At 43.0% G+C, this 69692-nt stretch overlaps 7 protein-coding genes across 7 annotated transcripts in view; 3 read left to right on the top strand and 4 right to left on the bottom strand.

Moving 5' to 3' along the window:
* arhgap44a (Rho GTPase activating protein 44a) overlaps positions 1-20880 on the top strand; it is a gene marked incomplete at both ends in the record, with an annotated part of 24230 nt that extends 3350 nt beyond the window's left edge. Inside the window, 21 exons of the mRNA XM_083977045.1 lie at positions 7157-7196; positions 7798-7902; positions 8041-8117; positions 8307-8418; positions 8631-8707; positions 8809-8923; positions 9113-9181; positions 9397-9478; positions 9871-9998; positions 10777-10888; positions 11369-11450; positions 11636-11716; positions 12223-12336; positions 12444-12535; positions 13174-13357; positions 14349-14366; positions 14484-14675; positions 15869-16381; positions 18265-18410; positions 18526-18927; positions 20726-20880. Of these exons, the coding sequence (XP_083833171.1) occupies positions 7157-7196; positions 7798-7902; positions 8041-8117; positions 8307-8418; positions 8631-8707; positions 8809-8923; positions 9113-9181; positions 9397-9478; positions 9871-9998; positions 10777-10888; positions 11369-11450; positions 11636-11716; positions 12223-12336; positions 12444-12535; positions 13174-13357; positions 14349-14366; positions 14484-14675; positions 15869-16381; positions 18265-18410; positions 18526-18927; positions 20726-20880 (2896 nt within the window). The remainder of the gene's footprint in view (positions 1-7156; positions 7197-7797; positions 7903-8040; positions 8118-8306; positions 8419-8630; positions 8708-8808; positions 8924-9112; positions 9182-9396; positions 9479-9870; positions 9999-10776; positions 10889-11368; positions 11451-11635; positions 11717-12222; positions 12337-12443; positions 12536-13173; positions 13358-14348; positions 14367-14483; positions 14676-15868; positions 16382-18264; positions 18411-18525; positions 18928-20725) is intronic.
* A 5118-nt stretch (positions 20881-25998) lies between these two features.
* Positions 25999-26631, bottom strand: LOC310990687 (RING finger protein 222; the record flags this gene model as incomplete). Its single annotated transcript, XM_083978166.1, has 1 exon — positions 25999-26631. One exon carries the CDS (start codon positions 26629-26631, stop codon positions 25999-26001), a length of 633 nt encoding a protein of 210 aa, XP_083834292.1.
* Positions 26632-27833: 1202 nt separating this feature from the next.
* On the top strand, positions 27834-37256 carry ndel1b (nudE neurodevelopment protein 1-like 1b). Its single transcript, XM_083977593.1, has 9 exons — positions 27834-27970; positions 30712-30808; positions 33214-33367; positions 34203-34351; positions 34527-34663; positions 34783-34950; positions 35042-35133; positions 35280-35425; positions 35562-37256. Exons 2-9 carry the CDS (start codon positions 30723-30725, stop codon positions 35650-35652), a joined length of 1023 nt encoding a protein of 340 aa, XP_083833719.1. The 5' UTR covers positions 27834-27970; positions 30712-30722; the 3' UTR covers positions 35653-37256.
* A 528-nt stretch (positions 37257-37784) lies between these two features.
* LOC310989858 (medium-chain acyl-CoA ligase ACSF2, mitochondrial-like) lies at positions 37785-43339 on the bottom strand (the record flags this gene model as incomplete). The annotated part of the gene is made up of 16 exons (XM_083977010.1): positions 37785-37838; positions 37930-37998; positions 38099-38209; positions 38444-38585; positions 38738-38889; positions 38971-39078; positions 39182-39258; positions 39357-39448; positions 39550-39701; positions 39794-39889; positions 40134-40296; positions 40403-40515; positions 40713-40766; positions 41174-41302; positions 41685-41880; positions 43242-43339. 16 exons carry the CDS (start codon positions 43337-43339, stop codon positions 37785-37787), a joined length of 1806 nt encoding a protein of 601 aa, XP_083833136.1.
* A 1229-nt stretch (positions 43340-44568) lies between these two features.
* On the bottom strand, positions 44569-50505 carry LOC310990317 (medium-chain acyl-CoA ligase ACSF2, mitochondrial-like). Its single transcript, XM_083977654.1, has 17 exons — positions 50395-50505; positions 49793-49955; positions 49214-49409; positions 48697-48825; positions 48311-48364; positions 48027-48145; positions 47732-47894; positions 47030-47125; positions 46796-46947; positions 46595-46686; positions 46428-46504; positions 46243-46350; positions 46005-46156; positions 45713-45854; positions 45491-45601; positions 45334-45402; positions 44569-45235 (listed from the first exon to the last, which is right to left on the bottom strand). The coding sequence occupies exons 2-17, from the start codon at positions 49909-49911 to the stop codon at positions 45185-45187; spliced, it is 1830 nt and encodes a 609-aa protein (XP_083833780.1). The 5' UTR covers positions 49912-49955; positions 50395-50505; the 3' UTR covers positions 44569-45184.
* A 35-nt stretch (positions 50506-50540) lies between these two features.
* Positions 50541-53034, top strand: atp5pd (ATP synthase peripheral stalk subunit d; the record flags this gene model as incomplete). Its single annotated transcript, XM_083977009.1, is given in 7 exon segments — positions 50541-50546; positions 51574-51677; positions 52040-52085; positions 52088-52141; positions 52220-52272; positions 52490-52550; positions 52903-53034. Coding segments are annotated over 7 exon segments (456 nt in total).
* Positions 53035-62850: 9816 nt separating this feature from the next.
* On the bottom strand, positions 62851-69387 carry metrnla (meteorin like, glial cell differentiation regulator a). The gene is made up of 4 exons (XM_083976823.1): positions 69040-69387; positions 66851-67239; positions 63740-63799; positions 62851-63592 (listed from the first exon to the last, which is right to left on the bottom strand). The coding sequence occupies exons 1-4, from the start codon at positions 69141-69143 to the stop codon at positions 63279-63281; spliced, it is 867 nt and encodes a 288-aa protein (XP_083832949.1). The 5' UTR covers positions 69144-69387; the 3' UTR covers positions 62851-63278.
* Positions 69388-69692: the final 305 nt, after the last annotated feature.

Below are 69692 nucleotides of genomic sequence, written 5' to 3'. Positions count from 1 at the left end.
ACTCACTGCCCTATCTAGGTCTAGGACAGCCTGGTAAAAGATTCCATGATACAAGTCAGTGAAAAACATGAAAAAACATCATGCAATGCAAAGATGTGAAGAAAATGACATTTTCTTCTTTTGCAATTTTCTTCTTCTACTCCAAGGAGGGGTAAAGACATTGGGCAAACACTGAAATTTGCCTGTGCATGTTTTTCTAAATGAATTGAGAAGTTTGCATTGGTAGTCACTTTGAGAACCTGCAGTCCTCCTGTTCTTTGACAAAAAGACCAGAGAAGGAAAGATTATGCATGTGCATTTTAATCATGTAGATAAATCCCTGTTTGCATAAAGAATATAAAACTATATGGTAGCTGACAGGCAACACAAGATGTAGGAGGCAACCCTGTTGCATGCCAATGCAGCATCTCCGCCTCTCCTCTCGCTCTTCCACCTCCTCCACCTCCTCCACCTCACTGCCTTGATACTCTGGCTTGGCAGATGAGGACAACACTGTGAAGATCTCAGAGTGTGTTACCTTCACAGGGCATTTGATTCACTGCTCCTCTGGGTTCACTTTTGTGCAGTTGGCTGATCACATTGTAAAATCCCGACTGGGAAGCACACTCCTGGCATATTATTTAATGGCAAGAGTTGTAGTCATCAGCAATCGAAGATGAGTCATTACATGTGTTCTCCATTGTGCTTTTAAACTGAAAGCAAACACTGCTGCTTTAATTGCATAGTGTCTTTCAGCTCTGGTAGCAGCGATCCGTGTTGATAACCCTCCCATAACCCCCCAGTGCCTCTCAGAGACAGCATACTACAGGGTAGAGTTAGTGATAAAGAGCCTTTGTCAAGGGACCTTTTTGGCCATCAAAAGAGAGATGATGTAATATCGGACAGAAGCGCCGTTTCTGCCTTTCCATGTCGCTGGTTCCCTCAAAAGACTAACCTCTTAAAGAGCCACTGCACCAGGGGTCCAATAAAAACTCCAGTGTAAAAGCACATACTGTATAGCATGTAAGAGGTACACAAACAGCTTTAGGGACGGCTGTTGGATGGCAACAAACTCAGACTCCCTTTGAGTATTCTTCCTCTTGTGCATATGAAAGTGGGTTCAATCACGATGACGATGTGTCACGGGTGTTCGAGTTGACCCACTCTGTTGCTCACGATCTCATCTTCAACAGGAAGTGACCCCAGGGCCTGACTGATATGCAGCGCATGAATCAGATGCAATTCAAGCTGCGAGACATTTGGGAACAAGATTAATCTAAGGAGATCTTAATATAATGCTAAGCCTGTAAGCTTTGCTCTTGACAAATATCTTCTGTCTATAATGTAATATCACACTTCTCTAATTTTACTTGGTGGTATTTTTATCCAGTTAAGAGCAGAACAGCCAGAAAGCAATTACTGATTTCCTAACAAAGTGTTCAGCACATTACTTGTAACAAAAATAAGTCATATTTTGTGGAGTGCAGGGTACACATCTTAAGTAATAAACAGAGCAGAGTGGCATTGTTGTTAGAAATAACTAAGTCCTCCTAAGGAGACAGGTCCCTCCCTATCAACATGCCCACTTCCTTCCATTCAGGAATGCCAATAGGCTCAAAACAGGAAGCACTGATCCACTAATAACAATTTGCTATTTTGTTTACCTCTCATCACCTTTACAAGAGTATTTAGAGTGTTTTTAATGTAAAATTCTGTTTTCTCTTTAAATATAAAAGCTAATCCTGCATCCCTCTTGTCCATACAGTAGATGTTAGATCTTTCATTTGCCTTGGTTGCCTGGAAACGCTCATTTGGTATTAGCTGTTTCATCACATTCGTTTGGCTTTGCCAACCCACATGAAAATGGGAGATGGGAAGATTTTAGAGCTAATGAAGACTGATGGCTCGTGAGTGTAGTTTTCATGCACGACCTGGATGGAAACAAAGCACAGAGTTGATACTCATTGCCTCAGTTTAAATTCTTTGTCTGCTTTATGGTCTGCACTGGACATGTCACGTTGTTTTGGTTGTGTGTGTGTTGGGGCAGATGGCAAGTGTAAAAACACAGTGAAGTCGCAGAGAAAGCCGAGTGCCTCTTGTGGAGATTATTCACCATAAATAAAGTTATTAGAGATAACTCACTGCTTGTGTTTTCAGTGAAACGCCGCTGAATGCTGCAGGCCCTCTCTCTCGTTCACTCCCTCTCTGGACATGTGTGTGTTTTGTGTGGGTGTGTGTGCATACACTCCTCTCACAGTTATTCTTGCATACTTAACAGAACTGTGACCTAGTTTGCTGGACAACTACAGTAAGTGGGTTTTTCTGTTTTAGTAACCTTGTATCCCATCAGCCCTCCGTCTTGTCATTTGGGAAGAAACTGAGTGGGTTTCTATGCGTTTGCACTGTGAAGGTCTGGAAGAGAGAAAAAACATTCAATGGAGAAATATTCAGAGCATCTCTAGCATGAACACTGCTGTGTGAGTTTTTGTGTGTGTGGTTGACAGTGGATCTCATGCCAGCGCTCCAGGCCGCGCGGTGCCCTGCTGAGGCCCAGGGCCACTGTTCTGCTCCAGTACCCTCCCCTATAGCAGCACGGGGCCTAGCATTTAGCACAGCTCTCCCAGGCCCCAGAGGAGGAGCTTTTTGTTAGCCAGGTTAGCAGTGTTCGCAAACCAGAGCATGACCACCAGATCTCAGATGAACCTGTAGACTGAAGCCTTTACAGCAGACGGTTGGCTCGCTACCAAGTATGTTCAAGACCACGGATGTTATTTTCTTCACATTTTGATTATGTCAACATGGATTATTCATGCTTTCATAAACCATGCACGACGCTGGGGGGGCTGAACATGCGGCCATCCAACATTAACATATCTCTAGATAGAAATATTTATTATATAAGACACATTTGTGTGGAATGTGCAGCTGAAGCGGTCAGAGGGGTATTTGGTCTATGTTTCACTTTTTTTTCAACTTTATGGAATCACAATGGCTTGTAATGTCCAAGATCCCTGGGAAAATATGCACAGAAAAATTGCATCTTTCACTGACCAGCTGTAAATACACAAGCCCAGATGTTCCCGACAGATTCAGGCCCTTCTCCTTATCAGCACTTTGTCAAAGTTGCCACCAGAGGTGTAAAGGGGGGAGTTATTCAAATGGCTCTGTTTAAACATTGTCTCAACTAATTCATCTTCCTCAGGTCTCTACGGTCAGCCATGTTTACATTGCTCCGATTTGTAGATCTTGTCACTGATGAATCGCTGCAACAAGCAGCATTTTAAAATGACTGTATTTGTTGGCCTGAGAGCTTGATGCATTCCACCACTTAGACTTAAGCTAGTTCATCTGTGTATTTATAGACATGTGTGTGTGTATGTGTGTGTGTGTATGTTTCAGTATCAGCCAGTTTGTATTGAGTCATCAGCAGCTCCAGGTAAAGGAATGCCTGCAAAGTGGCAGATGGTTGGCATAAACCTGGCAAAGTCTTCTTCCCCCTCCGTGAGCACACCGCCCACATGGCTGCCAACTCTCCCACGTGTTTACTTTCCTCCCAGGACTCATTCTGCACAGTATTTGCTTTGAGGAATCTCTCTCTCTCTCACTCTCACTCTTTCTGTCCTGTCCTCACCTCCAAAATCTCCTTCAAGTTAACTTCACATCAGGTTGTACAGGGGCAAAGCAATAACCTCTGTGTTCCAGGCCGGGCAATGCTATTTAGTCCCTGTGTCTTCACAGGCAGACCAAGTACGATATTGCTTTCCTAAGAGGAAATACCACTGTCTAAAAAACAAACAAGCTCAAAGAACAAGACCGTCTGCTGCCTTTGAAGACAGGCTGCAATCTGTTTGATGTCTAGGTCATAATGCCCTCATCAGCTGTGGTCAGTGAGAGCAGGAGATGTCTGCGTGTTAAATGTTCATCCCCATGTTACAAACATGAAAAATTGAGTTAAAGCAGATATCAGTGGAATGTTTTTGTTAATATAAGTCCTAAATAGTCCTATTTTCCGTCAGCAATCACTTACATGAAGTATTTCAGCCTAAACACGAGTCTCTCCGTCACTCTGCTCTGCTGTAACCCGAGGAGAAAATTTTCCTTGTGGGATACAAGTGTTATCCAATGAGGAGAGAGAACGGCATGAAGGGCTGTGTGTGCAGCCAAGGGATGCGCGTGAATGTGGTGACGTAGCACGAGGACCAATTGATGCCTGACAAGGGCGGGGGCTGCTAACTCATGGTGCGTTCAAAGAAACTCGTACTTTGTGTTTTTCCTTCCTGTGAAGTCATACCAGTTCGATCTGGTACGAGTTCACGGGTCGGAAGTTACGAGTGGCCGTTATAGGGAACTTTCACAGACAACAGGATGGTAAAAACACGAGCTACGGGTTACCTGGAACGCTACCAAGTCGTAGTTGTGACTTGAAGCTGTAACTTACGGTTTCAAAAGCCTGCCTTGAACGCAGCATTAGCCGAAACGGCCGTGAAGCTGATATCTGCTTTAACTAAATGTGTTTTTTGTTTTTTTTGCCAATCCATTTGGCTTGGAGAACATGTTCCTGGAGGAAAAACACTCCCACACTCACACAAACAAGAGAGAGAGAGTGGTAGGAATAGGATCATCCCACACTATTAAAACTTTCTAGCACACTCAGCTGTCATAATCTTGATGGCTTTAGCTTTTCAGCAGAGCTCCCGACGCAGACAGCCAGACCAGAGAGCCTCACAGGTTGTCTATCTATCTCTGCCATCATCATCCTCATCAACACAGACAGAGTGGCTTCTCTATGTTCCCCATATCTGTCCCATCTGTTCTGTTCTGTTGGGCCCTTCTAATGTAGGGGCCTTTAGCTGCAAGCGTCTCCTGAGGGACGCCCCCAACCAGCCAATCTGAGGCTATGATAGACAGTGAAGAGCTCACAACTGCATTGCAGACCTCCAGCATAGGATACATGTGACAGTCATGCCTGCAAAGTATTTCATATAGAACATGGGGAGTGTTTAGATTTTTTTTAAAGGCTGTTGGGAGTGTTACAGCAGAAATGTGCCAAACTTTACTGCACTGCTTGGGTTATTTTTGTCCCCCTTTGTCATGTAATCAGCAATCTGCGATCACACTTATCCTCACAAATCATGCCAGAAATCTCTCGCTATGCTGTCATTTTCTCTCTCTTTCTCTTTCTCCTCCCTCTCTCTCGGAGGCACACACACACACACACACATACACACACACATTTCCTGTATTTTCCTCCTAGCTCAGTGGGCAGAGCAGTTTTCCAAGAGGCTGGCTGTGATTAGATCCATTGGTACATGGTTTGACCCAGTTCCCATGGCTTCATGCTCACTGAGGCCAGGGATGCTAATAACTGACATCATTAAATAACTGTTGTTGGCAACAATTTATGGAATATGCGTACACAAATTCATGTCACCGTTAACCAAGCCCATGTTTATTTCCTCTCCACATTACCTTCAACATGGCAACACTGGACAACACAGAGCTGCAACTATGAGTATTTCACAGACTTGATGACAAGGCGTCATACAAGAAAAGAGCATTTTACTTATGTACAGTGCCACTGATGCATTTGCGCCTGGGCTGGTGAATAATAGAACACAAACCAAAGCCTTTTTCCATTCTCTTGGTCAATGGAGAGATATATTCAAATGTTGTTTTTAAATAAATGATACAAAAAAAAGCTATTATTCGCAATTGGCGTTGGCATGGTTGGGGCACAATAGCAGGAAGAGGTTGTGCAGACAGGAAGAGGAAGTGCTGAGAGAGTATGTGCACCACTGGGTGGTTGCTGGGGGTCTGAAGGTCTGGTTTTGACTCTTTTTAAGAGGTCAGAGTGTCTGCCCAGTCACTCCCTGCCTTGTCAGACTACAGTACCGTTTCTAAGCAGGAAGCACAAGCGATCGTCCACTCTGATTAGGTACCTCCTGATTGGTCCTGGATTATTGTTGTGTGTGTAGGTGTCCAAATATGTTTAAACAATCTCTGGAAAACAGCCAAAATTTACTTGTATAATATACAGTACAAAGAGACAATTTGCCTTTATCTTCTCTTGCAGGACTTTTAAGGCATGTTGGTGGAGCTCTTTTGGGATTTCTCCCCCACCAAAAGGAAAAAGCCTAAAGTCTTCGAATATGAGCTGTCTGAACTGAGCTGACATCATATTTCTATGATATCCAGCGGTTTTCTCTTTTGTGAGCTTATGGCTCAATCGCTACTCTGCATGAGTAGTTTTATCTGCTTCATCGGCGGTGCAGCTCTGCCCTTTCCGTCAGACTTTGGCTAAGTCCCCAGTCTGCTGGATTCGCAGTGGGATGTGATGCTCCTCAGTGGGAACTGCATGGCATATTTGAATCAGTGGCCTTTGCTCACTGCTGTCCTGCTTGTTTCACTTGTGCTTCTGCTTGAGCTCTCCAGAGGGTTTTACAGCATGAACAGTTTTCCAGATAATTAACATGTTGTTCCGATGTATGATCTAAAATTATGACTTTGTGAGACAGAATCACATACATCAACTCACACACATACTCCGAAGGGACAGGTGCGTGAAGTGATCCACCTATTTTGGAGCACTGCCACGCCAATGATGTAAAACAACTCAGTGAATGAGACCTTTGCACCCAGTGCACAACAGCTGGGTCCTTATTTCACAGCTGATAAACATCTTGGCAGAGACACACCATTATGAAATACATTTGGATACATAAGAGTGACAGATTACAACCAACACATCACCAAGAACTAATAAAAAGTGTTTCATTATGTGAGATGTGCTTTCATTATGTGTTCTCCAGAATATTTCGGTTTTCTCATATGTCACCAGAAAACAAAACAAAACACAGCATATGAGAATAATAGGATGTTTTATGCCCATAGGGCGGAGTGCGTTTTTAGCACTCCGTCATATTCACCCTCAGAGCCTGGGTATGTGACCTGAAAGAGGATATATTAACAAATTTGATCTCCTAGGCAGTTTTTCTTTTTCCTGACCTTTTCAATTCTGCAAGTAGTTCAATACCTGACAGAGCCATTATCCCAAACAGAAACAGATGTATTTGCAAGGTTACTCATTTGCAGTTTTAAAAGTTTATGTTTAAAAAGGTTGGTTAATGATGTCTCATCCTCTGGATTCTCTAACTGTTACTCACTGTTTTCTTTACAGGGCAGAAAAAACAGAGGTGTTGAGTGAAGACCTGCTACAGGTAAAAGATGGGGGTTGTTACTGTGTGTGTGTGTGTGTGTGTGTGTGTGTGTGTGTGTGTGTGTGTGTGTGTGTGTGTGTGTGTGTGTGTGTGTGTGTGTGTGTGTGTGTGTGTGTGTGTGTGTGTGTGTGTGTGTGTGGGTGGTTCAGGTGCTGTCACCATCGTGCATTGATTAGACATAGACCAGTTTATAGCCATGTTTAATGTTAGCAATAACTTTTGAGTCACAGCCCCTAATGGCCACAATTACTTTCCTACTCAACTAATGATTTTCACCATTCTATCCTTCCTATAACCAGGAAAAATGGCTGGGTGACCAACATAAGAAAACAATTGTATATAATTACACTGTTTCAAATTGTACATACAGTACATATAATGATTTGTCATCATAAGGAATTACATCATGACCTGACAGTCCTGCCTCCATTAGTACAACCTTTGTGCGTGTGCATAACTTGTGTTGTGCCTTGCAGATGGAGATTTATGAAGCTGCATGACAATTGATGGATGTGTTGTTTGAGAGCAGTGCTGTGTTGGTGGCAGTGCATGGGGTATGCCATGCGGTTTTTGATGTGTGTGTGCGTGTGTGTGCCTGCAGGTGGAGAAGCGTCTGGATCTGGTCAAGCAGGTGACACACAGCACTCACAAGAAACTGACTGCCTGCCTGCAGGGTCAGCAGGGAACTGATGTGGAGAAGAGATCTGTCAAGTCACCTTCTGTGAGTATCTGCATCTATCAGACACCGACACCCAATGCAGATGGATGTGATGTCATCTCATTGTTCTTAATGTTTTACAGAAGCTCTACTGATATTGTTTTGTTTTTTTTACTCTACTCTAAGAAAAAACTACCACTCACAATCCTGGCACAGTGTATGGTAGAAGGGGCTGCGGTGTTGGGAGATGACTCTCTTCTGGGGTAAGTCAGTATAGTTAACAAGCTCACACTCACATTCATTTCCCTCACACACACACACACATGCACACATGCACAGTCATCTTTAATTATTGATTTGGCTATTGAATCCTTCTCTGTCCTCATTACCCTTGTGTGCATTTTAATTGTATTTGATTGCCTCTGACTTTGTGTTGGGCTGTCACCAAACAGGAAGATGCTGAAGCTGTGTGGGGAGACGGAGGAGAGGCTGGCACAGGAGCTCATCCAGTTTGAGTTCCAGATAGAGAGAGATGTGGTGGAGCCTCTCTATGTGCTCGCTGAGGTGAGGTGCACCGCTGTTACTTAATGCACCAATTAAGACATAACACCTTCCTGAAGTGAATTACACAGCCGCACTCCGTCACTTTTTTTTTTTTTACTTCTGCTGTTATTAAAAGAAAATTAAAATGTAGAATATGGTCTTCATTTACATAAAGGGACTGCACTTTAATTCCCTGAGCTCTCTGTTATCCCCCGCTCAATTTTCTTTTGTAGGTGGACATTCCTAACATCCAGAAGCAGAGGAAGCACTTAGCTAAACTTGTCTTGGACATGGACTCCGCACGGACAAGGTGAAGCACCTCCTCATTCATTTATTTCAAAATAAAGGCTCTGGCTTTTAGAATTGAAGAATGACATATCTGCTGTGGCCATTTTTTGTTGTCGCCTATAGATTTCAGCAGTCATCCAAGTCATCCAGTCACCCGAGCACTCTTCAGCCTGGCGCCAAGTCCGAGTCCCTCCGAGAGGAGATGGAAGAGTCAGCCAATCGGATGGAGATTTGTAGGGTGAGTCACCAATCAACGCCACGCGTATATTATTCCCTCCCTCCTCCTGCTCTTTGCCGTCCATTTGATTTATAATGCCCCTGCATCAGACACAAATGGGTTGCATTGTTGTGGGGATATTACGGTTACATGTAGGATATTAGTGAGGTCATTTGTTAAAAGGTGCTTGCTCTCTGCTTTCTGTTTCAGGATCAGTTGTCAGCAGATATGTATAATTTTGTGGCCAAAGAAATCGACTATGCAAATTACTTCCAGACAGTAAGTATATTACATCATTAAAGCTGTTGAATCCAGTGGGAAAATAGCTCATACTGCATTTAAACACTTTATCTGAAATAGTAATTTCCCATATTAGCTCAGATTACATCAAATGTTGTGGGTGGTCTAATAGCATAACTTGCATTATATCACATCCCACTCACTTGTCATGGATTGTTCATTATAATATCTTCTCCTGCTGTTTCCCTCCGTAGCTGATCGAAACACAGGCAGAATATCACAGGAAGTCATTAGAGATTCTTCACAGTGTCCTGCCCCAGATTAAAGCCCACCAAGGTGAGTCATGCACTTTGTGTGTATGTGTGTGTGTGTATATGTGTGTGGAGATCTGCTCTATTTCTGCACCTGAAGCAATATCAAAATGAGAAGTAATAAGGAGTTAATAGTCCTAATGTGTCACATAACTCATCTCTTTATCCTCTATCCATCTTCATGTTTAAGATATGGCCAAAACAACACTTTCCTAATAAACACTACAATATATGGCTCCGGGGAAATATTGAAGTCAGGCCTTTATAAGGGCTCAGTTCATGAACTTTGCCAATAAAGGTTCTTGCAAATAGTGTATCCAAACTTTATATACTGCATTTAGCCTCATCTAACTCCAGTGTGTACTGTAGGCCTGTTTGTGTCTGCGTGCGATTCGAGCTGCTGATTTTCTGTTGCAGAGGCGTGGGTGGAGAAGCCGTCGTATGGCAAGTCTCTGGAGGAACACCTGAATATTAGTGGGAGAGAGATCGCCTTCCCCATCGAAGCCTGTGTCACCATGCTGCTAGAGTGTGGCATGCAAGAGGAGGTAGAGAGCAACACACACACAAACATGTCAGGCGTAGGGTGCTGTATTTTGTCGTGCATGAGTTGGTTCCATCACACACCTGATTCCTCACAATGAAACTGCTTTGTCATCAGTCTTTCTATTTGATATAATTACCTTGATAACAAATACACTCACACATGGCCAGATATACAGTATATGCGCATTTGCAGGCAAGTGCATGTGGGCGCATTCATACACACTCAAATACATGTTGTAAACATGCCATTAACAATTAAAAGATACTATGCTGATTTCATAAAATTGACAAAAACAGAGACTGTCATAAAAAACAGACCAGAGCTACTGGTTCCTCCAATAATCTGAAAATATTACAGGAAGTCATGAGCCCTAAACCTGAATTATCTTATCTTGTCAGAATGAAAAGACTCTTACAGCTTATATGAGTGTTAATACAGTTGGAATTTAATTTTGAGAAATATAAGCAGTGACACAGTGGCTGTGAATATGAGGTTAATAACCATTTGGACAAACTTACTTGTTTGTGATGGTTGGACCAAGTAAAATGCTCTGATGTGCTTTGAAAAATGGTTGGACAATAATGTAGTATAAGTATAGCCTTCATGTTGTATAGTTAATGCCCTTCAAGCATGCAAAAGCACCAGTGTGTGTTATTTACCATCTAGTAATGTCAAGTGCACAGCGATAAAGGCTATTGCTTTTGTACGGCATTTATGTACAGGTCATGTTAGATCTGATAATTACACATGATTATGTGTTTCCTGTGTGTGGGCTGCAGGGCCTCTTCAGAGTGGCTCCATCAGCCTCCAAGCTGAAGAAGCTGAAAGCCTCCCTGGACTGTGGAGTTCTCGATGTGCAGGAGTACTCCTCCGACCCGCACGCCATCGCAGGTGAACTACGCCCACACAAATGCTTTGTTCAGAGCCCATTTCCATAACAACAACCCCTACACTCTGTCACTGTTAAGTCAGGCAGGAAAAAAATGTATAATATCTCTACACAGATGATGTTTTCTCAACGCCTTGTTTTCATATGATATAGAAAAAGTTTGATTGTGCAATACAAAAGTTTTTCAATCGATTTAGTACATGAGGATCACAGCAGCTATACAGTCTTCATCCGCTCAGTGCTGTTTTCCCTGAGGGCTTTCCGTTGTGTTACTGCTGTCCACTTCACACATTAGCATGAAATCTGCGTTGTGCAATCTCAATCTGGCAGCTGCACTAGCTGCAAGGGCCCGGCTGCAGGGGAGTGGGAGATGCGGGGCATGGCCTCACCAGTGCTCTGGAGAGAGAGAGAGAAAACAACCCTCCACTCCTCTCCAAAGGCTGACCAGTGTTTACACTCTGGCTGTTGTTCTCACCCCACAGGCGCTCTGAAATCATACCTCCGTGAGCTCCCCGACCCATTGATGAGCACTGAACTATATGATGAATGGATTCTGGCCTCCAAGTGAGCAGTTGTTTTGTTTTGTTTTTTCATTACAAGCTTTTTTTTATTGAATTATGCCAGTGGCAATGATGAAAAAGAAATGGTTAAAATTCTTCATACAGAGGTCCTTAACTGCCAAAATGAAAAATGGTGACATTTATTAGGAAGTGGAGCAATCCTTAACCATAATGATTTTTGTTCCCCAGCATTCAAGATATGGACAAGAGACTACAAGCACTAATGGCAGCATGTGAAAAACTCCCCACAGACAACTTGAACAATTTCAGGTCAGTTGCTTTCTGTGCTTTCTATGCAGTTATTTGTAAATGTCCCCATGGCCCCTGTTATAAAAAGACAGAGGAGAGATGGAAGATGCCCTGCAGTGTCACTCCACACTGCCCCACCTACAGGTAAGAAAGGTAATAGCAGCAGGATGCTTGAAATGCAGATATGTATGTGTCATCAGCTAAACTGGCAGACAAAAATGAATGGTTTCTGCAATACTCATGCTACAGATAATGACTTATACAGCTGTAGCAATTATTGTCTGCAGGATGCAAGTTTTAAAGTGGCAGGAACTATTCACTCCTTATTCTGTAGAAGGCAAAATCAGTATGTCTGCAGATTTAAACTGCAGTTCCTATTGCTTTCATGTATACAGCAGATAGCACAAGTTTGCAATGTGCCAAAATTTGATGAGTTAGCTGAGCAGCTCTGCTCTGTGCAGTATCTGTAGCAGCTTAGTAGAAAGTGAGAAAACAGTTCAGAAATAGATTTTATTTCAATCTCACAGATACCTGATCAAATTCTTAGCCAAGCTGAGCGAGTATCAAGACGCAAACAAGATGACTCCCGGTAACATGGCGATCGTCCTCGGCCCTAACCTGCTCTGGACACACACCGAGCCGTATGTATTCTGAAGACAAGTCACAATGAAGTCGTTTTTGTTTTATTTTCACCTCAACCTCTTACATAATGTTCATTCTGTGACTAACTCCTTACTCCTCTGTCCAGAAACATGACAGAGATGATGACCACCCTGTCCCTACAGATTGTTGGCATCATTGAGCCCATCATTCAGCATGCTGACTGGTTCTTCCCAGGAGGTGGGGATCTCAATATGTATGTACTGTAACACTGTTGTCAGGCTGGGCACCATATACATTTTTTTTTTTACCAGCCTTCCCCTATTGTAATTGAACTATGGGGCGTAAAAGATGTACATTCTGTTGGATTACAAGCCCACAGTTTCAATCAGGTTTTGTTCAAATCAACTCAAGCCTTTCTGCTAAAAGTCATTGTGAATTTTATTGTATATATTCATATTAAGTAGTTTATATAAATTTCAAATTTCATGATATCAAAATGAGAATATGTCTTAGAGCTACTGTGATTTCGATTTTCTTTTGCTCAGCCCTGTATTCATATGATGATGACTTGTGCTGCAATCATTTTCTTTTATAGGCTTTCAGTTTGCATAAACCCACACAGAAACACACAACGCCACAAAAACAACAGGAACACACAGCAATACACAATATATAATGAACTGTTCATGACTGTTTATTCTGCATTTGTGACAGAGCGATACTGTTTTCTAACACTTTCATTTCATTTATTTTAGGTAACATAGTATAGGCTACTATTCTAACATTTTTATAACATAAAACAACACACGCACACTGATTCACACTGCTGTATAATAACACTGTGTATGCTGGTGGTGTGTTTGATTGTCCATCAGAGATTGAATTCAACTTGACAGGCAGCTACGGCAGCCCGATCCACACCAATCACAACTCCAACTACAGCTCCATGCCCTCACCAGACATGGACCAATCGGAGCGCAAGCAGCAGCACGACCAGAGCCGACGCCCACTGAGCGTCGCCACTGACAACATGATGCTGGAGTTTTACAAGAAGGATGGGTATGACGCCAAGTGCATCCTTCTGCTGCCCACCTCTCCCTCCCTCCCTCCCTCCCTCTCTCTCCCTCCTTCTCACTGTCTTTCTCTCTTTCCACCCACGCCTCCTCTCAGGCATCTGATATTGAATTCTCATATTTGAAGAGGGCAATACTTGCGCATTAAAAACCCATTACCTCGGAGGAGTATTTACACATGCTGCAGTCTGAAGTTTTCACTCTAATGAATCAGAGGCAGTGAGGATATTTTATCTCACTTGTCGATAATTCCAGCACATACAGCTGCATCCACTGTAATTAGGATTCACCAGGCTCAAAACTAGTCTCATTTAAATACATGGGGCTGAGTTACCTTGAGTGGCGTTGTCTCCATGGCAACGGGTCTCTGATGGAGGGCTGCTGGTTACCTCTTCTTCTTTTTTTTCTCAGGAAATATTTCTCCGGTGTTATCTTCCCATCCTCCCACACCCAGCTCCTCCTTCGCAGTCTGGCTAGCACGTCACCTGGCCTGAGTCATTCAACCAGCCGGTGGAAAATCACTGGCAGAATTAGAACCGATACCTCCATGATACCCCCATCAAATTAAGAAAAAGCCTATCATATTAAAGGCATACATTACAGGCTAAATGTGCCCATCCCATAATCAGCTGCAATTGATAGGGGGGGGGTAGAAAACAGCTGTTGTCTCTTTAGAGTAATGAGCAGCCTAGGGAAAAAGCTCTGTCTGTGTGTTTGCACATTTTCAAGACCAAACGGGCTTAATTAGAAAAAACGAACCTTTCATTGGCGCTCAGCAGATAAGTGCAGGTTTAGTGTGTGTGTGTGTGTGTGTGTGTGTGTGTGTGTGTGTGTGTGTGTGTGTGTGTGTGTGTGTGTGTGTGTGTGTGTGTGTGTGTGTGTGTGTGTGTAGAGTGGTTAAAATGTGGTTGTGAACCATGTGTACATCACCTCTGACCTCATATCCCTTTTGCCTCTCTTCTCCCCAACTAACGCAGCATTAGGAAGATACAAAGGTACCGTATCATGTCTTTCTCCCCCTCATTTCTTTCCTCACTACCGTATACCTCCACTCGCCTCACTGCACTTGTCTCGGCATCGTATATGACTCTAGGTATGTGTTTGTTCTCCAGTATGGGAGTCCGGGTCATGGATACCTCCTGGGTGTCTCGTAAGGGTTCATCCACACTGGCTCGCAAGGCCTCCTCCACCCCTCCTGGCATGCAAGGCCCCGGCTCTCCGGGGGACACACTCATCCCCGAGCAGCCCGGAGAGCTCCTCGCCACCTCGCCATCCGCGACCCCACCACTTGGAGAAAGGTTTTGGTAAGTCACCATGGAGCTGCTGCTCCCCTCTCCACTCTTGCTCTCTCTCTCTCTCTCTCTCCCTCACGCATCCACTCCTTCTCATTTTTATTGCCGTCACCATCATCATCACCACCATCAACTTCTCAGCTCTGTGGGATTCGAGATCCTTTGCCGTGTAAATTGTACATTCATTAATTTGCAACGCCTCCATTTTAGTGTGTTCCTGTCAGCACCTTCATGTCTTTCTGTTGTTATTAATATGATTTCTCACTCTTGACATTACCTCAGTTCTTCCTGTTTTTTTTCAGGGAGATGTCACTGTGGGATAGATTTCCAAAAGGATAATGATTTGTTTTTTGTTTTTTTTATACTCTAACTCTGAAGGGTTTTAGTCAAAATACTGTATGAAAGTTTTGTTTCTGTATATTGCACTAAGCTTCAATCTGCAAATCCTTGCAAGCATGCTAATATTTCCAATATCCCATTGTTGTGGCTTGGCTATCTCAGCTTTGGTTGTTAATTATTTCCTTTTCTGTTGACACTCTGACTGATTTCATCCTTCTTTGGTATGATTATCATAGTTAAACATATGAATAATCACCTCATGGTTGCTGGCTTTGCCTGTGTGGCAGACAAGAGATGATATGGCTTCTGGTTTTTTGCTGGCTTCCCCCTCCTCTCCTGTGGCTCTTTCAGCCAATGAAAGGGTTTTGTGTCTGTTTCACACTGCCCTGGGCTGACTGCAGGACCTGCAATGCAAACAAGTCTTAGAGGATCGGGGCAGATAGGGTTTCCATATGCAGCAGCTGAGGAGATTCAGTCATCATGTCAGCTTGATAACATTGTATGCTGCAGACCAGCACTTTGGCTCCAGAGACAGATCCTCACAGCTCCATGCAGTGTGCAGACACAAGGTGATCACAGAGGGAGATCTACACACTCTTCTTTTCCTTTGGCAATAAAATCTCTTTTCTTTTGCTGTTTCTTTGTGCTTGTCTTTGTATTTGCACTAAGCTGACTGTGTGCTGAGCTTGGTGCCCACCGCCCACCCTAAAATGCAATTATTTTTTTCCTTTGTTTTTGGCTACAGACCAACTAACACACTAACACCGTAATCATCAAAACCTATATCCTATATCGCTCCAATGCGTCTCCCTGTTCAATCACTAGAGCTGTTTCTTTTGTGCTGTCTATTCTCTTAATATCTACAGCTCAGACAACGTGTCGCCCAATCGGCCGGACACCTCTCATGCCCACCCACCCCCAGGGGAGGACCGGCCACCCCCCCCTTACCCCACCCTCTCGTGCCACTCTCTCCCCCACCACTTCTATCCCAAACCCCCACCCTGCGCTCGCCCCGTGGCACCAGGTCCAGAGTCCCAGCCCCCCGGCTCACCCCCACCCCCGGTGCGCTGGTCTGGCTTCACTCCCCCGGCCCCGCCCCCTTCCTCCTCCTCTTCCTCCTCCTCCTCGTCGCTTGACATCAATTCGAACCCCAAACCCAGCTGTCTGCACTTCCCCAAGCACAGTCCGCCTGGTGACATGTCGCATGCCCCCCCGCCAGACACTAATGCTTCACCACTCTACATCAAAACCCCTTTGGTACTAACCCGCCATGACCAGTCCCTTGGCAACCCCCCTAGCCTCCCCTCGTCCGCACCCCCGCCCCGGCCGTGGGCTGCCTGTCCATGTGCCCGAGAGAGAGGACCCCCCAGGCTGACTAGGTAAATACAACACACCCATGGCCACTATGGATGCATCACAGAGTGGCAGCTGTATCTCTCCTCTCCTCTAGCTCGCTGGCTCATATTTTCTTTTTGCTTTTTTTCCCTCCCCCTTCAAATTACATGTCTCAGATTCTGTAACATTCAGGTTGTCCGGGGATGCCTCTCATGGGGTTGCCTAGCAACTAAGGATGTTACTGGCTTATATAGCGCTCAGTTTGATGCTGGTATTCAGTAGATGATATATACATGAACAATGCTGCATATGGCTATCACATTATTTTACATTTTGCAGCATTTTTATTTTACTAACCAGCAGCAGGAAAACACTATTTTTTTCAGAGCTTAAGATTTTGAAGGTTGCTGTTCGTCTTTATCTCTTGGAAGCTACAGTATAGAATATTTTCATATAGTAGCCTATAAGCTTCTTCCTGCTACATCTATAAGCTGCTGGGTTTGTATAGAGTGGCTGTGGCAGTTTCATGAGTCATAAGTCTTGGCGTTACAATCACACACGACAGAATGAATCGTTAGAGCCAATCTTTGTCAGTGGTCAGAACAAGTTCGCTTGATAATGCTCCCTCTTGTGACTTGGTAGCTCCACAATTTCCCTTTCAGATGGCTTATTTGTTGGAAGCATACAGCTCAAAGAGACTGCAGGAGATTGCAGTTAATTAGATGTCACATAATCCTAAATGTGACTACGATACTGCAGTATGGGTGCTCTTTGACGGTGAGACTTCATGAGCTTGCATTTGAAACTCTGGTACAGTAGTTCGTACATCTTTGCTGCTGATGAACTCAAATCAGTGAAAAGAGAAAAGCAGGTCGAAATAAAATGAAATATGAAATATATGAAATAATATTCCCACGGTGTCTTTTATCATGCAGTTACCAAATTCACTGAGAGAGAGAGAGAGAGAGCTTAGTAAATTTGTGTGGGTATTTCAGCATTATCACACAGATGTTAAATCAATACTTAATAATGTCCGTTCATGCAGTTTGTTTTCAGAGTCAGAACGGATTACGTTGGTTATTGATTGCGTACGTTCGCTGTCTTTGTCGCTGCCTGCAGTACAAAAAGTAGGTTTAGATTCATCTTAGCACATGCTTTAACTGATCTGATTTTTTGCTACTGTAGAAATCAACTTAATGCTTGAGAAAGTTAATGTATACAGTCTGTCCACAGAGGAATTCATTAATGCTACTAGAAATAGGTAGACCCACTGTTCACTAATGCTGGAAAGAATTCTTCAAGCTCAGTGGTGCATTGGTCAGGAATCCATCCTGACATTGTTGACTTCAGACCCCAGCTGAGCAGTAGACCCTTGACTTCCTACCTTGGTTTGGATCACTAAGCTTCTATTCTGTATCATCTGAGAGGAAAAAAACTAAACCTTTTCTCTTTTGTTTTATTCTAATTGAAATTTGTGATTTATTTATAACTAACACATCATTATTGTATCCATCTGAATGTTGGTGAAATGTTCAAATCTGTTCACTGAGTTCGTCAGGCAGCATCTGTCTGTTAACAATGCCATCTAACTTCATTATTTCACTAAGAGATAGACATATTGACGTTTTCAATTCCTGGGTGGTCAATGAGATTTTCATCAGTGAACACACAGGACTGAGATGCTCAATAGTATTTGATGTACTGTGGTTTGAATATGCAGGAAGACGTTCAACCTTAGGGATTTCTGTAAACCATTTGTATCTACAGCTGATAAATGTTTAAATGTTGACACTGTTCGGTCTGTGAACTTTGGTAACACACTCATAAATGATGATGATGGTGGTGGCAATGCACATGAGGTTTACTGACAGCTCAGAGTGTAACTGTTGATGCTATTCGCACACTGATGTCTGCCTGTCTTTTTCAGTTCATTGAAGAGTAAAGAGCTCTCCCCTGTAATTGGACACAAAGCCATCCAGGTGGCAGGTCCAACGGTCCCTCCCAGCAGCAGTCCTCAGAGCAGCAGCCAGTCCCCACACTCTACAGAGCACAGTCCACACACCCTGCGCAAAGGTCAGCACCCGTCTCGGTCTGAGCTTACTTTGAGTTTCAGCGTACGTGTTTTCATTTTGAACAGGAAACAGTAATATGACGTATATGATGTATATGTTGTGTTGTGCATTTCCAGGTTCCAAGAAGTTGGCCCCCGTTCCTCCCAAGGTCCCTTATGGCCAGTCTGGCGGGATGTCCGACCAGTCTACAGGTCAGCCGTCACCGGTCAGCCTGTCTCCCACACCTCCTAGCACCCCCTCCCCTTATGGACTGGCCTGCCCTCCAGGGCAAGTGCCCCCATCCTCCCCCGGGCAGACCCCACTGGGGGCGCCCCACTCCATTTCGTCCCCGCCCTCCCTGACCGGAACGCTCACCAAGTCTCGGCCCACCCCTAAGCCCAGGCAGAGACCCAGCCTGCCCCCTCCTCAGCCGCCCACTGCCCCTACGGGGTTCTCTGGCCCGGCCATGGCCCCAGTCCCCCAGCCCCTGGAGCAGGGCCTCCTGGATGGACTGTCTCCTGGGGAGAGCATGTCTACAGGTAAACATCAGCCCTTGGTAACAACACCCCCGCCACTGCCACCACCACAGGTGGGGCTGCAGCGGCCCTCTCTCAGACTCGCTGTGGCTCTGTCCAATGGAGACGGTGGACGAGTGTAGGACTCTGTAGGACTTGTCACTGTAGATATACTGGAGAAAAAAGAGGATCCCTGTCCCCTTTACTGATTGTTCCCAAATGAATGTCTGAATGAATAAAAGTTGCCTTTTAGACACAGATGCCTGACGATGATACGATGTAAATATTAGGGTTTTTGTGCTACTGTAGTGAGCAGATGACCTCCTGACCTATGTACTCATTGCTTGTGTTATGTGATGATGTTTCTGGGTAATGTGTGGAAACATCAGAGAAGCATAGCTCGTCCTGCTTGTATGGAAGTTGCCATTAGATTCATCATGTGCTCTCTGTTTATCTGTGTTACCCAGACCCTCACTCGGCAGAGGTAGGTCAGAGGCTTACACAGTTCACACCGGTCCAGTCTCTCGTAAAAAGCGTAGCAGGCGTGGAAACGTAGCCAGACAAACCCCACATTATATCTTCAGTATGATGTTCTGATGATGAGGTGTTCTTGTCAATATATACCGATCCTTCTGTCACTTTGTTATATTTATCATTCTCTTGTTCCCCCTGCTACTATTGTGTACCTTGCAGCTGTGTGAGGCCAGGGATTCAGTGTGGGCTAAGTGTGAGGGGGACTTTTAGGGTAAGCCAGACCGCCCCCGCCCCATGCGCTCCATCTCACTGCCTGGCCTCGTGCTGTGGCTGCCTCTGGGGTCTCCTGCAGCCTGCCACAAACCAGCCCTCTGGTAGCTCTCAATCAGGACATTCTCCCTAACTCCCTGTTAGCAGGTTGACATTATTGACTTTTTGCATGGTTTTGCGGTTCAACCAATAATGCATGGCTTAAGGACTTCCCAGAGTGCACCACACTGCGCTCACATTGCAGACGCCGTCGCTTATAAAGGTCCATCTTAAAGCCCCTCCCCTCTTCCTTTCGTTCCCCCATTCCCAGCCCTTTTTGCCAGCGGACATTCCCCCTCTAACGCTCCTGCCACCGGTACCTGGGGGCCACAGGTAACCCCCAATCCTCCTTTGGCAGGTTCATCGCTTTTTTATAACCTTTGCTCCCTCTTACTACACTGCCACGCTCCATCTCATTCCTACACAGGAGTAGCCATCAGTCCCTTCCTGGACCTGCTGCTCCCAGTAAATGCAGCAGCACTTGAGAATATATCTATATTAAGAGCAATTATCCAGTCCTCATGAGATTTCCATCGTTACTTCAAGCGCACTTGGTGTCTTTTGGTGCCATTTTTCCACAGAGTTCCACACACATCTTGTTGCCTCTGTGTTGGTTTATCCGGCCATCGTTGTAAACTTGTACAGAAATGTGTCATTGTGTAGTCATTTTGACCTGTTATTGTATTTCATCTGATAAAGTATCTGTTGTTGTTGTCTCAAAAGACACAAAAAAAAGCTGTGACACAAAACAACTAGTCGCTACCAAGTATGTGCAGGTGTGACTATATCGCCGCACTGAAAGCATCCCTGTGTAGAATGTTAAGCACATGTAATCTACTGATTCCTCCAATCAGGGCAGACATCATATGCCACGTACCATGAGTTCAAACTCAAAACGATTAATATTATTTCTGCTCTCTTCCGTTTTTTACACCTCATTACCATTTGCCATCTTCTCCTCCTCCTCCTCTTGCTCTTCATCACCATTCCCACCATTCTGCTCACCATACTCACCTCTCCCACCATGCTCCACCATTAGATATCTTCAATTATGAAATCCCCTCCATCAATGTCAATCTGGACAGCCTCATCGATGAGTTCAGCGGTGCCCCCTGCAGGAGGTCCCTGGCAGTGACAGACTCTCCAGAGGGGGATGCTGAGCCCGAGGAGGAGCCCCAGAGCACCACTCTATGACCTATGACCATAAGGCATCACAGCTTACCAGCACCCCTATGGCTGTACATACTCTTAACTGTCGCCGCCAAGGCCTGATGGAAACACCAATTGGCCTCACCAATGCCCACCTGAAACCAGAACTTGAACCTTCCCTCACATCTGCTACAGGCTGCAAAGAAACTCATCTCTTACAATTGCTCGCTAGTACATAAATGTGACTACAAAAGAAAAAAAACACCAAAATGCCATAGTGGAGGAACAGTTGAACAGTTGCCTTTAGGAGGAAAGACTGGAATATAGATGAGTATTACATTAAACGATTTTCTCAGTTTCTTTTCCTTTTTTTTCTTTTTTTTTGTTCATCTTTGTTGTTTAATGCAGTGATCTGTATTTTCAGTGCATTTTTTTTCCTTTTTTAAATTTTTTATTTATTTGCCTTATTCGAACATGCAATCAAATTGCAATATGATATTCCTGAGTTGTACAACTTTTCATTTGGGAAAACTCAGAGCCTGACGTGGTTAGGAGCAAAGCCCATCCTCAGGGTGAAACAGAGAGACAGAGATTAATCTGGTTATATTGCTCACAGGGTATTCAAGCTTTGTGCACATTAGGGAAATACTGAGCCCAGCAGGTTTTCGCATGCAAGACGAGAAACATTTTATGCAGTGTTGAATCTTATTGTCATGCCCCGTTTTGATTTCTCCTTCTCTCTTCTATCTCACATCACAACTGTAGTTCTTAACCTGACATTTAACCTTCATGCAGGTGAACTCACTTTAACTCACTTTATACCAGCACAGTAAGAGAAGAATGTTCTTGTAAATTAGAAGTTTGTGAACTTGCACCTGTTTTTTCAGTTGTGTAGAAAGCACCAAGATGTGTTGTGCATGACTCGCCAATATGACAGAAGGGCCAGGGTGGCAGTGTTTTATTTTGTGTGAGTGTTTTTGTTGTTGTTGTTGTCCTTCGGAGAGTAGACTTACAACACCCACGTGCTGTTACAGTTTGATGATAATGGATGGATGACTACACTGCCTTTAGGTTCATATGATTCTCTCTCTTAACCTTGTTTCAAGTGCTTCAGGTTCAGTGACCTTTGACCCCTAGTGTAAATACAAAGACTGTACATAAATTGATGTATATAAATCTGAGAGGAAAAGTATATGTAAAATGCATATCTTGAATATATATAATAATAATATATGTGCTGATATTTATCATGTGTAGAAACTGTAATGATTAAAAATTTGATGTTATTTTTGTCCCTGCACACAATGAACAGGTCTACTGTAGATTCATAATCTTTCACTTTAACACCAGGTAACGACGATGCTGCAGCAGAAATGCGCAATATTATTTCTGCTAGAAATCAATCATTGTCTTTCTAATACTGTCTCCTCAGTTTTGACTGAGACACAGCACTATTGAGTTTCACACCAGTGTTGTATTGCTTCTTCTTTCTTTAATAAGTTATTGAATAGATTCCTGTGTTAATACGTAGATCACTTTGAGCCCGTTTCGACCATCTAATGAATTCATAATGAGGCTAAATGTATAGTCTTTATTGTTGGACTGACTTGACAAAGTAAAAATACTTGCTAAATCAATTATAAAAACTAATGTGTAGTCGGATCACTGTCTAAAGTGTTGGTCTCACCACAGATGAGTAATTAGAGGTGTTTCAGATTCATCAGATACCAGATGCTGCAGTGTCTCTTTTTTTAATTTCATACAGAATGTCTTAGGACAATGATTTTGTCAATTTAAGTGCAATTACAGTTTTTACTGATCCACCTCAGTTCAAAAAGTGGTCAAAGTTACCCTTCCCAACCCCCCGCCCTGCCCCGCCCCCCAAAAAAGCCATTAATTTTATTGCAAAAGCAATTTTTGTCTTTTTTTTTTTTGTTTGTTTTTTTTCCTTTTTGTGTGGGTGTGCGTATGTTTGTGCGTATGTGTGAGAGTTATCTTCTTACAAAATGAATTAATCTCTTTCCTGAAGTGATCCATGGTATGCCTCAGTGTGTGTTCTCAATGGACTATGTTTATGAAGATTTTTGGTGATGTTGATAATTATATTGATAGCTGTGGTGATTATTTGACAAAAAAAATTGCAAGTGCCCTCTCACACTGGTTGTTATTTTTGGAATTCTAGGCATAATCAATGTGTACTAAAGGTTAAATTGTCTGTGCTGGACCCATACGTTTATATGAGGAGGCAGGGGTATCTCTGAATGTGAATCACTCAGATCTCAAATGGTAGGGTGTACCTGTTTTTCTAATACCTAACAGGACAAATGAGAGCTAGTTGTTTGGATGAAGGCTAATTAGGGCCTGTTGGCTTGTATTATTACCAGTACAGGGCAGTATAACTGTAATGCTTTTGTGCATCATAACTGGAACTTACAGCCACCTTAAAGCATGCATTCATATTCATTATAGGTGTGATAACTATGCTGCTGAAAAGAAAAATAAATGTCTGTATCCTTCCCCCAAAAAAACACAAGTCACAACTTCATCACATACTATATAATTTTAGCCAGTAAATCAGTTTTACAACTGTTTTCAAGAGCACATCAGAGTCACTTTTTGCACCTAAGACTACACTGTTACATAGTTTTATCAAGCATTTTAGCTACTGTAGGCCTATATTTCCTATCTCACCTCACCACCGATGTCGGTCTAAAGTAAAGCTCAATTTGTTTACATTTTCTGGGGAGGGGGGGGATTTTAAATGAAAAAAAAGTAAAATCTGAAAAAAGGTGTCATGCATGCGCTTAGATAGTCTTTTGATAATCCACGTTTTGTGTCAATCACTGTCTTTTTAGGGATTGTAAGAGGGGTAATGAATCAAACGTAGTGATGGACTCTTGAGAATGTGGATCACAATGAATGGTCCTATTGTGAGCAATACGGTAGAGGAGTGGTTGTTGCCTGTGGATGTACTGCCTCCTTCTGCTTTCACTACTAGTGTACAAACGAAAACCTGCCGCTTGTCAAGCCCACCATGCCCACCCCTTCCTCCTCTGCTTAGCATATCAAGTGGAACACAGTGTGTACTGTGAAGCCTACCTGCAATCCTTATCAGAATGTCAGAAATAAATATATATATTAAACTCTACATTTTTAATAATGTCACCTGGTTCATGTGGGTTTTATTTCTGTGCTTTTCCTTTTACATTCTTTTCTTAATACAGTTGATGAATCCTGATGGCAGTGTCACAGTGTCACCCTATAGTAAAGACACTGATAACAGTTATTCCAAAGAGACTTTTCTCTTTTAAGTACCTAAAGTCCAACATCTATTTAAAAAAAAAAAAACCTAATTTCTCTCCAATTAATCATTTTAAACCTCTCAGAAATATTTTGTGTTTGTAGGAAGTAACTAGCTCTCCATCAGTAGTGAAATGCTGCTTATATTATCTATCTCATATTCAATATAATCAGTCACAATGTAAGTTTACAGCAGAATCTGTTTTTCTTTCATTTTCAGCCATGTTATAACAATACATCCCTTTCACATAGATATTTTGTATGAAAGGCTATGACATAGTTGGTATTTACATGTGACGGATATGACCACATCTTTCAGAAACACCTTACAGCAGCATGAGGATATGGAGAAACCCATCAGTTAGCTCATTAGGCATTTATTTCACTCTTGGTACTTTAATAATTTGATCTGAATACATTCCTGCATGGTGCTCCTGAAACTACTTTGGGTCTATGCCCCGACATGCAAGTCACAAACTGGACCTAAAAAGTGTGACTCATCAAACGACTTTCGTCCATGGTATTGTCCTCCCACCAAGTTGAAGCTGAAAAAGCAGTTCTCCTCAAGTGTGCAACCTGTAGGACTGGCCAGGCAGGATGACTGAAGGCTTGCCACAGGAGGAAACTAGGAGTGTCAGCATTAGTCAAGATGGCTCAGATAGAGAACTTATCTTTCACTTGTTACATAATAAGCAACAAGTGCAACATGAGTGAGTCTGCTCATGAGCAATTAACATTAGACCAGATAATTGCCATATTAATTCGTTTTTGTTTGTTTGTTTTTTTACATTTTTGCCTAAATGAACCTAATAAACCCCTCTCTGCTGTCGCTATCTGTATTCATAGACAGTTAGTGGTAATCTAACACTAAAGTCTAACACTACAGTCTAGTAGCGATGTATCTTCTTACAGCAACCGAACAGGCTCAGCTCATCTCTACCTGCCAGTCTATCTCCTTACGACATCCTGGGAGCATCAATTATTTCTCACTGAAAGTTTTGCAGGTGACTCTGTTTACAGCCTCTTTGTTCACACCGCAAGGGAAACTACTTACATGCTGTATCTTACTAAAGGGTTAACAACCACTAGAGCCCCATCCAATTATCTTCAAACTGAAACACTTTTTCACTTGATCAGCATCTGTAAGATTTCACAGTCTAAATCGGGTATCGTGAAGAAGGTTTTTTTCTTCTTCATTTTTGGATGTGAGACACCTCTCCTTGTGATGTAAGGAGAGAAGGTCTGTCAACATAACACCCTGACACTCTGCTCCCTCACTTCACCAAGCATTTTGCAACTTTTTCAAAGTTACTGCCTGCTGCTGGGAAACATGGTATCCAACAACAGGGTAACACAATGATGAGCTGAACTGCTTGAACAGTACTGGATTATGTGGGATTAATTTGTTTTTTATTACATTTTTCCCGACAAATTATTATCTATTATTTTAATGTTAAAAACTACCAATTTTACCAGATTTTGGATATGCATTTTGTTGAAATTTCCTGTTTTAGCTTCTCATAAAACGGGTAGAACTTGTCACAGACAGGAATGCAAAACAAAAGGCTTGGCTTTACTTTAGACTGTTGCTTGGTAATGCACATAAAGGGGGTAAGCATGCCAATAAACTCCTGTCTTTTCTTCAACAGGGGAGTGACAATGCCTGATCAAAAATCCTGTTGCAAATAGAGGCTAACGTTTTTCCTGAAATACATTTTCAGGACATTGTACATTAAAACATTCAGATTATTTTTTGATTTATCTATAGGCTACATTCATGTCTTTTCAAAAGTTTTTGCACCATAAGCGTCAATTAATTGTCCCTGATTGGCACTTCATAATCCAGACTCCCATGTCTTGGTGCTATGCCAACAAAATCCAGGGTAAAGTCGCAGCTACCAGTGCCAGTATTGTAAACGCTGAAAGCAAAACCAGCAAGCATCGTGCAGTCGTGCAAATCCTGCGCCTTCGCCTTCGTTGAGGTTGAACCACAGTCATCACAACACTGAGAGCATCTTCTTCGGCCATGGGTCGCCCTTGAGCGCTTATGATAAAGATCTGAGATGCCGTATGGCTGGGGCTGATCAGCCTCTGTCTCCGGACTCTCTCGGGGATCCCCCTGAACCATCCAACGATCCTGTTTACTCCTCTCGGCAGGTTGCTCCAGGAGGCGCGCCGTGCGTCTTGGAGCTGTCCCGGAGGCAGAGGCAGAGGCACCTCCAGGGTCTGGGTCTCATCTGGATCTGGATCTGGGTCCTTGTCCGTCGCGAGGGACACCAGCACTTCCTTTTGTTTTTTGATGAACGTAAGATGCCGGCAGATTGGGCAAATGATTGTGTCCCTTACGTTCCCATCGCTGCTGACCAGCGTTTTGACCAGACAGTCGTGGCAGAAGACATGTCCGCAGCTCAGGGTCCTCTCAGCGCCGGAGAGACACTCGTAGCACACCGGACACTCTTGCGCGTCCTCCTGGCCATCATCCTTGTAAAGTGCCATAGAAGGAACAAACACCCACTGCAGCGAAGGAGTCGAATAAATGAAGAAATAATTTAGTTTAAAATTACACTCCAAATGGTAAATGTGGTGTGAAGTTCTCTCCTAGTGCTGTTTCCCTCAGCGCATGACTTATTGTTTTTAACTTTGGGCTGTCAGTGGAGGCGGGAGCAGCGTCTTGTAAAACAGGGCCTGCCACCTGTGGCTGCGGTGACTTGATAGAGTGGGCCCCTTGAAAGCATTACTGGCAGTTTAAGTGGCCGAGCTGGTTCACATTTCACGTGCCTCACACAGGACAGTTAGCCTATGGCTTTCCTTGAAAAATAGTAGGCTAACAGACAACACAGTTACAAATTAAATGGGGACATTTTATATTGTGGCTTTTTGAATCTAAAATATCAAACCTATTAGGGTTAAAACTTGGCTGATAGACAACTGTTAGGTTGACTAAAACTGTGCTCTTGGTGCTCCCTTAGGCCTATTACCTGACATTATATGCCACCTTGTGGTCAAAGCAGTGAAAAATAAACTGTGTTGCTATAACTCCACATTCCAATGAATATGAAACTGCTTTTTCCCTGTATGGCCTTATTTGCAGTCCAAGTATTATGTGATATAGGCTACAAATGTATATCACAGTTTACACTTACACTTACGAATAAATAAGGGGGGAAAAATAAATTTTGAAAGAGAAGGACACCAAAAGTAAAATAAAGAGTTCAACAAAAAAAGTTAGCTCCAAGTTTTGTTTTGTTTTTAAAAATGTTTTTGTTTGTTTGTTTTTAAGATAGCTGATTAAATTAGTCAATTGTTTTGCTTTTCAGAATTGGAGAGTCTATGAAACATGTTAACAGACGTTTTTAAATTTAAAAAACACATTAGACTTTTACCATGATTATTATTAGCAAAAGTTTAGTTCAAAAGAATCTTAACCTAGGCCTACTAAATAGTAAGAGCTCATTAGAAGACACTTCAAATGTGTAAATGTTGACTGAGTCTTTTTGAATCAACTATGTGGTCTATCTAGGCTTATACTGTATTATATCATTTCTGGTAAATCCACTTCTGGAGTAGCCCTGATAGACTGTAGAGAGCGAGAGCCCTACCCATTTCTGACGTAACCGATACCTACGTCACCACGCACGTCCATGTCGGGATTTACGTTGCTTCCGGGAGACGCGTTGGCAATTTCCTCGTACAGCGCAGTCACTTCAGCGTCAAACCGAGGCCAGGGCAGGGGGAAGGTGTGTGAGTGTGTGTGTGTGTTTGTTGGGTGTAACACAGGCTGGAAGACGACTCGCCGACACCAGAAGACACTTGGACACCGTTTTGACATGAGCAGGTAGGACCATTTTTAAATGTCCCCCTTTTTTTCTATTTCGGTTTGGTTTGTTCAACCGTTGACTTGTTGGTGTGTTGATGGCGTGATCCTCCGGTGTGTTTACCGAGGCGCTCGCTTTCAGCTGTGATTTTTTTTTTTTTTTTTTTTGCTTCATGTGCCATATTTACAATTACCACTTTAATGCTCGTGTTTCTTTTCACTTTCTGTATGTGTGCCTCTCTGTTTTCTTATACGGCAATCAAATGTAGGCCTATAGTTTGATATAACGTTACTAGACACACTGCCTGTCAAACCTCGCAATATCAGGTGTCGACAAGTTGATAGCAGCGTTGAAATTAGCAACCTGCCGCTAAATATTACCCCTGTTACCAGGGATGTCAGTTTATTATGTTTGTTAAAGATGCTCATTGGCTGTCAACCCTCAACCCACGTATTTGTGATGAATGTGAGTTGTCATTTCTCTTTTACAGTAGCCTAAAGCCCCGCACTAGGCTATTCATCTTCGTTTTTTTTGTGTACTCATATTGAACTTCTAGCATTTTCCTAGCTTAGATACATTTCTCCTCTGCAGCTAATCAAGCTAACACACAGGAACCAAACATAGACCCTTTTCCTCAAGGAAAAAACTATCACACCCTGTAAACATGCAGGTCTAGTTGTTATGTTTTTAGCCAACCATTAAGGCATTTTGGAGAAAGTATTTGTTTCCCTCCTCTCATAGGCCTCAAATATAGAAATATGACTACATCATCGTGAGTACTTAAATTCCTAGGAGGTATTGTGTCATCTACATCAAAAAGAGGATGTAGAGACAAGAATGTGGGAGAGGAAACTGTCTCTTCTCAAACTACCTTCCTCCTGGTTGTATTTTCCAGATGTCCCCTCCTCAGTAAGTGAATTGTCACCATCACCAGATCTGCTGGCGATGAGCCCTGTCTGTCCTGATATTGTTGCAACAGACAAACAGATCCAGGGGTCAAGCTGACTCTGCTCCAAAGGAGACTGAAATGAGATAGCACAGGAACTGTCATGTACTCTGGCGCTTGTCCCGTTACATGACGTACTGTAGCTTAAGCTTTTCATCTCATTTTAAGTGATGTATTATGTTACAACAACCACAGAGGCTGTCTGTCTTCGTCCGTCCGTCCTGAATATGTGAAATGGCTTTGGTAAGGATATCTACCCATCCTAGTTCATGTGAGCCATGTGCCTTGTCACTGGTCATTGGGTTAGTAAATAATTTGAGGGTGTTTATCCTGTTATGGCCTTTTGATCTTGTATCTCCATGGAAACAGCTTCCTGTCCCTCATGTCTTACTCTGCAGCATCATAACAAACAGAGATCTGCTGTGTTTTCTATTCGTGGAGAGATTTGATAACTCTCCTTGGTAATATGATACACCTAACATGTTATGTCAGAACATTTGGCTCTCTCCACCCTTACAGTATTTTGGTGTCTGGTTTCTTTGGTGATTTCCAGAGTAGTGTACCGACACGTGAGGGGCCTGCACCAAGTAAATTGTTGATGATGACGCCACCTCGTAGGAATGCGTGGAGGGAAGAACAGCCCTGCCTTTGAGGCTCCATCGCTCTGAGTCTAGACCATCGTATTCTTGGCAAGGGAAATAACATATCCTCCGCCTTCCCTATAAGCCCGACCCAGGCTTGTCTGGCCAAACTATTATAGTAATAATGGCTGCAGTAACATAGGCCGCTAGATTTCCTTATTTATATAACCACTTTTTGCAACACCAAACAAACTGAATTGCACAAGCCCTTATAAATAACCTATCTGCAGGAAATCCTCATGAGCTCCCGTCGGGCTGTTCGGTAGATATTCCTAGAGCTCCAGCACACACACACACACACACACACACACACACACACACACACACACACACACACACACACACACACACACACACACACACACACACACACACACAGAACTATCAAAGCAGCTCTTCCCAGATGTATTTAATAACTTCCTGAAACCAGCCTTGTAGATCGACGCAGAGTGTGGCAGCATTTACGCAGTAGCTCACCAGAAAAGAGGAACCAATCGTGTAGTAAAGTGTTAACAGGAAGGAAGGAAGATGAAAAGCTTTTAAGGCTTTGTCAAAACTTCAGAGCAAGGCTCCAACAGACAGCTTTGAACTATTTGGTGTTGACCACACTTAATTAACATGGATTGTTGTTACTAACGAACTTGTTGTGTTGACTTCACATGAGTTGAGCAGGAATGGGGTTAGAAATTTTAATGAGTCAATGAGGCCAGTCATTGAGTTTCTAGAGAGGCTTTCCGTGTTGGCCTCCCACAGTCCCTTTTATTTCAGTAAGTACATTTTCATTAGAGGCTGTGGGGAGTGTAGAGTCACCGATTCATGAGTAACTCAGGATGACACGACCTCGGATACAGGATGACATGGCCGGGCCGCTCGGGCAAAGAGAGGTCTGTTGTGTTATCTTCCCCAGTTAGGAATGAGGGGAATTTTAAATCTTGATGTGTCTGGTTGTCTAGCTCTGAGGTAAAAGGAGGATGAACTGTACCTGACTCGACATGCCAAAGGATGCAAACTGTGCCATGCCTAACCATGTTAGGCTTACGTTTTTTTATTTCATTTTAAAGTGCCATGTCATCTTCTCTGAAGCTCATTGTCATTGCTGTTGCATCAATTTAATAAGTGATGAACTCTTAGCTGGTATAAATGACTGTTTGACTAATACATATTTGATCCTCAGGGTGCCCTGACATGGACACAGAGATGATTCCCAAATTTTCGTCAAAGGAGGAGGAAGTTGATTACTGGAAGTCACAGGCCCTCAAATATAAGAAAAGGTAGGCCACATGCTTTCTTTCTCATGAGATGGGATAATATCATTATATCTTCACTGAATTTCTTGCTGTGTGAACTGTGAAGCAGAACCCCTTGATCAATATTTAACCTGATCCGTACATGCACTGTGCTACTAAATATAGAAATATAGCCCAGATGTTCTGTTGTGTAAAGCTTTGTAGAAGAAGAATATTATTTGCTTAGTAGGCTTATTTTTAAAAAGTAGATTACGTAAGAGTGTGTCATAGCTTATTTTGCGGTCTGTCCTGCCAGAACATTGAAACAGATATCAGCTGGCGGTAATCACCCGTATTAAACAAACACACTCGGAAAACATTAACAACTCAGCAGCAAAACAACAGCAGCAACACAACTTTGCTGAATGGTTCAGCTCTCACTCTTATATAATAGGCGGATGCTAATTTGCTGAGTGTGTAGATCTGTCCGTAGTTATTAAAACATGCGATTATACAACTGTTTAAAAGTTTCAGCAGAGGAAAACTGGGTTCAGCCATATAAGGCAAAGGCACAGACAAGGTCTTTGAAATCGGTGCCCACAAACAGCTGTGGTTTACTCTGGAGGAAATGACGACACCCTTGATTTCTTAAACAGAGACCACAGCCTGTGTGGGGATACAGTAGGCAGCTCAGTCGTGCTGCCTGGGCCCCATCGTGTTAAGGTTGAAATCCGAGTGGTTTTCCAAGAAATTCCTGCTGTGGGTACAGTTGGGAAAAACATCAACCCGTGGAAAAAACAACCAAGTATAGCCCCATAGTACTAGCCACTGCCTGTCACACACACATGTTTTCGGGTGTGTATGTTCTCAGGATCACTTTTATAGTTATCTAACACGCTGTGTTTATTAGTTACCTAATGAAAAGTGATCCACCCAGGGTGATTCAACTTTTTCCATGTTGTTCCACCAAGCTACTTGTACTTCAGATTCAGAGTCAGAATACTTTATTTATCCCCAGAGGGCAATTCACTTTCCACAGACCAACTAACACATGACATCACATTCACATAGTTACTCAGGGCATATTTTGCAGAGCTCTTTGTGTGGCACAAAGTGCATAGGAGTATATAATCCTATACTCAAGTAAAGTGCAACATTCAAAATATAAGTTAAAAGAAGTTAAAAGGAAGAAGTAGAATACAAGTAAGAAAAAAAAGAAAAAAAAGTGAAAAATAGGTCTTGCACAAGTAGTTAAAATCCACTACCGCAATATCAATGTCAAGTATAACATAAGGATGAATAAAAAAAATAACAAAAATACAAGAGGTTCTCTCTGTCCTGTAAACGTAGTTTGTGGTGAGACAACCACTGTGCATTGAGAAGCTGAATTGCTGAAGGAATAAAAGACCTGGCGTAATGGCTTGGTCTACACAGTCATCGCTAAACACCATCAGATGCACTCGTTCTCCCACACTCAGTTATTTAATGCCGCCGTGTGCTGCACACATGTTGCTCTGCCAGTCATTCTGAACCGTGAGGGAAACGTGAGCGAGGACGAGTGTGTGTGTGTGTGTGTGTGTGTGGTTACACAGGGAAGTTATAGGGCCCAGCGTGCTGATGAAGCAGCCTCTGTGGCGCTGGTATGCGTGGAACGAGCCACGGCACAACAACTGATTCATGGATTCCACGGCTGTGTAGAGCCACTGAGAGGCCATTATCCTAGCGCAAGTCAGCTGATCTCAACCACAGTGTCACCCGCCACAGGCAGAATAATCGGGGTCAGTGCAGATGACTTAAATTTAGAGATTGTTATTCTTTAATCAGTCTCCTTGTTACATGGGGGTAGTTAGTTGTAAATATCTACACTCAGCAGAAACTTAATAGTAAATGTGTTTTTCCCCCAAAAGTTTCCCTGTGAAGGGTCAGTGCTGACCAGTGTGTACACACATCCCGCTTCTTAGTCCATATCTCCTTCCTGTTCCTTCCTCTGCCCTCTCATTTTCCCCTCACCCTCGACCCTTTAACCTGCACTGCAGCTGAGGACACATGACAGCAGGGCCTGTTTTCCTGAGCTACTTCTGAACCACCTACTGTCACAGTTCAGCTGTCTCTTTAGACCTATATATTTAGAACGCTTAACCTCGACAATGCTGAGCCGCACACTATTTCCTGTTTGGCAGAGGCAGGATTGAAGGTTAAAAAAATGTACAAATATCCGACTGGCTATTCATGCAGGTTTATTTCTGGCCAGTGGAGATAAAGCTACTGTACTAGAACATGCCTGAGCCTGGCTCATCTTGCAGGACAAAAGCCGGTCAGTTTCTAGAGCTCGCGGTCATTCAGCCGGTCAGCTCAACACAATTGAATGGTGGGCAATGAACAGCGGGCAGGGGGGGGTTCATAAATTGACAATGATTGTTTATGTTTTCCCAATTGTGTGCGCCATCCAGTTGCAACGATGCACAGGAGGAGCTGCAGGAGTTCCAGGAGGGGAGCCGCGAACTGGAGGCTGAGTTGGAGGCGCAGCTCAGTCAGGCCGAACACCGCCTTCGAGACCTACAAACCGAAAATGAGAGACTGAAGAACGAGGTTTGCAACCTCAAGGTAACCGAGCCTGGTGACTTGCAGTGAAGCTTGTTTCCGAGGCCAGCATGCATTTATAGTCTGCTGGTTGGGATACTAATAAAGTAATTTGGTTACTCAAGAGGTTATCTGATCTCTTGGACTCAAGCACAAGGTCTAGTGTCTGATTTGTATGCTAGGTGTTAATAAGACATGGCCCTAGGTAATCCTCCAGCACTTCTTAATTGGATGGAAGGATAAGGAGGAAAAAAATAGAAAACTACAAAGACAAGTTGGGTGCTTGTTCGCAGCAGACAGCACTGCTAGTCAGAATTTTAAAAGCTCTCCTTTGATCCTGTACATTGGACATATTTCACCTGTACATTGAGAACGATGCACTCACCTGAAAAGTGTTGTGATTCTTCATGTGAGCGTGCTTGCTGCAGCTTGTGTTAAAGACAAACTGGGAATGAACCAGAGTGGTCATAAATCATGCTTCTCCTATGTCTGAGCCTCAGAAGGCCACATTTCAGGCATGCACCCCTGACACTGACAGTAGTGTGAAGTAAAGCACCCCAGAGCAAAATGAGCCACAGGGCCTGCCCCAGGGAACAAAGAAAGCCCTTTGAAAGTGACATAAAGTGGAAGCACATCTTCACTAGTTGTCTTATGATCTCATGGTTCACCAGGTTTCCCCCCTACTGCTGATAATGACTGTTGTATTGTGCATAAAATGGTGAATAGTGTTTTCACAATGCATGCCTCCAGTAAAAGGAAATGACAAATATTGTCTCCTGGAACAAAGGTATCTTTGACATCCTTGTGTCTCCACATAACACTCACTCCTCAAGCTCTTTTCTCTGGTTGACTCTATCAGGAGAAGCTGGAGCAGCAGTACGCCCAGAGTTATAAACAGATCTCCATGCTAGAGGACGACCTGGGCCAGACTCGCAGCATCAAGGAGCAGCTAAACAAATACGTCCGTGAGCTGGAGCAGGCCAACGATGACCTGGAGAGAGCCAAAAGGTCAGAGAGACACAAGTGTATACAGACTCGAGCAAACAACAACACAAATGCCAGATTTGATATGAGAAACACATTTAGTGGCACATTCTGGAGATTATGCAAATGTGTCTGGAGCTACAGTGATGAAAAATAAAGATATCAACAGTTGTCCCAATCATTTTTTTTTTTTGTGCAGGGCTACGATAGTGTCTCTGGAGGACTTTGAGGGCCGTTTGAACCAGGCCATTGAGAGGAATGCCTTCCTGGAGAGTGAGCTGGATGAGAAGGAGTCTCTTCTGGTGTCTGTGCAGCGGCTGAAAGACGAAGCACGAGGTAAAGACACGTCACATGCAAATCTATTCAGCCCCTTTTTTGCAAGGCAGTATGTCACAAGCGTACGGGTGAGCGGAGGAGTGTTTCACAAGTTTGTCTTCCTACTGTATCCTCCGCAGACCTGAGACAGGAGCTGGCGGTGCGGGAGCGGACGACAGACAGGATGTCGGCACCCAGCTCTCCCACCTTAGACATCGACAAGATAGATTCTGCAGTACAGGCCTCGTTATCCCTCCCAGCCACGCCTGTAGGAAAGAGCATAGAGCAACCCTTCATCAGCTCCAAAGGTCAGGATTAATCTCACTATTATATTTACACAATAGAGATGGAAAAACAAACTACGCTGCGTGTACTAATATCAGCTTGTGTGTGATCTAGCTTTGACCAACGGCTGTGGCAACTCATCCCTCACCCCCAGTGCGAGGATCTCGGCTCTTAATATTGTTGGTGATCTCCTGAGGAAAGTCGGGGTAGGTGTTATTATTAATTAAAAAAAATAAGGTTTTCCCCTCTATGTATCTGATAGCATACAGCATTTTATGGTTGACAAACTAAACTCGGAAATGTGTTTGTGATGAGGCTCAAGACAGATGGTGTTTCCCGTTTTTGTCACCAGGCCTTGGAATCCAAACTCGCCGCCTGTAGGAACTTCGCCAAAGACCAGGCAGCGAGAAAAAGCTACACCACTGACAATGGCAAACTCATCAACAGCAACGCCACCAAATTCTCTCACTCTCTACATACCTCTTACCTGGACAAAACGTGAGTTAACCTGTTCCAGACGCTCACATCAAAGCTTCAGAGTTCAAAAAGCAGTCGGTGCCTTTTACCTGTTGTTCTGCATATTTGTCAGCATTTCCATGTTTGCTAATGCTCCACGTGTTCTTGGAAACTGTAGGACTGTTAATGGATTGAACCCTAACTCCTTGACCTCCATGGCAACATCCAGAGCCGTGTCTCCCCCAGGCATGCTGCCTCTGAGTGTGTGAGGCGACCCCCTCCCCCCCCCCCCAACGCCAGAGAGGACACTTGAAAGACCATTACATTGTGTGCTACGTGTGTATGTGTGCGTGCGTGTGTGAGTGAGTGACAGCGAGAAAGGGAGATTGAAAGGAAGAGTGATGGGTGTGTGTGTGCGTGCGTGTGTTTGCCTGCTTGGGATTGTGCATTCTTTTTGAAACCTGATGTGTGGAAGAGAGGCTCGACTTATACGGTCAACTTGCCTCCAGTTTGCAGCTCTAAATGCATCTGTGAGCAGGTGCACAGTTACTCGTGCATATTTACCTGCCACATCCTTGCATGTGCCTAAAGCTGTACCGTTCTGTGCTTGTATGAATGTTATTCCAACGTGTTGCTCTCTAGATGTCAACTCTGTTCATTCGAAAAACTACTATCCCTGACAAAAGGTCTCTAACAGACTACAGCTTCATCTTAGCCTTTTTTTTTCTTCCTGTCTTTTCACTTAAATTGCACAGTTAAGCTAATTTCAATTTAGAATGTATTATATTTAAAAAGGGATATGTTCATATTAACTAATTTATCTCACAGTATGCTTTAAATGAAATATTTCCTTTGCAATTTCTTTGCATGTGTGTATATGTGACGTGGGGGCGGGGAGGTGTAGATGGACCCCATATTTATGACTGAAGTGAATGTTGATCGTTCAAAGCCATGTAGCCATAGTGCAGTCTTTCCTCTTGTTACAGGCTACTCGCTGTAATCGGTTTGGAAGTAGTCTTCATGTTAAAGGTTGGAGATATCAGCTGGTTCTGTCCTCTGGGTTAAACCTGCACTTAAAACAAACTGCTCCTCGCATGTTGCTCTGCAGTCCGGTGTTTTCTTCTGTGGGCATCCATTGGCATTTTGAGGGAACAGTTTATGCCTTTTTTTATGTTTAATGTGGAGATACAGTTTCAAGTGTTGTGACAGGCTCATTTACCTCGTTCTGATGCAATGGTTGTAATCCACGGTGCATTTCTGAGTAGATTAATTTAGTTTTATTAAAAACTCCAACCCACACAAAAGTATTCTCAAAGCAAAATTAAAAAATGACTCAAGGAAACTTTTTGAGACTGTTAACTTTGGCTGCTGTATATGAACTCATGGTTAAGTGTGGCCTTTGTGTCATGCAGCACATTTGCTGACTATGTGTTAATTTGACTTTTGGCTCTTTGATTTTTTTTTTTTTTAGCAGGTTGGCTATTGTCCAATGTCCATGCATTCGTTTTACATCCCAGATTTTCGTCTAAACCTATTTTGCTCTTCATAGATCCTTGTGTCACCATTTTGACATCTCAAAGCGTATTTGCAGCCTTTAGCATTCAGTTATTTAATAATTTGAGATGTCACCATGGGCACTCTATGAGCCTGTTACTGAAGTGTGTTCTCATTGTATATAGCTTGTAAGGATGGTAATTTTTGCCTACCACATTTGTACATACTGACATTTGGAATTAAGGTCCTATTTATTTCAGATTCTGTATGGCATGTGTTCAAAGAAAGAGTTTTACTGTTGTACAGTGGTGAAAGCCATTGTATCACGATATCAAACTGTCAAAATTGTTTAAGTAAATAAAGATTGAGATGACAAAGACACTGTACTACTTTATGTGTAAGTGAATTATATGTAGTTTAAAGGTTCTGTAATGTATGTAGCAGAACACAAAGATAGTAAAGGTATCCTGAACAGTGAAGTTGCCACTCCTCTGCGTCAGTTGTAATCTTAGTTTTTCTGTTTTTTTTTTAATGGAAGCTAGCCTGCTAGCATCTGCATATTGGCATAATATGTGAATATGAACACCTAATCTTGAGCTAGCACAGTGTGGTTCATGTTCTATTTCAGCTGAGATGCAGGCGGAGCATCGGTTTGAGATGCTGGTGGTAGTGCGACATCTAGTGGCAGTGAGGCTAAGTTACAGGACCAGCACAAGGTTCATTTTCAGGACATTGTATCTAGCTTTCAGGCACACTTTGAAACCATCAGTGCACATTGTGCTGTTTGATAGTATTTAATTATAAATGGTTTAATTATTTGATATTTTGCAACAAAATGTATATTAAAAAAGACTAATAAACATTAAAGCAGCAAAGTGTTCGGCTCCCCAGCAAGGCTTGGTGTTGATCAGTCCAGACCCAGTTTCTTCTCCATATCCTGCTTTAATATATTCTTCTTGACCTAGAAAAACAAAAAAGTAGCAGTGATCTCAATCGTGCTGCTTATAGACTAATCATTTAGACATAGCAGTATAGTACACAAGAACTTATACCTTTCCAGAGACGGTCAGTGGGAAGCTGTCCACAAAGATGACATAGTGTGGGATCTTGAAGTGAGAAATCTAGAAAAGAAAAAAAGAGAGAAGCAAACATCAGTCCCCTCTGTGCTCCCAAGTTGGGTGTGTTGATCTTTTGGCTCTTCTCTTTACCACCTACTCTCACCTGGCCTTTGCAGAACGCTCTTATCTCCTCTGTGCTGGAGGTCTGGCCCACCTTCAGCCTGATGCAGGCACACACCTGCTCACCCAGCCTCTCATCTTTCACTCCAACCACCTGGGAAACACAACACCTTAAATTCACATCTACCACTACAGCTGATGTCTGGTATAAAGTGATCTCTCCATGAAATGTATTTGAAACATATTGGGTTAGAGTGATGAGTGTTGATTAAAAAAGAAAAAAAGAGATTTGAACAGCTGTTAAACAACAGCAATAAAAGAGACAAAACTGAAACTTTACAGTTGGTGGTTAGATACTTTGCTGCCCTCCAGTGGTTTTGAGTCTTACCTGCGCCTCTTGCACTTTGGGATGTGTGTAGAGAAACTGCTCTATCTCAGCAGGGTAGATGTTCTCCCCTCCACGGATTATCATGTCCTTAATGCGTCCTTCAATGCGGCAGTATCCCACATTGTTCAGGCTGGCTGTGTCACTGTGTAGAGGAAGCTTATGGAGAAAACTTCTTCTCGCACATCTCACATGGATTCACAAGTAGAACATGAACACCGCTCCCACTGATGTAGACATCCACAGTGTGGTAAAACGGAAGAAAAAAAACATCTGTTCAGTCAACATTTATCTTACCCAGTCCTGTACCAGCGATCTTTTGAGATGACCTCACTGGTTTTCTCTGGATCAGCCCAGTATCCTTGCATGACACAATATCCTCTGATCATCAGCTCCCCCGGTGTCCCCAGAGGGAGTATCTCCCCAGTAGAAGGGTCAACCACTTTAGCCTGTGGTTACAATCAAACTGTAAGCCATAGTGTTGTCATATAAATGTGCAGATACAGGTCGTGTGAGAGAGGGGGGCATACCTCAGTGTGGTGCATGATACAACCAACAGTATTTATCTTCAGGTCCTCGTTGTCATGTAGGAATCCCAAAAATGTGGCAGGGCTATTCTCAGTTGTTCCATATCCAGTCTGTTTAAACATGATGCATAAACATTCTTTTAAACTGGAAAAGCATTTTTGAAAAGACAAAAACAACACAAAAAAACAAAATAGAGGACATGTAAATGCTCACCGTTATCCCTTTCATATTCATGTCTGTCCGCAGCTTTTTCACAAGCTCACGAGGGCATGGAGAACCCCCCATGAGTCCTAAAGTACAACAGAGAGAATTACAATTGCTTCAAATAACGGATTCAAACATCACACAAAATTCGATACAAAACTGACTTTGTCTTCAAATGTTTTACCTGCTTCAAGTGATGACAAGTCATACTTGTGTAAGTCTGGCTGGCTAAGCAAGTCGGTGAACATTGTGGGAGTGCCAAAGACGATGTTACACCTTAAATAACGATACACTTGTTGCAGTCAATGAAAATGCATGGCAGCTGCTGTGGTGTACATCTGAGAGTCATTTGGGTGATGAGAAGCCTTTTCCCCTACCTTTCACTCTCAATGGCCTCCAAACTGGCAGTGGTATTGTAGCCAGAGGAAGGGAAGATCAATGTGATACCATGCACTGCCATACTCATCCCTCCAAGCACAGAGCCAAAGCAGTGGTACATGGGTACAGGCACACACGCTCGCACCTGGGGCTGAGGGAAATATAGGGAGCATACTTACTCATGTTTCATACTTTGCATTTTGTTCAAATCTAGACACAAATACTGTACATGTATGTACTTACGCTTGATGGATATCCCAGTCGCAGACCCATAAAGTAGGCGTTATTCACAGTATTGTGATGGGAAAGAGTGGCTGCTTTTGGACTCCCAGTTGTACCCTAAAATATCAAAACATGACTTGCTCTCATTCATTGTTGACATACCAAACACTCACACCCCACCACTTCAATCAGCCATTGCAGGCGTGCAATGCATAAAATCCTGCAGCTTTTCACATCAAATTTTAGAGGAAGATGGAATCTCATTGTGTTTCCAATGAAGTGCTTGATGAGTCTCTGTTACATCAAGAAGATAGTCCAAGTGCATGCGCGCCATTGTAAAAGGTGCAATAAGGAAAATTACTGATGTGAACTGAATGTTGATGGGGTCATCACAGGACAGCTTGCTCTGTAGATCCATCAGCAGTTGGTAGTGCCGACTCTCTCCTGCTTCCATCACATCATCTATGTGGAGCATCCCCGGCTGTCTGCTGTCTGTCACAATCACCATACGCAGGCTGGGCACCCTATGGTATTTAAATTGCATCAAGAAAATCAAATCATTAGTGTCATTAGAGAAGTATTGACAGTATCTTACTATCACAAGAAAAAAAATTCTGAAATCTGTCAGACCTGAAACTTTTGACCTTGCCAGCTCTTGCCATCTCTGGGCAGAGCTCTCTAATCATCTCACAGAACTTCTGGGTTTTAAAGTGAGTAGGACAGACCACTGCTTTACACTGGACCTAGACACAACACATTCATTCTGTTTGAGTTATATTCTTACATGCCTTTGTGTGCAGATTGTGTTAGTTTGGACGACAGTCAGGTGCCTAAATTGACATGCGTTTGCAAAGTTTCACTTTGGTTGAGTACTATAAGTATGTGGTTTTGTAAGCAGGCAAACGCACTGTGCCACATCACTGGCAAAGTTGTACTGTACCTTCTGTAAAGTAAACTCCAACTCCTTCAATTGATAGGCTGGGTTCAATGACACCTGTAAGGATGACAACACTTTAAAATCAAATCTATTTATTCAATGAGGGTTTCGTTCCTTCCTTGCACAGTGCTCTATGCAATTTTGTGCAAACTAAACTAAAACTAAACAGCCATTCATCACACATGCCAATTTCTTTACATTAAATATATTATATAATGTTGTATAATGCATAAATACTGTATATAGTGAACAAAACATTGAGGGAATGTAATGCTTGGTAACATATAATGGTACAGCTACATAATAACTCCCGTGGGCCCCTGGACAGGTTCAATGTACTACTCAGTGACACTTGACGGTGTGTTGTAATTTGACCTGAGCTGAAAGACTGTCTGATTAACCACAAACACACACTGTTGTACAGTACAAATCATTTTAAAGGGATACACAGCTCCCAAACCCACCAGTATAATTCCAGCCTTGGCTGTGGCAAACTGGAAAAGGATCCATTCATATATGTTGGGTGCCCAAACTCCCAGACGGTCACCTCGCTTCAGCCCCATTGCGAGGAGACCTGCAGCTGCCTTATCAACCTGCACCAATGAATCACAAAAATAACAGTTTTCTTTTAAAAGGTATAAGTGAGAGATGTTTTTTTTCTTATGCATGCAATTAAATTAACTTGTTATAAGCCTCATGATTATTTCTCATTGTTCCTAAAGCCTGGAGAGACCCTGTTAAACCAGACTTTGTTAGAAACATTAAACATTGTAACCAACAGCTCCTACCCTTTGTCTCAGTGTTGATCAATAAACCTGTAGTGTAAAAATGAAAATCTATCGACTTTGACTCTCAGTGGCCAGTGATTGGATCATTTTCTTGCAGGTTTCAGAGCTCCAAAAATATCAATTGAATCGCAAGAAGCTATGTCGATACATGCATGAAGGTTCCTGGTAACCAAAATCTGAGACACACATCTTGCTGAAGCTGTGCAAAGGTTTTCCGGATGCCCTCCTCAAGGAAGACCACAGCTTCACGGTCAGGCCAGCGCTGCACTGTGTTGTCCAGGCTCTGGCTCACAGTCTGGGGGAGCAGAGGGATGGTGGAGGTGCCATGGACATAGCTGGTGGTCAGAGTGGGTTTGTGAGGGGCACTGTCCACATGGAGAGACCTGGGCCTGAGACCAATATTGAGGAAAAAGCACATAGGTCAAACACACATGCACATGTATGATTTGTAAAGTGCTACAGTAACTGATTATTTCACATAATTCATGATAGAATACATTAGTTGTCATAAGCTCTATAAACAAGATATAAAAAACACACAGCATGCCAAGACAATCAGACTTAGACTCAGTCTTAACAGCCAAAAAAATACCACAGCATGAGTTCGGTAATGCAAGCAAAAACAAGTCTTTGTTTTAGTGCAATGATGTGAACCTTAAACCAAAACAACCATGCAGCAAAACACTGAGCTCATATTGTTGGCTGACAGCAGAATTTTCATGGTTAGCTTTTGAGTACATGAGAGCAAGAAATTACCAGACAAATGTGTTTCTTGTTCTTTATGCAATGGATTTATATCATCAGCTAGAATCAGGGCTTTGTTGATTCTCTGCATTTTGAAGTTTTGTGCAAGTATTATTTCTCAAACTCTCCGGCATGTTGGGTCATTAACAACAGTGGTTTCTGTGGGGAAAACCACTACAAAAACCTTGTTTTTGAAAGACATGAACTCTACAGACCAAAAGATGCTTAATCATTGTTATGGAACAAACTGGTGCAGTCCATGTTAATTCCCCCAGAGAGCAATTGAGAAATCGGAACATTCAGAGCTAGGTCGAGGGTTAGGAGGTTAAAGTCTGTGATACCTGGTTGTTAAATATCACAGAAAGGAGGGAAGCAGTGAGACACAGACTGTGTAGCTGTGCTGTCTGGATAGAGGCATTGTGTTCACAACAATACATTCGATAACAGCCACCTCCAGGTTGGCCATGAAAGGTCATTGCTCAAAATAACAAGGCCTATTTTTTTGTTTTGTTTTGTTTTGTTTTGTTACAGCACTGCCTAAAACCAAGTTGTTTTTCCAAGATCTCACAAAGATCTTTGTTACTTGATTTAAAAGCAATGTTAATATTGTTAAGCACTGAAGACATTAATAGAGCACAACTAGACTCTCCTATATACTGATATTATATCATGAAAGTACTGTAGGGCATTTAAGCAGAAGAATGGAATAGTAATTTCTTAATCTCAAACAATTCATTGAAACAAAGCTAACAACAGTGGGGGTGGGTATACCACAACAACGAAAATGTCAATATCTCAATAACTTGTCATATGCCTTTCTGTGATTCTTCCAGTCTCTCTGTTCCACCTGCTGGTGACACTCTAAGCTCAATGGACACATTCTGAAATTTCATCCGAAAGCCAAATATCCCTAACTTTTTGTGAGTAATGTATTTCCATATCTCATTTCAGAGTGACACCATGACACAATTTGATCAGAGCATGAAGAGCATAGACTTACGGGCACCACTGGAGCAAGCCTGTGCTGCTTGATTTCCATGTCTTGCTGTGTTTCAGTCCATCCACAGACCTCAGACTGTGAGCACAGGACCTTAACATCGAGTAAAAAATCAGTCCTGGCATCGGACTGAAGTGTCACAGAGTCTGTCTGTTTCAGCTGAATCTGAACACAGTATACACAATATACTGTAGCTGAGAAGACACTGTGTGTTAATAATGAGCTGGTTCTTTACACGAGGTCTGGTTATACATTACCACTGTAACTGTAATCATTGACCTCCACTTATTCTAACTGGCTGAGAGATAAGAAAATCTTTGATTTCATTACAAGACAAGACAATAGAAGTGGTTCAAATGGCTCAAATGGTTTGAAAAGTTAAATATTTTGAAATCTCAGCACTCAAAACAACCTGAGGGAAATGTTCTCACTACATTCGCTTCATCTTTTGCCTAAGATAATTTTTAAGAAATCATTAAATGTCTAGGAAGGGGACACAAAAATACTGAAGCAATTAACAACATGGCCAAGCCAAAAGTTTTTTGTTGTTGTTGTTGTTTTTTTCTCCCTCAGTAAGTTTAATGCTTGAACTACTTATTTTGAAATTACCTGCAAAATTATCTGCAAAGGCACCGGTTCCAAAGTTACATTTCAATCAGGACAGACTTAATTCTGAGTCAATTAATAAACTGTTATTGCCATGTGAAAAACCAAGAGAGGAAAAGTGAGAAATGTGTGCGAGTGTTTGGTGATTAGACCCCATGGTGGTTGTTAGGGAGGCATTTGTGGTGATGCCGATGAAGAAGAAGAAGTACCAGAGTCCTGTATGTCCTATGCTGAAGGAGTTTATTTAGGCTCGGCCGAGGAGAACAGAAGTTTCATCAACACAACATGAGTGCGTTAGGCCACCTCAATTCAAGGGTCAAACAGTAAAACTCAGATTCTTATACTAGCAATGCAACGAGATAGCAAAAGGGGAGATGTGTTAACATCCAATTGGCTATAGTGCATAACCATGAAGATAAGGATTCACACCAGCTGTCATCCAGTGATGGTGAGCGTTATCATCTAACTCTACAGCTATGTCTGTAACCAGCCAGAGAGTGAGATTGAGGACGCCAAAGAGGGACCATGGCCTTGGCATGTTTCTAAAAGAGAAAATAGGGCAGATAACTGATCCTAAGTCACTATGACACAGAGGGATTGACCATTACGTAACTACACAAATCTATCTATAGGGAAGTGAAATTATTCTCTAACAGTGGTGTCATTATATTAAAAAAAAAAAAAAAAAAAAAAAAAAACAGGGTGAGGTTGTGCAAAGTATCCCCAGATCTGGAGATGATGTGGAGTGGACTCGCTAGTACTGGACATGGAGACTGGAGGTGAATGGGATGGAGAAGGGCCACAGCAACATAGACCAAGATGACAGTGCAGTACAGATAACAGAGTTTAAAGTTTGTCAGCACCAGTATGATTGGCTGGTTCAGATTGTGGTGAAATCTGTTTGGTTACTGAAAATACCTGAAGTCAGCTGATTACAAGCGGTGAGGTGTGAGAGAGGATTGTGAATGAAGGAGGCATAATGATGATGAATGATCTACCTGACTAAACTCATGCTTAGTTGCTTTAAAGGGACAAAATAAGGAAAATACTCATAACACTGCAACTAATTTTAATTTAAAGAAAAAACATTGTCATACCAGAATCCTGTATAAACAACAATGATAATATCTTGCTTAAATATTGATTGTGAAAACGTTTAATATGCAGTCACAGACATACATCAGAAAGACACAATTTTTCTTACTAACCACACTAAAAGTAAAATGCACTCCTTTACCTAAACTGTGAAGCAATCAGTTACAGAGTCACAGTTGCATTGATCGCTCCTGCCACCTGTCTTTTTTCCCAACATGTATACACAATGTCCATCAGCTCACAGATTAAAGGCCCAGTTTCTTCTCCATATCCTGCTTTAATAAGTTCTTCTTGATCTGAAAAAAAAAACAAAAAGGAGCAGTGATCTCAATCATGCTGCTTATACAGTAGACCAATCATTTACACATAGCAGTACAGTACACAGAACGTATACCTTTCCAGAGACGGTCAGTGGGTAGCTGTCTACAAAGATCACATAGTGTGGGATCTTGAAATGAGAAATCTAGAAAAAAAGACAGACTTCAATCCACACTGTGTTCTCAGGCTGGACATGTTTGGATTTGGCTGTTTTATTTACCACCTATTCTCACCTGGCCTTTGCAGAACGCTCTTATCTCCTCTGTGCTGGAGGTCTGGCCCACCTTCAGCCTGATGCAGGCACACACCTGCTCACCCAGCCTCTCATCTTTCACTCCAACCACCTGGGAAACACAACACCTTAAATTCTTAACGACCACTATAGCTGCATCAACAGTGGCTGCCATCAACCATTTATAGACACTTTACTGCCCTCCAATGGTTTTGAGTCTTACCTGCACCTCTTGCACTTTGGGATGTGTGTAGAGAAACTGCTCTATCTCAGCAGGGTAGATGTTCTCCCCTCCACGGATGATCAAGTCCTTAATGCGTCCTTCAATGCGGCAGTATCCCACATTGTTCAGGCTGGCTGTGTCACTGTGTAGGGGGAGATTGTAGAGAAAATCTGTACAGCCCACATGGATTCACAAGTATGGCATCCATTGCTAACGTATATGCATCTTTACCTGTACAAAAATGTTTTTTTCTGTTGGATTACACACAGTCATAAGTCAACATTCAGCTTACCCAGTCCTGTACCAGCGATCCGCGGAGATAGCCTCTTTAGTTTTCTCAGGATCTTCCCAATATTCGTGCATTACACAACTGCCTCTGATCATCAGCTCACCCGGTGTCCCCAGAGGGAGTATCTCCCCAGTAGAAGGGTCAACCACTTTAGCCTGTGGTTACAATCAAACTGTAAGCCATAGTGTTGTCATATACAGTAAATGTGCAGATAAAGGTTGGGTGAGAGAGGGGGGCATACCTCAGTGTGGTGCATGATACAACCAACAGTATTTATCTTCAGGTCCTCGTTGTCTTGTGGGAATCCCAAAAATGTGACGGGGCTATTCTCAGTTGTTCCATAAGCTACCTGTTTACACATGTTGATTGTGAGTTTTATTTATAAAGAAATGTTATTTGAAAAAGGTGCATAACATAAGTCCTTACTGTTATCTCTTTCATGTTCATGGCTGTTTGCAGTCTCTTCAAAATCTCTGGGGGGCATGGAGCACCTGCCATGATCCCTGAACAAACAGACATGGATGCTTCAAATGGCTTCAAATGTACAAACATAGTACTGTGTGTGTGTGTTTGCCTTAAAAAAAAATTCTTACCAGCTTCAATGGTTGTCAAGTCATACTTGTGTAAGTCTGGTTGGCTAATCAAGTCAGTGAACATTGTGGGAGTGCCATAGACAATATTACACCTTGAGGGGAAAAAAACAAAACAAAACAAAACAGTTGGCAGGTCAAAGAAAATCCATCATGGCTGCGTTACCATACAAAAACACATGGCTGACAACAGGCATGCCATACCTTTCACTCTGAATGGCCTTTAGATTGGCGACGCTGTTGTAGCCAGCCGAAGGGAAGACGAGTGTGACACCGTGTGTTGCCATCATCATTCCTCCAAGGACAGAGCCAAAGCAGTGGTACATGGGTACAGGCACACACACTCGCACCTGAGGCTGAAGCAATTATGTAAAGCAAGTTTACTCATGTCTCATTCTTTGGGATCTACTCAAATCAACACCAAAAATATGCACTTACTCTTGATGTAAAACCCATTCGTAGACCGATAAAGTAGGCATTATTGACAATATTGTGATGGGAAAGAGTGGCTCCCTTTGGACTCCCAGTCGTACCCTGAAACATAAAAACATGACCTAATTTGAATCAGTGTTAAATAAACACTCACCCTCTTCACTTTATTAGAAACACCTGTACAGAACCTCTGTTAATTTAACTTGGTGGGGGAAAACATAATCGCATTGACTTTGACCATGGCATAATAATCATTGCTGGCTAAAACAGCAGAAGACTAATGTCGGGTTCCACTCTTATCAGCCAAGAACAGAAATCTAAGGTTGCAGTGGGCACAGACTCACCGAACCTGGGAAGATGAAGGCTGGAAATACATTGCAGAATGTATCTGGTACGCTAATGCTCGGTTTTCAATTTGATGTTAACAGCAGTGTTTGTGGCCTCTCCAAGCAGCAAGTCTGCATCCAGTAGAACGACACGGGATGTGGTGGAAAAGGGAGATTCACAGCATGAACATGCAGCTGACAAATCTAGTGAAATTATTTGACGAAGTTATGTCAACATAATCCTGTGCAATCCATACCACAAAAACTGAGGCTGTTATGTAAGTAGTGTTTCCAATAAAATGCTTGATGAGTTTATGTTACAATATGAAGTCAGTCAAAGGAGTACAATACTAATTGTTAATGGGACAATGCTGAAGATTACTGATGTGAACTGGATGTTGATGGGGTCATCACAGGACAGCTTGCTCTGTAGATCCCTCAGCTCTTTGTGGTGCCGACTCTCTCCTGCTTGCATCACATCCTCTACGTGGAGCATCCCCGGCTGTCTGCTGTCTGTCACAATCACCATATGCAAGTCTGGCACCCTGGTAAACCCAAGACAGGATACCACAAATTGTAGCGACCTTAGAAAGTATTGACCATACTGTATCTTACTACAATGATGATAATAAAGAAAGAGCATGCATTGTGAGAAAGTTTTCTGAAATCTGTCAGACCTGGAGCTTTTGACCTTGCCAGCTGGTGTCAGGTCGACCTCTGGGCAGAGCTCTCTCAGCATCTCACAGAACTTCTGGCTTTTAAAGTGAGTAGGGCAGAGCACCGCTTTACACTGGACCTAGAACACACCACATTCATTCATTCATTTCATTTATATTCTGGCTTGCCTTTGTTTATGGGTTTCACTAGTATGACTAATAATTTATTAGCCATCTAAACTGACAAGCATTTAATGCCAATGCATGGTACTATTATAAGTATAACAACACTGGCCATGTCATACCTTCTTTAAGGTAAACTCCACCTCCTTCGCCTGATAGGCTGGGTTCAAGGACACCTGCAAGGATGACAACAAGTCAGTTTATATAACCACTCGCCACATATTTTCTCAAAGGACTCTACATTTACCATATTTCCCACACCTTTAATACATAAAGTTTATCACACTGGTTAGTACTGTACATATTGAGGAATTCAAATGACCCGGTAAACAAATAATGGTACAGCTACATAATAACTCCCGTGGGCCCCTGGTCAGGTTCAATGTACTCCTCAGTGACACTTGACAGCATGTTGTAGTTTGACCTGAGCTGAAAGACTGGCTGATTAACCACAAACACACACTGTTGTACATATCATTTTAAAGGGATACACAGCTCCCAAACCCACCAGTATAATTCCAGCCTTGGCTGTGGCAAACTGGAAAAGGATCCATCCATATATGTTGGGTCCCCAAACTCCCAGTCGGTCACCTCGCTTCAGCCCCATTGCGAGGAGACCTGCAGCCGCCTTATCAACCTGCACCAATGAATGTCATAAAAATATTAGACAATTCTCATGGACACAATATGTCAGTAATGCCTTGAAGGAACTTCTTTAAGCTTGGCATAAATATTAACTTGAACTCATTATGAACTGATTAGCTTTCAGTGGTCAAAGTTTCAACAGGAATGGTTAATATTTATACAGTATGACAGTGATTTGAAACAAGTCTAAATCGCATTCCAGTTGTTCCAGTTATAATGTGATTGAATAACATGCAAATCTGAAACACATTCATAGCCAGACCACTGCAGCTTTCAAAAGCTCCAAAAATATCAATGAAATATTAAAATTCTATTGTGTTTATAGATTGATATATTAATAGAGGCGCCTGATAGCTGACAGCTCAAAATCTGAAACGCACATCTTGCTGAAACTGTGCAAAGGTTTTCCGGATGCCCTCCTCCGGGAAGACCACAGCTTCACGGTCAGGCCAGCGCTGAGCTGTGTTGTCCAGGCTCTGGCTCACAGTCTGGGGGAGCAGAGGGATGGTGGAGGTGCCATGGACATAGCTGGTGGTCAGAGTGGGCTTGTGAGGGGCACTGTCCACATGGAGAGACCTGGCACAGAGAACAGCATTCAGGAAAAAGTGCATGGGTCAAATACAATGCACTATCACATGAACATTACTAAAGATTTTGAAGAGAAATTGATTATTAGGCAGTCATCTTTACAAAATACACAAACCTTGAATGGACTCAATAAATGAGAAATAAAAACAGGCACCATGCCAAGACAGCCAGACATTTACCTACAGTAAGCATGGGCTAGTTAATGCAAGCTAAATCTGAGGAGGTATATTGTTTCAGTGCACCTATGAAGCCTTAAACCAAACAACCATACAGAAAAAACACTGAGCTCATATAGCTGACAGATGTCATAGCCTTTTGAAAATAAAAGTTTTATCATTTTACTGTATGCTTTATGAAGAGCATAAACTTACCGACACCACTGGAGTAAGCTTGTGCTGCATGGTCTCCATGTTTTGCTATGTTTGAGTCCATCCACACATCTCAGACTGTGAGCTGAGAACCTTATTGAAGAAGAAATTAGTCCTGACATTGGTCTGAAGTGTCACACAGTCTGTCTGTCTGTGTCAGCTGGATCTAAAAAAGCGGAGCACAAGACACAGTATGTTAATGAGCTGGTTCTTACCAGTTTACCTTTTGCCTGCTTTATCACTGCTTGTGTAATATTTAACCTCCCCTCATTCGAACAGGCTGCGAGATAAGAGTATTGTCAACATTTGGCCATTCAAACAACATTTGAGTACATTTAACGAATAGATTTTCTTCATTCCACTATACTATTGTATTGTTAGGGGAGATAAGCAGGGCACAAATGCATTTCGCAAACACAGGGAAGCAGTTTGAAGTGATTTATTAGGGGAGGAGGGGCAAAACTCAAAAAAGTCTCCAAAAATCCAAACGTAAAGAATCCAAACAAAAGGTATGATAGAAAAATACAAAAGTGGACTTCAAAGTGCTGAACTACTAGGGAAAAACCCAAAGAACCAAGAACCACAAAAGAAAACCAAGGACTTACATTAGGGAAGCACATGGAGGAAAAGACACGACGAGGAAGACAAGACAGACTGGCAAAACAGGAGCGAACATGCACTAAAGAGACAGAGAGTTACAGTAATGAAAACACAGGACAGAGGTGTTGAAGACACCAACAAAGCTAGACACATGGGGGCAGGAAAAAGACACAATGATTTCAAAATAAAACAGAAAACCCCAAACTAAAGGGGAACACATGAAGGGCATGACAAATGTTTAATGTTCATCCCTTCTGATTTTTTATCCACCAAATCTGTTTATTTGTAAGAGATTTTGAAAATGTCAGCTCTAAAAAAAAAACAAAAAAAAAAACAAGAGACACTGCTGAAAACAGCAACCAGGAGGGTAAAACTTGGCTCTAAACTTGCCCTATTTAATTTTAGATAATCTTGTCTTGTAGGTGGACACAAAAACACTACTGCAATTAGCAAGACAGCAAGATGCAATGTATTATCCAAACCAATTTTTTTTGAAGTCCTTAAACCAGTGCCAGGTCTAAATAGATTCCCACAGAGGAACTGGTGCCAGAGTTAATCGTTTGTGTACACCATTAGCATGAATAGGGCCAGATCAAGGTGATAAATACCATGGATCTATTATAAGATAATATAATACATCCATGTAAAATACCCTGCCCCGAAATTATTTTTGGCGCTGCCTTTCTAAATATTGACCACCAGGTGGCAGCGCAACTTCCGCTGGCAACTTAGAAATTTTAATCTAATCATACAAATAATAATAATAAAGCAATTAACAGAGACAGCCAGACGAAAAATCCCTGAGATGTTTTTTTTATTTTTATTTTAAGAGCTATTTTCCACTAATTGTAAACACATGTTAACATCGAGAGCTGCAAAGTTTGACTCAGAAAACAGTTAGCCTATCTTAATTCCGTTTCCGGTCTGACTAGTAGTTTGGAGGAGGTCGTGTCCAATTGATGGTAAAAACTTATTTAAAAGAACTTATTTAATTTGTTCTGGGTGTTGGTAATTGCCTTGCTAACATTATGTTTGCAACCTGTAATTCTGCATCAGACTAAAATGGGAACACTGTGGGGATGGGAGGAGACCTGAAGGACGACATGGAGTGAAACCTTAAATGTATTTCATGAGTACAGCCTATAATGTTATAGTGTCCTGTCCTCTCTCCTTTCACCTCTCAGATAATTGCCTCCACCCTTGAAGCATGGCTGGAAGACAAGCTGCCACCCAACCAGAGGACCATGTTCAACAACCTGAAGACACGGAGCGATGCTATTTCTGCCAAGTTTGTGTTCCCGAACAAATACCATAGACAGCAGTTGTCAGTTGTCTGTATCTGTCGTTGATTCACATTCAATTGGTATTCTCTTACGTATGTGGTGTGTGTAGCAATTCAGTTCAATTCAGTGGTTAGCACTGTCCGGCTCCAGGGTTCAAACACTCCCTATCCCCTTGTTTGCAGGACACATCCTCCCACAGTCCAGCAACATGGAGGTTGTGTTAATTGGCAACACTCAATAATGTGGATGTGGGTTGTGAGTGTGCTGGGACTGCAGCTATAGGCCTCAGCACATAATTGGATATAGGATTAGCTGCGCTGTTCAAAACATGAACAGATGTTTGCAACAGTTTGATCTGTGTTCACAGGCTGACCTCAGTGCTGGAGAAACCTGTCGCCATTGACTGGAGTTACTATACCGTAGGTCAGCTGTGGTTAAAGGTGACATGGTGGATGAGTTTGAGATGAAGGTAAGGGAAGATCAAGTTAAACCGTCATCAGCATTTCATAGTCATCACGTATCATATTAACTGTTTGTTTCTCCACAGTTTAACGCCCTGAAGGTCCCTGAGCCTGTCGATGCTCAGACAGCACTGACGCGGTGAGTGCCTCTATAATGCATCCATGTTACTAATTACTGAGGACGAACCAGATATCTACTTGTGACTACATGCACTGACATTTGTGTTTGTTGCTGTACAGACGTTGACATTTACAACCATATCGTCCACAAGTACATTCATATCATGCTGGTCTTGACATAGTGTACAGTACACTGCACACAAACATATACTCTGCCATATCTCTGTCTTTCAGAGCATGACAGCAGCTTCTTACATTGAAGCATCCAAAGCTCATATCGCCCAGTATCAAAAAGAGGTTGGTGCTTTTCATCGAAACATACATTATCATTCAGTGTTTATCATTAGTATAGCAGAATATGCTGTTTAAAAAAAAAACACAAATCTACACTTTTTGTTTGTTGTTTTTATTTTATTGAGAATAAGCCACTCTTAACTGAACTGAACTGTGGTAGAGTCCTGCAGCTAGAAAAATCAAAGTGCAGAGCAAATTCAGCGTCTGACTCAGCGTCTCTTTTTCTTTAAGATCCTTTCATCAGCTGTAATATCAACTATAATGAAACTGATACCTTCTTAATTTACCAGATTCAAGTAAACACTTCATCAAAATCCCCCTTTTTGTCCTGATCCTCTGTTCTACCTTCCACCAGCTGGACAAATTTAGGAACATGATTCCCTTTGATCAGATGACTATCGAGGACTTGAATAAGACTTTCCCAGAGACGAAGCTGGATAAAGTGAAACATCCCTACTGGCCACACAAACCTACTGCTGACCCGTAATTTCACCACACTAAATGTATAACATATGTCCTCCGTTGAGGAAACCCTGTACAGTATATGTACAGTATAAAAACCATCTTTGCTCATTCAAGAGTTTGTAAAATGACTGAAATGTTTTGAGCTTTTTTTCACTGTGTGTAAAAGCTGTATGAATAGAAAGGAAAAATGAAAATGAAACATGAGGTATTTGTTTGGTTTCTTCTTAATTAGACCTCATTCATTCCTGACATTAAATACAAAGAAATATTGGTGCAACGCACTGACTTTTAGTGAACAGTAAAAGGAGTTAGAGGTTGTCCGTGTTCACAGGCCCATTATAAACAAGCTCACAGATCCCTCACAGGCAAACAACTGTTATTTTATTACTGGATTTCTTCCCAGGCGTCATGAACTCAACTTGATCCGTTGGACAGTGTTTTCTTTCTAAATTTGGTATGAAATATCCTCCAACACTCACTGAAAATCTAACCCTTGTGGATACACTGATGAGTTTTTAAGTACACGCTCGGCCAAGTCGCTCTCAGCAGAGAGCTAGAGTATGGTTTTCTTCCCTCATGGAGTCACTGTTGTCTTTGGGACAGAGATTTGTAGTTGTCAGTTTTTTGCATCATCTCTGCTCTGTGTATATTTACACATGTGTTCAGGTAGACACAGTGTAATTCACTTAAAGCTTTATTTTTCACAATAGATCCAGTTTTACATTAGACAGATTCAAGTCATCCATCAGTGCGTGGACAGCATGTCTGCAGTTTAAATGATCACAGCCCCAGCACTTTTATTATGCTGTGTCAGTCATGTTCAGGCTTTGTTATGACTACGGCGTAAATCTAGATTTTACCGCGGCTAGAAATGTGAGCAGCCTCTCTGGGATCGAACCGAGACTTTAAACATAAAGCCTGTTTTCGGTGTTTCTCACTGCACTGTTATTATGGCTTTGGTTTGTGGGTTAATAATACTGTACATAACTTTGTCCGTCAGTGCAGGCACTATAGTGATAAGTAGAGGAATGTACCCTGACCTATTGTCATTGTCTCAGGATTCCTCATATACCTCTCAGTGGTGTGATACATCAAGCCACAGCAAGACTTTCTTCCTGCAGGGGGCAGCATATGTCTGAGAATGTGTCCCTCATTGTGAGCATATTCTGGGATGATAACTTGGTCATTTTAAACTCAATATATTTATTTTTCCAGTGAGTTTGTTGTTATTTAGAGTTTGCACTTGACTTTTAAGCTCTTTGTTGAAAGCACAAAACTAGCAAGAGTAGCAGGTACATTTGTAGTATTAGTATTCATTTCAATGAAAGCACAGTTCCTTTAGTTTTGCATGTTCTGGCTGATTTGCTACAAAGCAATTAGCCTTTGCTTCATATCAGACCACTTAGCAAATGCACTGTTACCTATTGTAAAACACTGGAAGTATACTTAGATGCTTTATTGGAGTGAAGTTTAAAAAAGAAAATATTGTGTGAAAGTAGCTACTCTGTTTCAGTTCTACACGCAGAATATGTCCTCAAGTACGAATGTTTCATCAGTAAAATTTACTTTAAAGTCAAACCACAAATTATGAAAAAATAGAAGAATGAAAGAAAAATAGGAGAAGTTAATTTTAACTACTTACTTGGTAATCTAAAATTATTAATTATATAAATATAATCATCGTGTTTTACAAAGTAATCTAACTATAGAAACTATAGCTTATGTGATCCTTCACTGTGAAAGATTTCTTATTTTTTTCCCTTGTGAGATTGCTTTATTGTTGCAACAAACTGAAGACTTTTCAAACTGACCTGTGCTTAAGTGGTATTATCACATAAGGCTGACACAACATTAATACAAAAGAAGCGAATGCACTCACTCTGGTGGAACCTCGAATATAAATTAATTGTAAGATGGATAACTGAAAATATTATAAACAGTGAGAAGGAGGATTAGAGTATCCCAGAATTACAAAAGCAAACCAGCTAGATTATATTATATAAGTGGCAGTGAATCTAATTGTGATTTTTTTCCATGGGCCTGCAGCAGCAGCAGTGAAGGTGAATGGGAGAAGCTTCTGTCTTTCTGCAGCTTCACATATTTTGAATTACAAGGCAAAGGAGAATTTCACCGTCAGCAGTCAGTGCTGTTTGGCTCCTGTGCCCTCGTTGTCCCACTCACTTATGATTTCTCCACTCAGACATACTATGCATTCCACAGCCGAGCGGTGTTAATCCTCCCCAAATCTGCGCATTATGTCATACCAGCGAGCACTTGTGTCCTCCGTCTGCAGCAGGGTAAACTTGACGTGACTGTGGTGCAACATGAGCACACAGCTCCACCACTGCTTTCTCAAGAAGATACTTGAGACCAAGAATGAAAACACTGAAAGATGGAGCCAAGAATTGAAATCATAAAGTGGATAAGATAAATAATCCATCATTTTTATTGTTTTCTCATCCTGTTTTGAATTTATTCTCCTTTGTTACTGCCAATGGTATAAAAGTGAAGTTTTAGTTTTACTTTCCTTTTTTTTGTAGCAATGCTAGTGGATTAGTCGATCGGGTTGACCTTTGACCTTTCAGGGTGCAAGCAGGTCCTGCACTTTTATTAGGGGTCACTTGCCGTCACCTGTGCTAAGCTACAATGCGAAACAGCTCCATGCACGAGTGTGTGCCCCCCACCCCCCACTGACTGCAGCTCTACTTTCTCTGGGCTGAGCCATGTTTTTCCCAGCTGACCATTCAGCTGTTGCCAACACTTGTGCACTTGATAACTGCTGCCATAGCTCACAAATCAGCACGCTGGTTTTACAAGCAGTAATGGTTTTAATGAAATCTCTCTGCTCCTATAGCCAAACGCTAAAACTCAACAAAATATCATACATTAAAGGCTGCACTGAAAGAAATAAACATGGAAAAATTCAAATATAGAAATTCAGTGTGTCTATGTTTGACAGTCAAGTATGTGTTGTGTATGAGATGATGTGTGACAGGCCCTAAATTCCACTGATGCTATCCTTAACTAGGCGGCTCTGTTGTTGGTTTGGATTTCAATTTAACATGTGTGCACATTGTTAAAGACGTCTGCTCAAATGACTACAGCTATTATTTATCAGGCACAAGGCAAATATAATGTTTACTTTTGACTGTTTTAATTTGATGTTTCTAAAGCTGCAATTCATTTGACATGTTTCTGTATTTTTATTGATTAAGAATGGAAAGCTCAGGTTAGAGTTGAGTTCAATCAATTGCTCTTTATTGTTGTCCAGCATGAGCTCTCTGTGTGAGTATGAGTCAGTTCTGCACATTGTGGAGTGCAGTGTTGTATGCTTGCACTGCAGTAACAACATACAGGCAAGGCAACATTTGCCATTTGTAAATATTTGACTTGGATCGCAACAGTTGCTGGCTCTCAGCTTTGCATTGTGTTTATGAACACTACTCTCCAACTGACAATAAACACATAAGTTAGCAGCAGTGAGTTGCATCTCTTCCCGGCTTTTGCTGAGTCTTCGTCCCTCAAAAATCGATCCATCAATCTTTGCCCCCGAAAGCAAACAGCTCACATCCGCTCCTGTGTGAAAATCTAAGTGTTCGCTTCCTACCTATCCATCACGCAACCCATTATGCCCCTCATTCAGACTTCCATCAAACGTCACATGTTCAGCTACACAATCCATCATGCTGTGCACTTGCACCCCACCATTGGATGATGATCTTTGTTGCTCCCACAATGCCCAAAGATGTGAGTTTCCTTTAAATGCTAGAGGGCACGCCCCTGTCTCCTCCAGATTCTGACGGCTGAATTTAGACACAAACCACTTTTTTCCCCCTGTCGTCCTAAAGGCCACAACTCAGGTCAGAGGTCAGAGGTGTTGTCGGTGGGGGAGGGTCAGCCTGGTTGCCAAGGAGGGATCCGCCAAAAAGGCAAAACCACTGGTCTGAGCAAACAGTGGATCTGCTGGCCTGGCCGTGACTCTGACAGGCCTGAGAGCAGAGGAGGCCAAGGAGATTAAATTATCGCGATCAGACAAGTACAACAATGACAGGTTGTATAGAATAGTATAGAAACACACAGTCAAGATTAAGACAAGTGAGCTGTGGTGACAGGATGGGCTTTTGTTATTGTGATCAGTGAATGTCTGTGTTGTAGTACTTACCATGTGATGGGCAGGATGGTGATCTTTAAATACAAAAGCTGATCCCAAAAAACCAATGGATGTACCTTACAGTTCAAAGTCAAGATTCCTATTTGAATCTAGAGTTGGTATTTTTTTTACCAGAAAATATGAGTTAATTTGGGGGTTGTGATATCAGAGAGCTTCATCAGCTTTCTACAAAACGGCAATCATCACCATGGCATGGTGACATCATGAGAAAGTTGTCCCCCCCGTTGACAGGGCCCTGTTGTTGCCATGGGGCTCCTGGAAATGGCACTGCGGATCCCATTAAATGAAGGCTGCTGGGGGGAGGGGATGGGACGCGAAGGCAAGTAAATAAAAGTGCCATTTGCGGCGTGTTTGCTTGACGTTCCGCTGGGCCAAATTCTGCTCCATTATTGGGCATTGCACCCAGTCGCCCCTCTATCCCCCACCCATACACACACACACACACACACCCTTGGTGTGTTTGCTGAACGAACAGGGCGCCCCAACACAGCGTCTGGAGCCATGTGAGCTGACAGCAGACGCACACATTCACCCATTGAGAAAAGAGGACGATGTACGACAATAGGAAGAAGGAGACAGTCTTGTAGGAGCAGACTTCAGCATTCACAAACAGAATAACACATAACACAGACATCAGCCGAGAGGGGGACATCTACATGATAAAGCTACACAGTGTGGAGTTTTAGATCACATGCAAGGGCTGTGTAAGTAATATACAGACTATAGTATGATCCTAAAAGTCTCTGCCAACTTTAAAGACAGAGTGAAACGTTGGTTGTCTTGACAGGCTACCATTAGCCAAAAGCTAAGCAACCCTGATCTCAAAACCATCAGATGACGACAGTGCCTGGTCCACTTCAAGCACACAAACCATTTACTCAGTTCGTGCGCACACATTTTCAGATTCCCTTTGATACCCGATATTGAGACACGCAGGCCCACACTGTGACCTCTACAATCACTTTTTTGCTAGAAGACACCCAACACCCAAGCCCTTAATCCTGCCATGCTGCTTTGGTGGGAGAGGCACGGCTGCTAGGCATTTCACGACTGGGAAACTCATGACCCACTGGGGATTAATAAGCATTATGGGAGGCGCCTTATTGGCTTGTTGATCCTCCCTTTCTGATGTGTTCATCCCTGTGTGGTTTGAATTGGATGGAGGTCACATACATGGGATCAAAACAATACATCTGCATTTAATGTAGTCAAACTAAATCAAACTTTTGGGGCGCAAATTACTTTTAAAAAATTTGGATGTGTATGGGATTTGACACAGATATTGAGGATGACTGCTGTGACTTTGGTGATCCTGTGACTCTTAATCTCATGCTGAAATTGGCTTAAAATTCCTATTTGCCCAATAGTTTGGTTTATAACCGGATGGCTTCCCTAAAAATCATTCCCATCAGACAAGTAACACTGTATGTCATGTTTAATGCTATTCAGCCTGTTACCAAGCTAGAGTAACTAAAATGATACATATTAGTAAGACAAAAATAGCACTAAGGAGGACTGTTGTGGAGACACACGTGCACTAGGTTGAAGGCCATCCTCTGGTGTATGAATCTATGTATTTTCATTTCACCTCCTGTGAGCATGTTAGCACGCTGATGTTACCATTTAGCCTAAAGCACCATTTAGCATCAAGCCAATTGGACAGCTGTGGACTGTAAACAGGGACGTCTTTCTCCCTCTGTGTAAATGAACAATGAAAATTAAATTAAGCATAAATTGCTGTGCAACTTCTTTCCGCTGTAGCTAGATTTGATTAAACAAACACGAGGACGGTGGAGTCCCACAGTCCTCAATTCAAGTGAGTTGTTGTTGAATTGAATATAATTCGTCAAAAAATGAGTAATGTCCTGCCATGATTCTTGGAGTTTTCACCTTTTCACCTCAAAACTGAATAATTTATCTCGAGCGCGAGGGAGCTGCTTTACTCAAGTGTCAGGGCCGCATTGTGTCAGATCGGAGGTGTTGGGACTGCAGCTGCAGCGTGAGTTGTGGTTCAGTGTGGGTGGCAGCTATCTCTCTGCTGGTGTGGTGTGTTTATGTGTGCTGAGATTGGGGCCACGCGCACGGTGAAGGCATACACACTTAGACTCACACACACACAAACAGAAAAACCACAGAGCCTCTATTGATTCCAGCTAATCAAGGCAGCGGGAGTGGGGAGGCTGCACACGCATGAGTGTGTGCGTCTATGTGTGTGTGTGTGTGTGTGTGTGTGAAGTCAACACATTCCCCACATTCCAGCACTTCCCAGAGAGGCATAAAATCTTAGCCACTGCACTGAGCTCACAGGCCTCTTCTCTCTGCTGGGGTCCTCCTGCCCTTTCACTCGACTGCCCTTCTTTCTGCCAAGTGACTGTGCACTTTGCAGCGACTGCAATTTTCTCTCTCTTTCTGTTTCTCTCTCTTCTTTTAATTCCGCCCACGAGATGACCATGCAGTGACTTCTGAGTGAATCACACAGACAAAGACAAAGGCTCCACATAGTCACGTCTGGTTTGGACTGGTCCTTCCCAACTGGAATTGCAACTAAATCAGACCTCGCCCAAGATACAGCTGACTTCATGTGTGTATCTGTAATAGATTAATTAGAAGAGCTGCACCCAGTGACACTGGAAAAAAAATTGGATCTATTGTGTTAAATAGAGCGTGACTTCACAAAACCATCTGCAGATTGCAGCGACACTTTTTTTTATTTATCAAAAGAACTTTGTGATTGTTAGCCAACTTTTTCTGATCCGTCCTCCTCGTGTTGTCTATCTCGTTAATAACTTTAGTGTCATCAGCAAATAGCAGAGGTTTAAGTGTTGTGATTATTAGCATGGGCTCCTTTGTAGAGTTTTCCACTATTGCTAACGCTTTATCCTCGAGGTTTTACCAATAAAACTCTGTTGTGGTTTTTATTTTTTCAACTGCGTAATTGTATGGCCTATAAAACATTAAACAAGACTAGGTCAGAACCTAGTCTGTGGCTGGGCCGCCGATGGTCAGATGTTGAGTTTCTAACCACAATGTTGTCTGAAAAAATCTTTCAAAACATTAAAAACAAAGACTGTGCTGTGATTTCTGCTAAATTTACTTATGAAATGATCACTCAGAGAGGGGAAATTAGATACAAGTTGCCTTTAGTCATAGTGAAATGGAGAGAGAGAGAGAGAGAGAGGGAGAGGGAGGGAGAGAGAGAGAGAGAGGATGACTTGCACCAGAAGGCCACATGCCCAACTCTAACCCATGCTGGGTCAAGGAGCCAAGGCTCACAGCCTTTGAGATCCACTATAGTTCAGCTTTGTGTCTCAAACTTAACTTCCAGCTCCACTTTATGTCTAACTCCCACTGTTTGACAAATACAGTTTTTCATAGTGGTGAGTGTGAAACCTCTTTACTGATGACTTCTCTCTCTCTCTCCATCCCTCTTTCCTGCTCTCTCTTCTCAGTGTATCTCATGTTTACTGATTACTCTTCCTCCTTTGGAACAAAAATGTTTTGTTCGCTACTAAAGAGTTAAGGACTTGTTTACTGGTAGCGCTCCACCTCTTCCTGCAGTTCCTGAGTAATTTTAAAATCAGTTGACTGCGGCTCGATGGCAGTGAAAGTATAATCACTTAGTCAGCCAGTCAGTCACATACATTTCTGACTCTGTTGTTGTAGCCCAACCTGAAACTGTGAAGTGTTAATCAGTCTGTGCTATATATCTCAAGGGGATTTCATAAAATGTCTTGTTTTGTCAGACCAACAACAGTCCAAGCCCAAATAGGCTATTTTCGCTTTACTATTTTGTAGAAGACAAGAAGACACATCTGATTTCACATTTGTAGAGCTAGGACAATTTTTTAAACAATACATTCATTATCGAAGTAGCTGAGAACTGCTGGTAATTTACTGCTGGCTGACTAATTGATTAGCTGACTATTGACTAATCACTGCAGCTCTGGAGAAAATAAACCTGGATGAGGGCTGGAAGATAAATGCTGCTCCTCTTAATGATCAGTGTTCATGAAAGAATCCACAATAAATGGAGATATCTGCAGCTCAGGGTGCAGAGTGGATTAGATGGAGCACATGAACACTTCTATCAAACTCTGCGCACACTGGTGCCACCTGAAGACTTTGTCCTCCTGTCACCAGCAGCTGCTGTTGGCCACATGATCCGAGCAGGGCGACGCTGGCTCTGCCTGAGAGAAAGGAGAGGGAGGTCTGACTATACAAGGACAGCTGGACCAACCAAAACCAAAGAGCCAACTAACTCTCTTCCTCCTCCCTCTCCTCCTCCTCTTCCTCCTCCTCTTCCTCCGAGGCTCCTAGTCTTAAAGCCAGCACGAGAAGGTTCACAGTTAGGCATCGTTTCCATAGAAACTCTGTTTGCATTTCCCAGTGAGCAATTCTGGGACCGCTGGCTTTCAGCTGGAATTCAGACATTCAATTCAACGCACAGCGCTGTCTGGAAAAGCGATTGTCTATGTGGGGGCAACTTATTGAAAGACATTCTAGGTGCGTTTCCGTCTAAGTGAAAAGGCAGACAAAAAGAGCCTCAGCCCATGAACTAGATGTCATCTTAACAAGCTTGGCTCACAGGCTGCATCATCTGGTGTGGTGGTAGCCCAGCTATGGTTTCCAATAACCTGACTGGTTCCTTGTGTTTTATTTGAGGTGATGAAAATGAAAAGCTTTCATTTAAACAGGGAGCTCGGGCAGCATTGTGCCTGCCAATCAAAATTTGGAGTGTGGTTGGAAGAGTGCTGCTCTCTGCTGCGTGCCCAGTCACAGGGCTGTATTCAGGTCTGTCTTCAGTCCTCTCTCTCATACCAGACTGCTGCGCTGGAACAAAGAGGCCTTTCACATTGACCTTGACACACGGCCACCCCCATCACCACAGGAACCAGCGCAGAGGAATCCACCCCGACTCTCTGATATCAATCTCTCTGTACCCCTGGCAGACGGTCCCAGCTCAAGGCTGAGGTGGAAGCTTGGAGAGGAGGATAATGCACATCATATGATGGTTGTTTTTACTGCAACCAGGAAATATGGAAAAAGGGATAACCCATTAGCGCCGCTGTGAATATTATGTTTGATCTAAGATCATCCAACTACAGCAAAAATGGAAAATATTAAGTTTTGGTTTATAGCTTTAACCTGTCCAAATAACATTAAAGTAATATAACTTTAACATAATTAGCTCTGCTAAAATTATTTTAATGACCATTTAACCAATGTAACAGACCAATCCATTGATCACCTGTCAAGAAATGGTAAATAACCCAAGGTACCATCTTCATGTCTTGTTTTGTCAGTTCAAAACCACCGATCTATTTAGAGTAATATAAAACATGACAAAGCAGCCATTCATATCCTGAAATTGAAAATCCAATGCCAATTTTTGGGTTTTGTTCATTTTACATTGTTTGTGTATTGCTCGCTAGATTCAGCTCTAAATGTGATCCCACTTGTCTGTTAGGTGTAAACACCAAACGCATGAACACTGTTCCACAGAATAAAAGTTTTTATTCTCAAGAACAAAAAAAAAAGCAGATTTTGCGTTTTTTTGGTTTGTTTTTGTCTTTTTTTTTAAACAATTGTACAGCCCGAACAGCTCAAGAATTCAGGCGTTAAATTGCAAATCATTTTTTAAACAAAAATAAAAATAAAAGGCTTTCACTTTATACATTTCTGTCATAAGAAATAACTTCAGAACTGTACACCAAGCTTTTTACAAAGCACGCAGGGCTTCAAAATATACAATGTTCATTCACATTTTATACACATAGAAACCAAAGGGGGTCTGCTACATTTAAAACCTGGGGAGTTCCCCGTCCGCGGGAAAAGGCAGCCTGGACACTTTCCATTTTGCATCACGTTCACTTTTGAAAACAGAGTCCAGCTGACCTGCTGCTTGGCAACATCCCGGAGCTCCATTCACTGTCTCCAAAGAGTCATGGGACAGACAAAGGGAGAGAGAGAGAGAGGCGCCACCACTGGGCCAGTCTGTCAGCCTCTCCTCTCCTCAGCATGAACACTTCGGTTCAGCTTTCGTCCCCACCCGCCGAGGACTTGTCCTTATTTCCAAGCGTGGGCAGGTAACGCGCTCAGTCAGTGTCCACGTGGCAGGGGTTGGTCCCCTGCTGCTGCGCTTCATGATACAACCGCAGGAAGTCTTTGTAGCGTGGAGCGCAGCCCATCCAGGCCTCCCCAAACCTTACTGTCCCGGTGAAGAGGAACTCGCCCTCCCCAGACCTCACCCCACACTGCAGGGGCATCTTGATGTGGCCGGTCCAGGTCCGTACCCTCACGCCACCAGATGCAAAGACGTGGGTCTTCTGTCTGTAGAGGTGACTGATCTGCACAGTGACGGACGAGTGCTCCTCCTCCTGCTCCACTTTCTTAATGCTGCCCCGTGCCACTGGAAAACACCAAACAGGAAGACGAGATTTAGATCCTGACAGTGGCTGGATTTCATGCTACACAGAATGGTGTTTTCGTTGGACGCCGCTGCCTGCCGTAGACCAGCGGGAAGCCTATAATTCTCCAAAACAGGGCTGTTACTTACCAAAGTCGTTGGTGCAGACTGCTAGAAGCATCTCAGCATCGCTGCAGGGCTGACAGGATGCTGGGGGGGGGAAATAAAGAAAAACGGTGCGTGAGTTTGCAGCCAAAATCTTGCACTATAAACAGAAACAGGAAAAGTGCTTTAACACTCCGGGTGTTGCAGCATGATAAAAATCATGTTAACTTTACAGCTAAGTACCACTTGCATAAACACACAACTGTGGTTGGTCCAGCACACAAACGCACGCACAGATCGGGTCACATTCATTTCCATCCGCAGTAATTTATTTACAAAAGACAGCAAAGCAAAGCGGGATTCAGCAGCCTTGAGTTTTGGGGTTTTTTGCAGCAAACCGAGCTGTGCATGCTGCTCATGGTCAAACAAAAACAGAAAAGAGAAAAGAAATAATCATTGTTTATTTTTGAAAAATCTGCTGATGTGTGTGTGTGTTTAATGCTCAAAGCGGCTGTTCCATTAGCTCCCCCACCACAACAGGAACTGCTTTACACTCCATGACAAACAGGGACCAGATGAAAAGGATGAGGAGCGCACAGAGGCTACATCTCTGACCTGAGCTCTGTTAGCACTTGAGCAGACCTGCTGGGCCTGAAGCAGCCACAACCATGACTATAACATCAAGTAGAGTTTTTAACAGGCAGTTATGGGCACAATTAAGGCCATGAGGACATCGTCTCATAACTAGAGGGCTAATAATTGGGTGTAAAAAAAAAAAAAAGTGAATAGCCTGCCTCAGGCTGGACTTCACCTCTGATTGGGGGCTACAAAGCAGCGACTCTGTCTGCCCTCCACCAGTGTTTTATGGCAGGAGAAAGGGCCTTAAATAAGAGCAGTCAAGTCAATGATTAGTTGACTCAGGTGGTCCTGTGGTTAGCCTCACCAGAACGCCTTTATTGGCCCTAGACCTGCTGTGGTTTTCCTTATAGCAGCAGAGTGGCACACAGGGGCAGGGAGGGGTGTCAAGTCAGCAGCGGGCTAAGGGCGGGGCAGTCTATCTTCTGAATCAGACAAATGATTTAAAGTGTTAACTCAGGTGGGTTCAGAGCACTGGAATGGAAAGCCCCCAGATTGGTCTGGTTTAGAGAAAATATACGCAGACCACAAACCCCGAGAAACACATCTCGCTGAAGAAGAAATGCGTGACCTCTGTCGTCTTTAGGAGCAGGACTGCATCTTATTTTTAGCCGGCTTGTCTGAAGCTGAGCGTATAGGGGTGAGGGGTGAGCATGTCTTAGGTCAGCTTGTGTAGCAACATGAGGCACCGCCGCACCACCAGAGAGATCAGAGATCAATCGGCCACAAGCTCGGGGCGGCTTAAGAACAGCTGGAGAGCCGGGAGACTTCAGAGAGGCCGACCTCGCCCAGAGCCCGTAGCAGAGCGCAGAAAGCCACTTTGAAGTGAGCCTGCGTGCTGCCGTAGCATCAGACAGAGCAGCGAGCTGAGGCCCTAAAAACCCGGGGGTGTTTTTTTTCTTCTTTTTCCTCCGAAGCAGAGCCGAGCCGAGCCGGGGCTCACATGTCAGACATGAAACAGAACCACAGGAATGGGCCGAGAGCCGAGTCAGCATCTCTCCCTGGCCCCGTGCACATGCAGCGAGCGCCACTCTGATCAGAACCACTTCACAAAGGCAGGGAGGGATGAGGGATGGGAGGAGTGGTAGAGGAGGAGTGGAGGGGATGGGGGTGAGGGGGGGCACATAGTGTCCCTGCAACATCTGGGTCCTGATGCATTCCGCTGTAATGGAGCACAACTCGCTAATACCACTCAGCATAGACTGAAACCATATAAAAACAGGCAGGAAGAAAGAGGGAAGATGTATGGGGCAGGAATGAAAAGAAAAATACTGGAATGATGAATAGACATGAAAGAAATTAAGAGGTAGAGGGGGAAGAAATGGAGGAATAATTTAGGTGAGTTGAAAGGGAGGCCGAGGGAGTGACAGCGAGAAAAGAAGGAGTGGAGTAGAAAGCCTATATGCTCCTAGAAGTTCCTCCCAACATCTGGTTGAAGATACATTCCAGCTTGATGGTGAGCAACTCAATCCCAGCACAGCGGGTCAGAGAGAAGAGGAAGGGAGAGGGAAGATTGAAGAAAGAGAGATGGAAGGGGGGGAAAAAAAGATGAGAAGAAGCAAAGGAGCAATCAATCCACCAGCTCAGGCCTCAGATGACACGAGACCACTGTCTTTGTGAATCATCCTGGTGCTATCTCAGGCCACATCAGAGCGCCACATTATAGCTGCGGAGCTGAGCCCAGTGCACTAATGTGGTTGAAACAGTTCCACACACACACAAAAACACACACCTCCTCTACATTTAACCCTCTCTCTCCCTCCTTCTCTCTCTCTGCTGTGCCAGATAATGACGCAGGATGTGGATATGTGAACCCAGAGAGCCGTAAAAACAGATGTGGGCCTGATACCGCTCATATTTTTTTGCTCGAGGTGGAAAAAAAAACAAGAGTCGCTCGCACAGTTTGCGCAGCTTGAAACTGGGCAGGTTTGCCAGGTACGCAGCGTGAAAATAAGATGGCTATTTTTCCAATGGGGGCCTTCTGTTTGGCCGTGCCCCTCCACACACACATAAGCCATTGGAGAGAGAAAAAAAAAGCCAAAAAAACAACATCAGTTAAGAGACATGTAGCAATTTTTTTTGAGTGCGGACAGTTGTGAAATGGGCTGAGATATTATATATTTCTCCCTTAAAAAACAAAAAGTTCCACAAAGGCTTACAGGCTTTGGATTTTGATGGATTGATTCTTAACAAGTTTGACAAGAAATGTATTTTCCTCAAACCAAAATGTACAGAAAGTTCCTGCAGAAAAATGGACTCTGGCTTTAGAATTAGCAGCGCGCTGGAGCAAATGTGGAGTTTCCTACTATTAAAGTCCAACTTAATAAAAGTTTCCACCAGTAGATGGCTGCATTTAGCCCACAGCACACACACACACACACACCAACACACACCACAGGGGACAAAGCACAAAAGGAACCTAATTCTAGAGGGAGGCTGCTGCAGACATTTATAATGGCTGCTGAGATACATTTAAAGGACACAATATCTCCAAAACTACTGCTGATATATCAGTCTTACCACCAAGTGTGTGTGCTTCTGCTCCCAGCCTTTCGCTGACCAGCTCGTACTGGAACGCCGTGATCCGCCGGCTGATGTCCAAGCGCGGGACGGCCTCGATGAAGAGCGACCCCTCCTGGATGCTGAAGCAGTGCACCTTGCCCTGAGCCTGGTCCTGTTCGCGCAGCAGCAGTCGCAGCTTGCCGTTGCGGTCCAGGTAGATGTTGGTGCCGCTGGAGTCCGTGGAGGGTTTGACGCAGACGGAGAGGCGGGCGGCGGCGGGGGAGACCGTGTTGGGTCGGAGGTTGACGATGATGGCGCCGGTGGGGTAGAGCCACTCGAGGTTGCCTTGGGAGCAACGGAGGTACACCTGCTCCACGTCCCTGGCGTGGCCTTCGTGGGTCAGACCACTAGAGGAAGGGAAGAAAAGAGAAAAAAAAGTCAGGAGAGGTCAGCCATGCGATTCTGAAAGTGGCATTCACTGAAGCTAGTAATGTGAAAGCTTTCTTTGTGGAGATGAGTGTTAAACCCACTCCCAGGCCTTTTCCTTTAACGCAGCATAAAGGGATTATACAGTCATCTAAAAATGATTTTCTGCTCATTTATAGACTGAATTAAACTGACCAAGGTGAAGACCTCGGGCAGACCCTGAGGACATTAGACCACATTCCTCCTAAAGCATTGAGGGTCCATCTGTGCACAAGACTGGCTGCATGACCAGTCACGAGCCGGAGCAGCCAAACTGACCTCAGCGCCAACACACACTCCCCATACCACATTGTTCCTCCCAGAGCTTTGGCAAAATGCAAGCGCTGGCAGGCTGCCTTTGGGAAGAGTTTTGGAAGCAGTAAGTGGATGAATGGAGGGACACAGGGGCTTCTGGGCAGACAACAGCAGCAACAGTAGCTGGGCCTGCTGCATGCAAGTGCAAATGCAGGTCACGCACCGAACCTCCCCTTGCTTTCAAGCCACCAAAGAGACTGGAAGAGACTTGTCCGGGCAGCACTTCGGACTCTGGCGCCAGCATGACCAAATGACTCCCTCCAGAACTTAATGCCTGGTCAGGGTTTGAAAACTCCAGTCTGTCAGTCATTCTGTGGCAAAGCCAGAGGCAGGAAGCCATCAGCAGTCCACCAGCGTTGCGCATGCCAAGCTAGTGGTTTGACTCTGGGGGGAGAAACGCCCAGTTTCCTGAAAATGAGATGCTGAAATTCAAATTTGCCATAGATCTAAAGTAACCCATGGCACATGCTGAGCATATGCAGCTGAAGCCCCATAACCAGGCTCTCCTCAGCACGCCTCTAATTAAGTCCTTTCTAACTCCATCACTTCTGCATGCAATTAAAGGAGATTAGTCAAGAGTCTCACTAATGAACAACAGATTATTGGTTACGGGCTCAAAGCACTGAATCTCGCCTACCCCTCCTGACTTGGAGGATGAAAAACAAAACCACACTATTTGAAGGCACAGACTCTCAAGTGCAAAACAGATTTCAGCAGATGTTTGATGGGGAGGTGAAACTTTCCAGTATGTGCAGCCTGAGGTTTAAGAATCTGTTAAGACCACTTGAAACTTAGGATGAAAATACTTTGCAGATCCAAAGATGTGATCCTATCAAGTATTTAAAGATTTTTTTTAAAGGGTTGTGTATGAACTCAGATAGTATAAGTATAAAGTAATGTAACATAAATGTAACGGATCCATGTCAAATTTCAAACATTATAATAAAGCTGACTGACATTGTAATGTCACATGTGATCACTGGAATACCCTGAGAGATGATTCAATGTATTATTCTGTATTGTCTTAATATTAATTAAAAGTTAAGAATCTTCCCAATTATAAGAGCATTGTTTTATTTATTGAAAAAAAAAATCTGCGTTATTCTTATGACAACTTTATCTCATTGTAATTAATAGGCTAGGAAGGCTATATCAAAACTACAACACCAGTTATTGTGACACTGCCCTATTCAAACATTTCCAAATAAAGGCTACTACATTATTCACATATTTGCATTTAGTTGTAATTTCAGTGTCTTCGTTAATCATCTCGCTGTCTTTGAGTTTCGGTCACAGTCATTTCAGGTCGCAACAGCAGCAGCAGCAGCAGCTCATTTCACTTTCACACTTTTGATAACAGTCATTTCTGTTCGCTTTTCCTCGACACGGAGGTCGGGGGGGTGGAGGAGTGGAGGAGTGGAGCTCACCTGCCCTTCCAGCTGCACTGGTCGCTCGAGTACTGGCCCAGAGAAATCCGACAGAGGAGGAGGAGAGGCAGCAGCAGCAGGGAGGCCAGCGCCGAGGTGAGCATGTTTATCTCGCCGCTCACTTCGCCTCCTCTCGGGTCAAACTGTGATAAAGTCCACCGCCGTGTTTCCAGCTACATAGCGTTTCCATGTGCCCCCGAAACCGCTCCGTCGCTGTTCCCCGGGGGGAGTTGGGAGGGTGTCTGTGGGGGGGGGAGTTTGTCCTCTTATTCTCGGGGAAGTTCAGGTGAATTAACCCGCTTAAATCACACACACACTCGGTGGCGGCGTCCGGCGTCCACAGACTAGCTCCGTAAAATGTGAAGTGTGTGTTGGTTGGTGTGTGTGCGCAGCGCCCACTGGCTCTCCACGTCACACCCCGTCCACAGCAGTTCATCGCGTATGCTGCGTTCACGTGCTCATCCCAACTCGGATTTTCAAGTGCTACAACAGAAAATGATACCTACTGGTTGTTATTATGTTGACTGTGCATTTATAATAGGCTATGCAAAATTTGTAACGATGTTTACATGACATTACATTAAACTATGAGATTACACAATAATAGGATGTTAAAATCAATGCACTTCCATTCTGATTGTGTCGATCTACAT

Source organism: Trachurus trachurus (genome assembly GCF_905171665.1).
Source record: "Trachurus trachurus genome assembly, chromosome: 8".
Taxonomy (NCBI): domain Eukaryota; kingdom Metazoa; phylum Chordata; class Actinopteri; order Carangiformes; family Carangidae; genus Trachurus; species Trachurus trachurus.
The sequence above is the reverse complement of the archived record's forward strand: the minus strand, read 5'-3'. Positions and strand labels throughout refer to the sequence as shown.

Bases quoted from the DNA above. Each gene is read 5' to 3' on its own strand.
- ndel1b (XM_083977593.1), top strand. From the start codon at position 30,723: ATGGACACAGAGATGATTCCCAAATTTTCGTCAAAGGAGGAGGAAGTT. The intron at 34,352-34,526 runs GTCAGAGAGACA...TTTTTTGTGCAG, and splicing joins GACCTGGAGAGAGCCAAAAG to GGCTACGATAGTGTCTCTGG. The intron at 35,426-35,561 runs GTGAGTTAACCT...TGGAAACTGTAG, and splicing joins ACCTCTTACCTGGACAAAAC to GACTGTTAATGGATTGAACC.
- LOC310990317 (XM_083977654.1), bottom strand. From the start codon at position 49,911: ATGTCAGGACTAATTTCTTCTTCAATAAGGTTCTCAGCTCACAGTCTG. The intron at 48,826-49,213 runs GTGCGTTTCAGA...TCATTGGTGCAG, and splicing joins TTGCACAGTTTCAGCAAGAT to GTTGATAAGGCGGCTGCAGG. The intron at 46,157-46,242 runs GTATGCCCCCCT...TTGTAACCACAG, and splicing joins GTATCATGCACCACACTGAG to GCTAAAGTGGTTGACCCTTC.
- metrnla (XM_083976823.1), bottom strand. From the start codon at position 69,143: ATGCTCACCTCGGCGCTGGCCTCCCTGCTGCTGCTGCCTCTCCTCCTC. The intron at 67,240-69,039 runs GTGAGCTCCACT...CCCTTCCTCTAG, and splicing joins CAGTGCAGCTGGAAGGGCAG to TGGTCTGACCCACGAAGGCC. The intron at 63,593-63,739 runs GTAAGTAACAGC...GGTGTTTTCCAG, and splicing joins AGTCTGCACCAACGACTTTG to TGGCACGGGGCAGCATTAAG.